The following is a 72,089-nucleotide window of genomic DNA, read 5'->3' as shown; positions in this document are numbered from 1 at the left end:
CTACCAGATCCAGTTTTTCTACTGACGGGTGACGGCTACCAACCGACATATTGTTTTCTACCAGCAAAAAGATATGGGCCGATGCTGCATGGCATGATCTGGATACAATATTGCCCACACAATATATAATATTTGGATGCCCTGCCTGCCGGGCCATCTACTTACTACTTTCACTACGTAAAAAAACCAAATAGCAGACACCCGTTCTAGTGACACGAATTGAGCCACGTCTGGATGTGTGATCACAGACGCGTCTAGACAAAACGCATCTATAATTTGCTCCCTTAGTTTTAGTCTGGAATATAATTAATCTAACTGAAGAATATAACTGATCCCATGCCTCGAATACAATCTGTCGCCTCAGTCTTATATTATAGCTCATTTTAACTTGATTAGCTCTAAATAAGACATCTTTGATTTTATTTGATTAAAAAATACCTCAACACCTATATTATCAAAATTGGTTTTGTTGAATTCTCCGTGAAATGTGTCTTAATAGCTATTCCCTCAGTCCTAAAATATAAGTGTTGAGGACTAAATACAGGGTACCCCAAGAGGAGGAGCTAATAACCATCAAACGTTGATGCTTCCGAACAGACAAGAACGCGACTACACCTCTTGCCCGACGACCGAGGGTTAACTCCGTCTCGTCTGACCCCCAAAGGTTGGCTCCGCCTCGCCCGACCCCCGAGGGCTGGCTCCGCCTTGCTCGACGTCTGAGGACAGAATCCGCCTCGCCCGACGCCCGAGGACAGGCTCCGCCTTGGTCGACTCCCGGGGACTGGCTCCGCCTCGCCCAACGTCCGAGGGCTGGCTCCGCCTCGCCCGACATCTGAGGGCAGACTCCGCCTCGCCCAACCCCCGGGGGCTAGCTCCGCCTTGCTCGACGTCTAAGGACAGAATCCGCCTCGCCCGACGCCCGAGGACAGGCTCCGCCTTGGCCAACCCCCGGGGACTAGCTTCGCCTCGCCCAACGTCCGAGGGCTGGCTCCGCCTCGCCTAACATCTAAGGGCAGACTCCGCCTCGCCCAACCCCGGGGGCTAGCTCGGCCTCGCCCGACATCCGAGGGCTGGCTCCTCCTCGCCCGACGTCTGAGGGCAGACTATGCCTCGCCCGACCCCCAGGGGCTAGCTCCGCCTCGCCCGATGTCTGAGGACTGGCTTCACCTCGCCCGATGTCTGAGGGCAGAATCCACCTCGCTTGACCCTTGGGGGCTGGTTCCGTCTAGCCCAATGTCCGAGGGCTGGCTCCGCCTCGCACGATGTCTGAGGGCAGACTTCGCCTCGCCCGACGACTACGCGCTGCTCCTTCATAACTACGCACGTAGATAAGGCGGGGCACTCAAGTCAACCGCAATACCGAGGACCATATCCTGCACGCCTGTAGGAAAGTACCGTCAGGATATGACAAGACGGGCGCTTTAAGCCCTTCTAGGCATGTTAGAGCCCGAACAGTGTTGTGGGCACCGATATTTGTCTTACAGTGTTATGGACGGTGGCATTTGCCCTCGGGCATGGATCCCGATGGAAGCATACGACAACCACTATGGTCCAGGAGGAAACTCACATCATCTACAGTTTGGATGTGGGGCCACTGCGCTGTCTGCTCCCCATAAGGTCGTGGTTCAGCACCATGGTCCGTCACGCTGACCCTCAGGGCGGGATGGGACGTGACCACTTGCTGACAAAGCCAGAGCACGGCCCTATCAGGATCAACGGACATGCACCCAGCATAGAGCTATCCCTGGCACCGTCTACCATATCAGCGGGGCTCACTCAGAGGAAAAGGAAGACCCAACATCTTTGAAGGACCTCCTTGGCCTCTGGTTTTTCTTCTTTCTCCTATCTGTAATCCCTGCTTCCCCTTGGTCTATAAAAGAAGAGGCAGGACACCCCACTAAGGGGACGAATCGATTAAACACACCACGCATCACGTTACACATAGCTGAGCAGCAACCAAGCTCTCAGCGCCCACTCGACCTCTCCATCAGAGACTTGGGACCTGTCCCTCTCTTACCCGTTTGTAACCCCTACTACAAACTTTTCGATGCTAATAATATGAGTAGCAGTCATGAACTGGACATAGGGACATTCTGCCTGAATCAGTATAAACCTTGTATCTTTTAGCACACCATCCGGGCACAATGCGCAATAACACAAATTTACTCGTTGGTGTTTACTCGAAACATCGATAGTTGGCACGCTAGGTAGGGGCCTTTTGCGCGTTCTGACATTAACATCAGGCCATGGATGGCTAGCCACGGAATCAGCTGGGTCCCGTGCGCACGCGTGCACTTCGGGGACCTGGACTTCATCATCATGGTGGAGGGAGAACTGGCATGGGCACCTGTTGTCATTCAACCCTTCCACTCCGTCGGCCTCGATGCAATCACCAAGATGCTCGATGAGCTATGGCTTACCAGGGGAGAACCGTTCTCCCTAGAATACATCATCTAGAGCGCCCCGACCGTGCTCCCGTTCGGTCTCTACAACGCCGTAGAGACCATTGGGCACCTTATGGCCCAACGCATGAACCCATCCCCGCAAACAACGAGTTCATGGGGTAATCGAACATGTCTTGGAATCTTTCCATGACCTCCTAGCAGAGGAGCTAGGGTCGCCCTCTAGCTCTGACTCCAGCAGGGGAACCATCCCCCTCTGGTGAATGCTTCATGGCGGGTACCCCAGAGGGGCATGTCGAAAGCATCCATGAGGGGGAGGCTACTCCAACAAATGACCTCGACGATGAGGCCGAGAGGGAGACAGCGGCCCCGCCACACATGCCGGTGGAGCAGCTAAAAGCCCAACACCGAGAGATCAAGGAAGCGCGACTCTAGCTCAAGCAGGAATGTGTGGAGCTCGACCAGGAGATAGAGCGCCATGGAGACGGTGGGCGTGCGCGCGCCATGGCCCACGACGTGAACCAGAGGATCATCGTAGACGATGAAGCCCTCCCTCGCTTTGCCCGAGAAAGCCAGAACATCACCACCATGGTGGCCTTGCTCCATGGCCTTCTAGAGGCCTCGACACCCTAGGATCATCAGGCCCACTACGAGATTCGCACGCTGCTCGAGCGTGGAGCAGCTGAAAGCCTGACACCAAGAGATCGAGGAAGCGCGACTCTAGCTTGAGCAGGAATGCATGGAGATCGACTAGGAGGTAGAGCGCCACAGAGACGGTGGGCGCGCACGCGCCATGGCCCATGACATGAACTGAAGGATCATTTCACTTGCGATGCCTCACTAATGGTTGAGAATGAGACCCTCAAGAAAGAGGTCAATGAGCTCACTCGCTCCTTAGGCAAAGCCTATAGTGGTGAAGACCACTTGCTTATGTGCTTGGGTAGCCAAAGAGTTTCTCCCTATAAAGAGGGATTGGGCTATACCCCCAAGAAAGGCAAGGTAGCCTTTGCACCTCACAAGACTAGTTTTATGAAGAATAATGGTTGGTTTTGTACTAGTTGCAAGCAAGTTGGTTATAAAGAGCATGAGTGCAAGGCCAAGAACAAGAATGCTAATGTATCCTCAATTAAGCTTGATTCTTTCTATGTGCTTACTAAGGGTACAAATGGTGTGAAGGCTAAGTTCATTGGTGCACCATGAATGGGCTCAAGGAAGAAAGTCATTTGGGTACCAAAGAGCTTGGTCACTAACCTTCAAGGACCCAAGCAAGTTTGGATACCTAAAAAGAATTGATCTTCTTTTGTAGGTCAATTATAAAGGCGGAGGAAGGCATTGGGTTCTTGATAGTGGGTGCACTCAACACATGACTGGTGATGCAAGAATATTCAACTCAATCAATACCAATGGCAATGATGGTTATGATAATATCACATTTGGTGACAATGGTAAAGGCAAGGTCAATGGGCTTGGTAAGATTGCAATATCCAATGACATGAGCATTTCCAATGTGTTGCTAGTTGAGAGCTTAAACTTTAATTTGCTATCCGTGGCTCAATTGTGTGATCTTGGATTCAAATGCATATTTGGGGTAGGTGATGTAGAGATCATAAGTGTATATGGATATAACTTGATCTTCAAAGGCTTTAGATATGAGAATCTATACTTGGTAGATTTCAATGCTAGTGAAGCTTAATTGTCAACATGCTTGTTCACTAAGTCTAGTATGGGTTGGTTATGGCATAAAAGACTTAGTCATGTTGGAATGAAACAATTGAGTAGATTGGTTAAGCACTACTTGGTTAGAGGCTTGCAAAATGTTGTGTTTGAGAAGGATAAACTTTGTAGCGCTTGTCAAGCCAGCAAACAAGTTGGAAACACCCATTCTAAGAAGAGCATAATGAGTACTAGCAAGGCATTTGAGTTATTGCACATGGACTTGTTTGGGCCAATACAATACTCTAGCATCGGTGGAAATAAATATGGCTTTGTGATAGTGGATGACTATACAAGATATACTTGGGTATTCTTTCTAGTGGACAAGAGTGATGTGTTTGCAACATTTAAATCATTTGTCAAGGGCATTCACAATGAGTTTGAAACAACCATCAAGAGAGTTAGAAGTGACAATGGTAGTGAGTTCAAGAACAGTAGAATTGATGAGTTATGTGATGAATTTGGAATTAGACATCAATTCTCGGCCAAGTACAATCCACAATCAAATGGCCTTGTTGAGAGGAAGAATAGAACACTCATTGGTATGGCAAGGTCTATGCTTAGTGAGTACAATGTGAGTCAATTCTTTTGGGCCGAAGCTATCAACACAGCTTGCTATTGTAGCAACTACCTATATTGTCACCCATTGAAAGAGAAGACACCATATGAGCTCTTGAATGATAGAAAGTCCAACATTACATATTTTTGGGTTTTTGGTTGCAAATACTATATCTTAAAGAAAGGCAGTAGATTGGGCAAGTTTAACAAAAAGTGTGATGAATGATTCTTACTTGGATACTCCACCACTAGCAAACCATATAGAGTTTATAATTTGGCAAGTGGTACTCTTGAAGAGGTGCATGATGTTGAATTTAATGAAACCAAGGGTTCCCAAGATGAGAATGAGAACTTGGAAGATGTTAGAGGCATTCAACTTTCAAATGCTATGAAGAACATGGATGTTGATGAATTGAGGCCTAGGCAAGTGATTGATGAAGAAGATGATCAAGTGCAAGTGCTCTCTAACTCAAATGTGCAAGATGATACAAATCAAGCAAGTACAAGTGACTCTCATTTTGTGAGCTTTTCTCATTTGTATCATCCATTGAACCAAAGACGATAGATGAAGCATTGAAGGATGTTGATTGGGTGAATGCAATGCATGAAGAATTGAACAACTTCATAAGAAATCAAGTATGAGAGTTAGTGGAAAGACCAAAGGGACACAATGTGATTAGAACCAAATGGGTCTATAGAAACAAGCAAGATCAAGATGGGATAGTAGTAAGGAATAAAGCAAGGTTGGTAGCACAAGGCTATACACAAGTTGAAGGTCTTGATTTTGGAAAAACATATGCTCTGGTTGCTAGATTGGAAGCAATTAGAATCTTGCTAGCCTATGCTTGTGCCCACAATATCAAGCTCTATCAAATGGATGTCAAGAGTGCATTTCTCAGTGGCTATATCAATGAAGAAGTTTATGTTGAGCAACCTCCCGGTTTTGAAGGTAACAAGAAGCCCAACTATGTGTATAAATTGAAGAAGGCATTGTATGGCTTGAAGCAAGCACCTAGAGCATGGTATGAGAGGTTGAGGGATTTCCCACTCTTAAAGGGGTTCATGATGGGCAATGTTGACACTACACTTTTCACCAAGAAGATTGGATATGACTTGTTTGTGTTGCAAATCTTTGTTGATGACATCTTATTTGGATCAACCAATCAAGACTTTTATGAAGAGTTTGGAAAAATGATGGCAAAAGAGTTTGAGATGTCCATGATTGGAGAGTTGAGTTGCTTCCTTGGTCTTCAAATCAAGTAATTGAAGAGTGGTCCATTTGTGAGTCAAGGCGAGTACATCAAAGACATACTCAAAAAGTTTGGCATGAGTGATAGCAAAGCCATTAGTACACCAATGGGAACAAATAGCAATTTAGATAATGATGCAAGTGTCAATATGGTGGATCAAAAGTTGTATCGGTCTATGATTGGAAGCCTACTCTATGTGACCGCATCAAGGCCGGATGCCATGTTTAGTGTATGCATGTGTGCAAGATTTCAAGCCTCACCAAGAGAAAGTCATTTGAAGGCTACAAAGAGAATATTGAGGTACTTGAAGCATACACAAAATGTTGGTTTGTGGTATCCCAAAGGGGCAAAGTTTGAGCTAGTTGGTTACTCCGACTTGGATTATGCGGGATGCATGGTTGAAAGGAAGAGCACCTCGGGCACATGTCAATTGTTGGGAAGATCACTTGTTTCATGGTCATCAAAGAAGCAAAATAGTGTTGCATTATCAACCGCCGAAGCCGAATACATATCCGCCAGTAGTTGTGCACAAATTCTTTGGATGAAGGCCACCTTGAATGACTTTGGAATCTAGTTCAAGAAAGTGCCGTTGCTATGTGACAATGAGAGTGCAATCAAGCTAACCAACAATCTTGTTCAACATGCAAGAACAAAACACATTGATGTCCGCCACCATTTCACTAGAGATCACCAACAAAAATGGGATATTTGCATTGAATGTGTAGGCACCGAAGATCATCTTGCCGATATATTCACTAAGTCATTGGATGAGAAAAGGTTTGCAAGCTAAGGAATGAGTTGAACATATTGTATTTCTCAAATATGTGTTGATGCACCCCACTTATATGACATGCCTCTCCTTCGAGCAACCAAGGTAAAAGTTGATTGGCATGACATACATCCTTTGGTAAGGACTTGATTAGTGCATCTAGTTATTCCTCACATGTCTTAGGCTCATTCATGAAAAACAAATGAATTTGATGCTTGTATGGTACCTCTATTGCATCTATGCTTGACTTGATCTAGTGGTAGCATATGACATGTTTGTGGGCTTGTGAACCAAGTATTTGATCTAGAAAATGGACTATAATTGTTTAACTAAACATGGTACAAGATAACCCTTAAAATGAGGTGTGAAGAAGCTTGTCCTTGGATCAAACAGAGTTAAATATCTTTGACAAGTGTTCTAGATTGGACCAAATTTAGAAAAATGATCCTCACCCCCATGGATCGATATTGATAATCTTAACATATCTAAAACTTGAACCTTTGTGGTCATTGATGACAAAGGGGGAGAGAAACAAAGATATAAGTGATAGGGGGAGAACTTTGACATAGGGGGAGAGATATGAAAAATAGGGGGAGAACTTTGACATAGGGGGAGAAATATGACAAAATAAGGGGATCAATTCAAAATTGAGCACTCAAGTAGGGGGAGCAAGCTCATAAACTTGATTGATGCATTTGAATGTGCATTTCATATGTTTTGCTTGCATGGCACAAATTTTAAATTCCAATATCCATGCTTGTGTGATGTATGCTAGTTGTAGGTTTGATTGATGAAATGAAAAACTAGCATGCATAGGTTGAGTAACTAGACTTGTGTTTATATTGTGAAAACTAGACCCTTGCTTCTAATGTTGATCTCACGGGGTATTCTAGTTTTTATGTATGTCTAGTTACTAATGGTGCTAAGGATGGTATACTTGGTGCACTCCAATTGGTATCATGCTTCAAAGGTCCATCTCTTATACCTTTGTATCATTTGGTAGACATTGCCCTCCCACATTTCCAATCCATGCATATGTGCAAGCTTCAATCCAAATTCTTAGCACATATGGAGGGAGAGCTAATGCTACCACTTGGGATTCATGAAACTTGTCCATATCCTTTTACACATGGTAAATATGCTTGGGCAAGTGAAAGGTCCTAATGGCTAGAGGGGGGGTGAATAGCCAATTAAAAAAATTCTACAACAACACTTAACAAACCGGTTAGATAATTATGAGGCGAAGCGAGTGTTGCACTTGCCTACTAAAAATGCAAGCCACCTACCACAATTCTAGTTTATGTAGTTTCTATCCACACAATAACTATGTTACTACCCTAAGTTAGTGTGCTCTCAAAAGCTAACTAAAGAGCCACACTAACCAAACTAACAAGCTCTCACAACTAGCTACACTAAAGAGCTTGATAACTAGTTTGCAGTAATGTAAAGAGAGTGAGCAAGATGGTTATACCGCCAAGTCAAGGAGTGGATCAATCAATCACAAGAATGAATACCAATGAAGACCAATCACCTTGGAATCAAATGATGACACAATGATTTTCACTAAGGTTCACTTGCTTACCGGCAAGCTAGTCCTCATTGTGGTGATTCACTCACTTGGAGGTTCACGCGCTAATTGGCATCACACGCCAAACCCTCAATAGGGTGCCACACAACCAACACAAGATGAGGATCACACAAGCCACGAGCAATCCATTAGAGTACCTTTTGGCTCTCCACCAGGGAAAGGTCAAGAACCCCTCACAATCACTACGATCAGAGCCGGAGACAATCACCACCCTCCACTCGATGATCCTCACTGCTCCAAGCCATCTAGGTGGCAGCAACCACTAAGAGTAACAAGCGCATCCCACAGCGAAACACGAACACCAAGTGCCCCTAGATGCAAACACTCAAGCAATGCACTTGGACTCTCTCCCAATCTCACAAAGATGATGAATCAATGATGGAGATGAGTGGGAGGGCTTTGGCTAAGCTCACAAGGTTGCTATATCAATGCAAATGGCCAAGAGAGTGAACTTGAGCTGGCCATGGAGCTTAAATAGAAGCCCCCACGAAATAGAGCCGTTGTACCCCTTCACTGGGCACAACACGGGGTGACCGGACACTCCGGTCATATCGACCGGACACTGGACCTCAGCGTTCGGTCATGCGATGCGTGCCACGTGTCCCCTTTCTTCAAATGTTGATCGCCTGATCTCAACGGTCAAGTGACGACTAGATGCAGCAGCTCAAAGTGACTGGACGCTGAACCCCAGTGTTCGGTCATTTCCAGTAAGCATCTAGAGATGACTTTTCACGACTGGACACGTCCAGTCATGCTTGACCGGACTCACCCAGTATCCGGTCACATAGCGACTCCCCTATGCATGACCATGTTCGTGTGACCAGACACAGCCAGCCAGCATCCAGTCATTTCAGCGCCAGCGTCCGGTCGACGACCGACGCTGCGCTGCTTCTGCTGCTACTGACCAGACGCGCTAGTCCTTCAGAGACCAGTGTCTGGTCACTTACAGTGACCTCCATCTTTTCTGTCTAGGGTGCTAGTGGCACCATTGGATTGTCTGCACTCTACGGGAGGACACTCCGTCGGTAAAGTTTCTAACCCTTGCTCAAATGTGCCAACCAACCTTGTGGACATGTGTGTTAGCATATTTTCACAAATATTTTCAAGGGTGTTAGCACTCCACTAGATCCTAAATGCATATGCAATGAGTTAGAGCATCTAGTGGCACTTTGATAACCGCATTCCGATACGAGTTTCACCCCTCTTAATAGTACAGCTATCGAACCTAAATGTGATCACACTCTCTAAGTATCTTGATCACCAAAACAAAATAGCTCCTACTATTTATACCTTTGCCTTGAGCCTTTTATTTTTCTCCTTCTTTTCAAGTCCAAGCACTTGATCATCACCATGGCGTCACCATCATCATGATCTTCATTTGCTTCACCACTTGGAATGTGCTACCTATCTCATAATCACTTGATAAACTAGGTTAGCACTTTAGGGTTCCATAAATTTACCAAAACCAAACTAGAGCTTTCAATCTCCCCCTTTTTGGTAATTGATGACAACCCTTTCATAAAGATATGAATTAAAATTTAATTGAATCCATGTTGTTTGCCCTAGCATATTTACCATGTGTAAAAGGATATGGACAAGTTTCATGAACCCCAAATGGTAGCAATTGCTCCCCCTACATATGTGCTAAGAGTTTGGATTGAAGCTTGCACATATGCTTAGATAGGAAATATAGGAGACATTGTTTACCAAATGATGCTAAGGTATAAAAGATGGACCTTTGAAGTGTGATACCAATCAGAGTGCACCATTATACCATCCTTAGCACCATGGTTAGCTCGATACCACTTGGAAACACTTGGAAATGAAATCACTAGATAAACTTATGCATGCTAGATTTTTATTTCATCATTCAAACCTATAACTAGCTACACCACACAAGCATGAATATTAAAATTTAAAACTTGTGCCATGCAAGCAAACATATGAAATGCACATTCAAATGCACCATATAAGTTCATGAGCTTGTTCCCCCTACTTGTGTGCTCAAAATTTTAATTGATCCCTTTCCTTTGTCATATTTCTCCCCTTATGTCAAGTTCTCTCCCTATCACTTGTATCATTATTTCTCTCCCCTTTGTGTTGTCTTTTCACTATCTTTGTGCACTATTTCTCCCCCTTTGTCATCAATGACCACAAAGGTTCAAAATGTAGATAGGTTGAGATTATTAATGTCAATCAATGGGGTGAGGATCATTTTCCCAAATTTGGTCCAATCTAGATCATTTGCCAAAGATATTTAACTCGGTTTGATCCAAGGACAAGCTTCTTCACACCTCCAAATAAGGATTATCTTGTACCATGTTGAGTTAAACACTTAGAGCTCATTTTCTAGATTAAACACTAGGTTTACAAGCCCACAAACATGTCATATGCTACCACTAGATCAAAAGCAAGCATAGTAGCAATAGTGGTACCATATAATCATCAAATTCATTTGTTTTTCATGAATGAGCCTATTAAATGTGAAAGATGTCTAGATGCACTAAACATGTCCTTAGCAAGGATGTATGCCATGCCAATCAACCTTTACCTTGGATTGCTCGAAGGAGAGGCATGTCATATGAGTGGGGGTGCATCAACACATATTTGAGAAATCCAATATGTTCAACTCATTCCTTAGATTGCAAAACATTTTCTCATCCAATGGCTTGGTGAATATATCAGCAAGTTGATCTTTGGTGCCAACACTCTCAATGCAAATGTCCCCTTTTTGTTGGTGATCTCTTATGAAATGGTGGCAGACATCAATGTGCTTTGTTCTTGTATGTTGAACTGGATTGTTGGTCAACTTGATTGCACTCTCATTGTCACATAGCAATGGCACTTTCTTGAACTTGATTCCAAAATCACTCAAAGTGGCCTTCATCCAAAGTATTTGTGCACAACAACTACCAGCGGATATGTATTCGGCTTCAGCGGTTGATAATGCAACACTATTTTGCTTCTTTGATGACCATAAAACAAGTGATCTTTCTAACAATTGACATGTGCCCGAGGTGCTCTTTCTTTCAATCTTGCATCCCGCATAATCCGAGTTGGAGTAACCAACTAGCTCAAACTTTGCTCCTTTGGGATACCACAAACCAACATTTGGTGTATGCTTTAAGTACCTCAATATTCTCTTTGTAGCCTTCAAATGACTCTCTCTTGGTGAGGCTTGAAATCTTGCACACATGCATACACTAAACATGACATCCGGCCTAGATGCAGTCACATAGAGTAGGCTTCCAATCATAGACCGATATAATTTTTGATCCACCATGTTGCCACTTGCATCACTATCCAAGTTACCATTTGTTCCCATTGGTGTGCTAATGACTTTGCTATCACTGATGCCAAACTTCTTGATCATGTCCTTGATATACTTGCCTTGACTCATAAAAGTACCATTCTTCAATTGCTTGATTTGAAGACCAAGGAAGTAACTCAACTCTCAAATCATGGACATCTCAAAATCATGATGTCATTAACATAGATTTGCAACACAACCAAGTCTTTTCCAATCTTCTTGATAAAAAGAGTGGTGTCAACCTTACCCATCATGAACCCTTTAGAGAGTAGGAAGTCCCTTAATCTCTCATACCATGCTCTAGGTGCTTGCTTCAAGCCATACAATGCCTTCTTCAACTTGTACACATGGTTGGGCTTCTTGTCATCTTCAAAACTGGGAGGTTGCTCAACATATACTTCTTCATTGATGTAACCATTGAGAAATGCACTCTTGACATCCATTTGATAGATCTTGATGTTGTGGGCACAAGCATAGGCTAGCAAGATTCTAATTGCTTCCAATCTAGCAACCGGGGCATATGTTTTTCCAAAGTCAAGACCTTCAACTTGTGTATATCCTTGTGCTACCAATCTTCCTTTGTTCCTTACTACTATCCCATCTTGATCTTGCTTGTTTCTAAAGAACCATTTGGTTCCAATCACATTGTGTCCCTTTGGTCTCTCTACTAATTCCCATACTTGATTTCTTGTGAAGTTATTTAACTCTTCATGCATAGCATTCACCCAATCAATATCCTTCAATGCTTCATCTATCTTCTTTGGTTCAATGGATGACACAAATAAGAAATGCTCACAAAATGAAGCCAATCTTGATCTAGTTTGCACACCTCTTGAAATATCACCAATGATAGTGTCCAATGGATGACCCCTTACAACATTGGTTGGTTGGAGGATTGAAACTTGATTGCTTGCACTTGCTTGATCATTGGGTTGAGATAATGTACTAGCCACTTGATCTTGTTCATTATCATGAGAGCCACTTGTACTAACTTGATTTGTATCATCTTGCACATTTGAGTTAGAGAGCACTTGCACTTGATCATCTTCATCATCATTCACTTGCCTAGGCCTCAATTCACCAACATACATGTTCTTCAAGGCATTTGAGAGTTGAATGCCTCTAACATCTTCCAAGTTCTCATTCTCTTCTTGTGAACCCTTGATTTCATCAAATTTAACATCATGAACTTCCTCAAGAGTACCAGTATCCAAATTCCAAACTCTATATGCTTTGCTTGTAGTGAAATAACCAAGTAGGAATCCTTCATCACATTTCTTATCAAACTTGCCCAATCTAGTGCCTTTCTTCAAGATATGGCATTTGCAACCAAAGACCCGAAAATATGCAATATTGGGCTTTCTACCATTCAAGAGCTCATATGGTGTCTTCTCTTTCAATGGATGACAATAGAGGCGGTTGGTACAATAGCAAGCCGTATTGATAGCTTTGGCCCAAAACAATTGACTAACATTATACTCACTAAGCATAGACCTTGCCATATCAATGAGTGTTCTATTTTTCCTCTCAACAAGGCCATTTGATTGTGGAGTGTACTTGACCGAGAATTGATGTCTAATTCCAAATTCATCACACAACTCATCAATTCTAGTATTCTTGAACTCACTACCATTGTCACTTCTAACTCTCTTGATGGTTGTCTTAAACTCATTGTGAATGCCCTTGACAATTGATTTGAATGTTGCAAACACATCACTTTTGTCCACTAGAAAGAATACCTATGTGTATCTAGTATAATCATCCACTATCACAAAGCCATATTTATTTCCACCAATGCTAGTGTATTGTGTTGGTCCAAATAAGTCCATATGCAATAACTCAAATGCTTTACTAGTGCTCATCATGCTTTTCTTAGGATGAGTGTTTCCAACTTGTTTTCCGGCTTGACAAGAGATACAAAGCTTATCCTTTTCAAACACATCTTTCAAGCTTCTAACCAAGTCATGCTTGACCAATCTATTCAATTGTTTCATTCCAACATGACCAAGCCTTCTATGCCATAACCAACCCATGCTAGACTTAGTGAACAAGCATGTAGATAATCTAGCTTCACTAGCATTGAAATCAACCAAGTATAGATTCTCATATCTAAAGCCTTTGAAGATCAAGTTAGAGCCATCTACACTTATGATCTCTACATCATCTACCCCAAATATGCATTTGAATCCAAGATCTCACAATTGAGCCACGGATAGCAAATTGAAGTTCAAGCTCTCTACTAGCAACACATTGGAAATGCTCATGTCATTGGATATTGCAATCTTACCAAGCCCTTTGCCTTTGCTTTTGCCATTGTCACCAAATGTGATACTATCATAACCATCATTGCCATTGGTGTTGATTGAGTTGAACATTTTTGCATCACCGGTCATGTGTTGAGTGCACCCACTATCAAGAACCCAATGCCTTCCTCTAGCTTTGTGATTGACCTACAAAAGAAGATCAATTCTTTTTAGGTACCCAAACTTGCTTGGGTCCTTGAAGGTTAGTCACTAAGCTCTTTGGTACCCAAATGGCTTTCTTCTTTGAGCCCATCCATGGTTTGCCAATGAACTTAGCCTTTACACTATTTGTACCCTTGGTAAGCATATAGAAAGAATCAAGCTTAATGGATGATACATTAGTACTTTTGCTCTTATTTTTGCATTCATGCTCCTTATGACCAACTTGCTTGCAACTATTGCAAAACCGACTATTGTTCTTCACAAAACTAGTCTTGTGAGGAGCAAAAGCCACCTTGCCTTTCTTGGGGGTATAGCCCAATCACTCTTTGTAGAGAGAAGCTCTTTGGCTACCCAAGCACATAAGCAAGCGGTCCTCACCACCATAGGCCTTAGCCATGGTGTGAGTGAGCTTATTGACCTCCTTGTTGAGGTTCTCATTCTCAACCAATAGTGAGGCATCACAAGTGAGACCATCACTACTAGATGAGGTGGAAGTAGAAGTACTACAAGAAGGGTTAGTGGGAGCAACAATGGTAGGCATAGATGATGATTCATCAATTATATCACAAGTTAAACCTATATTGCAAGTTTCAACATGCTTCTTTTTATCTTGCTCATTAAGCAAAGAGGAATGAGCCTTTTCAAGCTTTTTGTGAGCCTTGCCAAGCTTCTCATGGGCTTCCTCTAGCCTCTCATGAGTTGCTTTGAGCTCATCAAGGGCTTGCTTAAGGGCTTTTACCTCCTTATTCAAGCTCTTGCATTCCCTTCTCTTAATGTCAAAGTGTTATTTGGTATCTTCTAGCATGTTAAATAATTCATCTTTAGTAGGTTCATCATTATCACTATCACTATCATTTTCATTATCATGTTCATCATCACTTCCATCATCATCACAAGTTTATACCTTAGTGGCCTTAGCCATGAAGCATGATGGAGTGTCAAAGAGAGAAGGCTTCTCATTGATAGCAATGCTTGCAAGTGCCTTCTTCTTGGTGGTCTTGTCATTATCACTATCATCATCATCATCACTTGAGGAAGCATCACTATCCCAAGTGACCACATATGAACCACCCTTCTTCTTCTTGAAGGTCATCTTGTCCTTCTTCTCTTTCTTTTCCTTCTTGTCCTTCTTCTTGTTCTTCTTGTTGTCATAATCATTGTCTCTATTGTATGGACATTGAGCAACAAGATGATCTTTGCTTCCACATTTGAAGCACCTTCTTGACTCTTCCTTGTTCTTGGATGAAGATTTCTTTCTTCTAGCACGGTACCCTTTCTTCATCATGAACTTGCCAAATTTCTTGACGAAGAGAGCCATCTTCTCATCATCATCATCATCCCATGAGCCATCATCTTCACTTGATGTTTCTTGCTTAGCCTTGCCCTTGGATGATGTGGCCTTGAATGCCACACTCTTCTTCTTCTCATATTTCTTCTCCTTCTTTTCTTCCTTCTCATCATCATCTCTATATGTATCATCGGTCTTTATATCTCCCAACACTTGGTTTGGTGTCATGGAGTCCAAACCACTTCTCACTAGAATAGTGACCAATGTGCCAAATCTTGAAGGTAAACATCTCAAGAACTTGTGGGAGAAGTCCTTGTCCTTCACCTCTTCTCCAAGTGCTTTGAGATCATTGACAAGCACTTGAAGCCTATGGAACATCTCCGGCACACTCTCATCCTCCTTCATCTTGAAGCTTGCTAACTTCTCTTTGATAATATATGCCTTTGCACCCTTCATGGCTTGAGTGCCCTCAAATGATTCTTTCAACTTCTTCCAAGCCTCATGAGCCATCTCAATATTCTTGATTTGCTTAAATGTTCTCTCATCAATTGCATCATGAATGGCACTTAGAGCAATGTCATTGTTTTGGAGAAGCACTTCTTCGGCCGTGGTGGGATTCTCTGGATCACCAATCTCAATTTTGGTTTCTACCACCATCCACACTTTTCTATTGATTGACTTGATATGTGTGGTCATCTTTGATTTCCAATACGGATAATTTGTGTCATCAAATTAGGGTGGCTTTTTGGTGTTGTTAATTTGAGCCATTTTTTACACCGAAGGTTGTTAAGCCTCAAATCACGGTGACCTCGGCTCTGATACCACTTGAAAGGTCCTAATGGCTAGAGGGGGGGTGAATAGCCTATTAAAAAAATTCTATAACAACACTTAACAAACTGGTTAGACAATTATGAGGCGAAGCGAGTGTTGCGCTTGCCTACTAAAAATGCAAGCCACCTACCACAATTCTAGTTTATGTAGTTTCTATCCACACAGTAACTATGTTACTACACTAAGTTAGTGTGCTCTCAAAAGCTAACTAAAGAGCCACACTAACCAAACTAACAAGCTCTCACAACTAGCTACACTAAAGAGCTTGATAACTAGTTTGCGGTAATGTAAAGAGAGTGAGCAAGATGGTTATACCGCCGAGTCGAGGAGTGGATCAATCAATCACAAGAATGAATACAAATGAAGACCAATCACCTCGGAATCAAATGATGACACAATGATTTTCATCGAGGTTCACTTGCTTGTCGGCAAGCTAGTCCTCGTTGTGGCGATTCACTCACTTAGAGGTTCACACGCTAATTGGCATCACACGCTAAACCCTCAATAGGGTGCCGCACAACCAACACAAGATGAGGATCACACAAGCCACGAGCAATCCATTAGAGTACCTTTTGGCTCTCCACCGGAGAAAGGTCAAGAACCCCTCACAATCACCACGATCGGAGCCGGAGACAATCACCACCCTCCGCTCGATGATCCTCACTGCTCCAAGCCATCTAGGTGGCGGCAACCACCAAGAGTAACAAGCACATCCTATAGCAAAACACGAACACCAAGTGCCTCTAAATGCAAACACTCAAGCAATGCACTTGGATTCTCTCCCAATCTCACAAAGATGATGAATCAATGATGGAGATGAGTGGGAGGGCTTTGTGATGAGGACATGACACCCATGTATATGACCATGTTTGGCACATGGTATGGAGGGGTAGGAGGCCAGCAAGGGTGTCCAAGTCAAGAAGGAGGTCCGAGGTGGAGGCTCAGAGCAACTCAAGTTCGAGTCTGCCTTGGCCTCTAGGACTAGTCTGCCTTAAACTGGTCACCCAGGATGTATCCAGACTCCATTTTTGATGATCCACATATGGTTGGAAAGATAATTTGATAAGGAAGCCAATCCAAGTGGTTTTATATAAAAAGACCTTCGGAATCAACGGGAATTGTCGAAACAAGTCAGCGTCCAGAATCTGCCAGGGTGCTGCGACACCGTCTTTTGGTCCGTTGGACCGTGTATCGTGTTTGGGCCCATTAGGGGGCGCGTCCAGGGGGGTGACGCCCAAGACTCTATAAATAGCAGCCGTCGCTCTCCTTAGGGTTTGGGTTTTGTTTAGTTCTTGATTTCCTTGTGAAACATACATCGTTTTGCTGCAACTGTGCCGCCAAGGCTGCTTGCTGTGAACCAGGGCCCCAGTTCTTGATCTTGTTCGCCTGTGGCGATTAGTCATTTCGGATAAAGACTTGAACTCTTTCTCATTATCATAAGCCTCATATTTATTTGTAATTTCAGATTGCGTTTATCTCGTTCTTGCTTGTGTTCTGATTCGCTTGCAGGAAAGCCTTCTCGGCGAGGTCAATCGCATTTGCGTGGTTGATAACCAATGGAGCAGTGGTGTAATGGTTGCGGGGGTCTGAATCAGTCTTGGTTCGAAGCCTAGATTGTGAACATCGAGTCTCCACCAATCGACGCTATCATACCTTTCGGAAGATTGGGCCTAGTCTACATCAAGTGGTATCAAAGATCTTGTTGGCCGTTAGGTATAACTTTGTTTTCCCCTTTAGATTGCTACTATTTTTGTTTTACCTATAGTCCACAAAAAGCCAAAAAAATATACACTATCACATATCTCTAGTCCTATAGCCCAGCTGTGCCTTTGCAATTTTTTTAATTTTAGTTTGCTTTATTGAACTGTCGTCCCTCGCCGCGTCTTAGTGTTCGTTGTGTTCTGATCTTGTTCTTGGTCTAGTGTCAAGTCTTGTTTCCTAGTGTGGCTTGCATCAGATTGATCTCCAGTTTTTCTTTGGATCTGAAATAGTCATGGAGTGGGTTGCGTGATTGAGTTTGTTTTGTCTAGCAATTCCTTCTACAGCTTCCTCGGTTAAGTATTTTTCTTCCACAGTGAAAATATCTAAAGTCTAATTTCTTATGTGTGGCACTTTTGTGAGATAAAAAAAACATAAAACAAAGAAAAAGGCAAAGAGGTGCAAAAACCAAAAGAAGGAAAAAAAAGCCGCACCTAAAAAAAGAGAGAAAAAAATAAAAAAAAAGAAGGAAAGAAAAAGAAAGTGAAAAAAAGTTCAAAAGTGCTTGCATCCTTTTGAGTCCTTGTGCTGAGTTGTATTGTATTGCTTGCTTGAACTAGGTTCAGGACCAGTTTGGGCCAGCGACATAGACTAGCTTAGGACTACTTTTCAATCTTGCAATTTTTGAATTAAATTATTGCTATTCCTTGCTACTATAGTGTGCCTGTCCAAGCTTCACTTTCTTCTAACCAAGTACAGGTTCGCCTTGCAACTGTTACACTCAAGCTACAACGGTATCACAGTCACCGACCGATTGCACCGTCTGTTGCTTTGGTAAGAACACTTGTAAGACCGTGGTAGGACGCTTGAGAGTTGAGTGCCTTGTTTTTTTTCCTTGTCCACAACCTAAGTAGTTGATAGGGATAATACTTTTGTGTTGTCTTTTGCTGTCTTCTAACAATGACAGGTTGTTCGTATCCACCGACTTATGATGGTATAGGTGCTGATGAGTACATGGAGTGGGAAATTGCCATCGATAACATATTTGCTACTCGCTTTATGTGTCCAAGGAGGAAGGTAAAAAATGCAGCTAGTGTTTTGCGACATTCTGCTTTATCTTGGTGGGAGTCTTTAGATCCTTCTGATAAACCTCAAACTTAGAATGATATGAAAGATCTTATGAGAGAAAATTTTGTTAATCCATCTCTTGTAATTAATTCAAATGATGAGGTGCATCAACTAGATCAATCTCTTGTTATTCCTCCTGCTATGCCTAACCTTTTGCAGGACAATGTACAAAAGAGCGAGGATGACGTGACAGAAAATGAGATGCTCACAGTCTCATGTGACAATTCAGAACCATCAACTATTACTCCTGCTAAACATGAGAGCAAAGGTAAAACCCACGATGCTAAACTCATGGAAGGTGAGAGTTCTCTTGATGTTCTGAATTTTTCCACCAATCATGCTATGATAGAGCAAATTTTAGTAGAGCCTTCGCTTGATTTACCTTTGTCACAAGATGATTTGCTTGATGTTCCTTGTGATAAAGATGAATTGGTTGATAATGGTTCAGTTTTACATGTTTTGGAATCAACCACTTGTGCTGAAAATGTTATTCATATTGCTACTAAAACTGATGAGCTCAAACTGTTGTCTTCTTTACATACTTTAGGTTACATTGAATTTGATGTTTTGTGTAACCTAGATTGTTTGGAGGAGAGCCTATTTAAATATGTTGATTTGCCTTGGTTTTCTAAATATACATATCATGTTATTGGCAAATATAACAACAATGGATAATATATGATACATCGAGTATACATTCGTAGTAATATGAATTCTCCTTTTGTTGTACAAGATTATGATCGTTTAGAGGGCAGCCATAATAATACAAACATTTTCTCATGTTCCTCAAAGAAACAAGTTCACTTCCAAGAAGGGGAGCATTGTTGGTTGCTACCTATGTCTGCTAGATCATCTATTCCTGCATTGTCTCTGGTTAGTTCTAATCTTTTGCAGGATAGTGTTGACATACATCGTGAGCATTCGGATCATGGAGTCTACATGCTTGCTGAAATTTTTATGCAAGATGACATGCTACAAACTTGGAAACATGGTCACGTTCCTTCTCACAATTATTTTAGTCCCCTTTGTTTTCGCAACCCCGTTCTCCTTTATGTTGTGCAGGATCAGTTTCAAGCACAATCGACGCCGAGGACGGCTTTTCATCAAGAAGGGGAGGATGATGAGGACATGACACCCATGCATATGACCATGTTTGGCACATGGTATGGAGGGGTAGGAGGCCAGTAAGGGTGTCCAAGTCAAGAATGATGTCCGAGGCTAATTTGGTTCGAGTCCCCGAGGTGGAGGCCCAAAGCAACTCAAGTTCGAGTCTATCTCGGCCTCTAGGACCAGTCTACCTTAAACTAGTCACCCAGGACGCATCCAGACTCTGTTTTTGATGATCCACATATGGTTGGAAAGATAATTTGATAAGGAAGCCAATCCAAGTGGTTTCACATCAAAAGACCTTCGGAATCAACGGGAATCATCGAAACAAGTCAGCATCCAGAATCTGCTAGGACGCTGCGACACCGCCTTTTGGTCCGTTAGACCGTGTATCGTGTTTGGGCCCATTAGGGGGCGCGTCCATGGGGGTGACGCCCAAGACTCTATAAATAGCAGCCGTCGCTCTCCTTAGGGTTTGGGTTTTGTTTAGTTCTTGATTTCCTTGTGAAACAAACATTGTTTTGCTGCAACTGTGCCGCCAAGGCTGCTTGCTGTGAACCAGGACCCCAGTTCTTGATCTTGTTCGCCTATGGCGATTAGTCCTTTCAAATAAAGACTTGAACTCTTTCTCATTATCATAAGCCTCATATTTATTTGCAATTTTAGATTACGTTTATCTCGTTCTTGCTTGTGTTCTCGATTCGCTTACAGGAAAGCCTTCTCGGCGAGGTCAATCGCATTCGCATGGTTGATAACCAACGGAGCAGTGGTGTAATGGTTGTGGGGGTCTGAATCAGTCTTGGTTCGAAGCCTAGATCGTGAACGTCGAGTCTCCACCAATCGACGCTATCATACCTTTCGGAAGATTGGGCCTAGTCTACATCACTTTGGCTAAGCTCATATGGTTACTATGTCAATGCAAATGGCCAAGAGAGCGAGTTTGAGCTGGCCATGGAGCTTAAATCGAAGCCCCCACAAAATAGAGCCATTGTACCCCTTCACTGGGCACAACACGGGGTGACTAGACGCTCTAGTCATATCGACCGGATGCTAGACCTCAGCGTTCAGTCACGTGATGCGTGCCACGTGTCCCCTTTCTTCAAATGTTGATCGCTTAATCTCAATGGTCAAGTGACGACCGGACGCAGCAGCTTAAAGTGATCGGACGCTGAACCAGTGTCCGGTCGTTTCCAGTAAGCATCTAGAGACGACTTTTGACGACTGGACGTGTCCGGTCATGCTTGACCGGACTCACCCAGCATCTGGTCACATGGCGACTCCCCTGTGCATGACCATGTCAGTGTGACCGGACGCAGCCAACCAGCGTCTGGTCGTTTCAGCGCCAGCGTCCGATCAATGACCGACACTGCGCTGCTTCTACTGCTACTAACCGGACGCGCCGGTCCTTCAGAGACCAGCGTCCGGTCACTTACAGTGACCTCCGTCTTTTCTGTCTAGGGTGCCGGTGGCACCGTCAGACTATCCGCACTCTACGAGCGAACGCTCCACCAGTAAAGTTTCTAACCCTTGCTCAAATGTGCCAACCACCAAGTGTATCACCTTGTGCACATGTGAGTTAGCATATTTTCACAAATATTTTCAAGGGTGTTAGCACTCCACTAGATCCTAAATGCATATGCAATGAGTTAGAGCATCTAGTGGCACTTTGATAACCGCATTCCGATACGAGTTTCACCCCTCTTAATAGTACGGCTATCGAACCTAAATGTGATCATACTCTCTAAGTGTCTTGATCACCAAAACAAAATAGCTCCTACTATTTATACCTTTGCCTTGAGCCTTTTGTCTTTCTCCTTCTTCTTTTCAAGTCCAAGCACTTGATCATCACCATGGCGTCACCATCATCATGATCTTCATTTGCTTCACCACTTTGAATGTGCTACCTATCTCATAATCACTTGATAAACTAGGTTAGCACTTTAGGGTTCCATCAATTTACCAAAACCAAACTAGAGCTTTCAGCAAGCAACATGAATTCAATTGAATCTCAATTCATATCTTTGTGAAAGGGTTGTCATCAATTACCAAAAAGGGGCAGATTGAAAGCTCTAGTTTGGTTTTGGTGAATTGATGAAACCCTAGGTGCTAACCATGTGCTCTAAGTGATCATGAGATAGGTTAAGCACCAATCCCAGTGGTGGAGCTATTGAAATCCAGAGGTGGTGGTGTTGGACATGTGATGATGATCAAGCTCTTCATTTGGAAAAGAAGAAAGTGAAAAACAAAAAGCTCAAGGCAAAGGTGATGTCCATAGGAGCTTTTGTGTTTTGGTGATCGAGACTCCTAGTGGGTGTGATCACATTTAGGATGGATAGTCGTACTTTTAAAGGGGTGAAACTCATATCGAAATGTGGTTATCAAAGTGCCACTAAATGCACTAACTCATTGCATATGCATTAGGATCTAGTTGAGTGCTAACACCCTTGAAAATGTTTGTGAAAATATGCTAACACACGTGCACAAGGTGATACATTTGGTGGTTGGCACATTTGAGCAAGGGTGGAGAAGTTGGTGAAGTTAAGGAGGTGTTTGTCACTGTTTTACAGTGACCGGACAATGGTCACGTTGTGACCGGACGCAGGGGGTGTGAGTCCGATCATTTATAAAAATGTTGGCGTGGTTGGGCTCAGTCAGTTCATCGACCAGACACAGCGCAGTAAAAGTTACTAGACACGTAGGGCCTATGTTCGGTCACAGGTGACGTACGCTGACGTGAGTCGCTCACTTTGACGTGCAGAAGTGAAGAACTGACCGGACGCTAGCCTAGGTTCGGTCGTGATCGACCTGATGCGTCCGATCGATGTTTTGTCGCTCGAGGAGCTCTCTAGAAGTTATCTGACGCCGAGCAGCTAAGGGGTGCAACGCGTTCAGTCATGGCATGGCTATGGCATGCGCGCTGGGGCCGACTATGGATCGGCGCGTTCGGTCTCCATGACGACGCGTCCGATCGTTACTTAGGCGCTGGCGCGGCAGAAGTCGACCGTTGAAATCGAGCAATCACAATTGAACGGAGGGGGAAACATGGACGGCTGGCAGCGACCGGATGCTAGGGTTGTGCATCCGATCAGCATGACCAGCGCATCCAGTCACCCTGAGTTGGGCTGCTCTTGTGAGTCCAATGGCTCTATTTTGATGGAGCCTCTATAAAAGGTGTTTGGCCGGCTCAAGCTCTCTCTCTCTTGGCCATTTGCATTTACATAGCAACCTAGTGAGCATAGCCAAAGCTCTCCCATTCATCTCCATCATTGATTCATCGTCTTTGTGAGATTAGGAGAGAATCCAAGTGCATTGCTTGAGTGATTGCATCTAGAGGCACTTGGTGTTCGTGTTTCGCTGTGGGATTCGCTTATTACTCTTGGTGGTTGCCGCCACCTAGACGGCTTGGAGCACCGAGAATCATCGATCGGAGGAAGGTGCTTGTCTTTGGCTCCGATCATGGTGATTGTGATGGGTTCTTGACCTTTCCCCGATGGAGAGCCAAGAGGTACTCTAGTGGATTGCTCGTGGCTTGTGTGATCCTCATCTTGTGTTAGTTGTGCGGTACCCTATTGAGGGTTTGGTGTGTGATGCCAATTAGCGTGCGAACCTCCAAGTGAGTGAATCGCCACAACGAGGACTAGCTTGCTAGTAAGTAAGTGAACCTCGATAAAAAATCTTGTGTCACCTTGTTCAAGGATTTCATTAGTTATCTTGTGATTGATTGATTGGCTCCATCTTGTGATTGGCTCATACCTCGACACGTCGGGTATAATCATCGCCATCTTTTCTTGCATTACATTCCTAATGTGTAAGCTAAGCTCTTTAGTGTAATTAGTTTTGAGAGCTAGCTTGCATAGGGACTTGTGGTTCGTGATGCTCTTCAATTAATCTTTGAGAGCTCACTAACTTAGTGTAGTAACATAGCCATTGTGTGGATAGAGACTATAGCAACTAGAATTATGGTAGGTGGCTTGCATTTTTAGTAGGCTAGTGCTACACTCGCTTTGCCGTTTATTTGACTAACCACATTGCTTAAGTGTTGTTGTAGAAATTTTTATAGGCTATTCACCCCTCCTCTAGCCATTAGGACCTTTCATAGGGGCTTGTTTGGGTGATAATAGTGCTAGTGCAAAGTAGTTGCTATTAGAATTTCTTATTATACTAGTTAACCTTGGCTCTAATATTGTCTTTTGTAGAAAATTTTAATAGGCTATTCACCACCTCTAGCCATTTAGGTTCTTTCACATGGTTGACCTCATCAAAAAAATTTGTTTGCAAGACCTCCATGACAGTGCACCATCTCTAAGAGTAAATACACACCCACGCGTGGCGTAGATCTGATCAATATTAGATATCCAATTCGAATCACTATATCCCTCTAGCACAGCTGGGTGCCTAGAATAGTGAATCCCATAGCTCATGGTACCTTTAAGATAATGCAAGACCCTTTTAAGTGCATGCCAATGATCATCACCCGGGTTAGACATGAACCTACTCTTTGCTCACAACAAAAGAGATGTCTGGTCTTGTTGCACTAGCCAAGTACATAAGTGAACCGATGATTCGAGAGTACCTCAACTAGTCTCTAGCTATCCTCTTAATCTTTTTCACTATCACACTATGATCATAAGGTGCTGGAGAAGGCTTGCTATCCATAAAGTTGAACCGGCTCAAGACCTGCTCAACATAGTGAGATTGAAATAAGGTAAACCCACTCTCATCCTTAATCAGCTTGATGTTCATAATTACATCGGCTTCTCCTGGATCTTTCATGTCAAAACTCTTTGACAAAAAAAAAGACTTGACCTCATTGATCACATCAATGTTTGTACCAAAAATTAGAATATCATCAACATATATACAAACATAGTATAAAAGATACGGCCCCATCAGTGTGCAAGCAGATACTTAGAATGGAGAAGGTACGATGGTGGCACAGTAGCGAGAAGAGGCAAAAATCCTAGCTCGATTAGATGTATTTTGGCGTTGTCCTATAGGCTGTTTATATAGGACCGTCTGACCCAATCCCGTGTCGTGATCACGATCTAAACCATTTGGGACTCCTGTCCACAAATTTAAAGGTCAAGTAACCAAAAACTAAATCTGCAAAAAGGTGGTACGCCCCCGTAAGGCCAGGGTCCAGGTTTCGGCGGACCATTCACGCAGGTGCCGCGCGCCATTCGCCCTGCCTCGCCCGGCGAGGCGAGCAAGCGTGCGCATGTTGACTTCCTTTCTCCTTCTCATGACTTGAGGAAGTGGAAATGACTTTCATATCTAAGCATGGCTACCTTCACTTTTACGAGCAAGATTTTTTATCATACGGGTATTAAACCCTGGGTCGATGTGCCTGTACTATCAGAGCAAGGCTAACAGTACAGTCGACAGGTCGGTTGTAAGGATCTTTACGGTCTTCTCTCAGCCCACCCATATAGTAGTTAGTTCTCCACTATTAATACGTGGCTCACTTGTTTCTCTCACAAAGTGTCTCGGTTTTTATGTCTATGCAGGCCGTAAGCTTACAACCCGCTTCTCTTTTCTCTCTTCTCCACCTTAGCATTCAGGCAGCTTATAGCCTGCTATTATACTTGCTCTCATGTGTCTCCTTATTCGAGTAATACACTACACTACCTCTTAAATGATTTTCAGTGACGCCTTTTTATTTCTCTTTTTTCAGATGTAGATCGATTGCTGATTAAGAACTTTTTTCTAGAGGTGTCTCCAGGATGCTTGAACCAGTGGACCGCTATTGAGAATTACTAGTTTCGAAATTAAAGATGGCCGGCGGCCTTCCAACCACCAATAATGAAAATAGCCTTCATATTACTAGAAGAAAAACCCGGCGGCATCTCGACTCCTCCTTCCTCCCTCTATTTAACGGGTGAAATCCCAAGAGGCGAAAACAAGCTAGGTAGCACAGACGAGAGAGAGAGAGAGAGGAGGAGGAGGAGGAGGAGGAGGAGGAAAAAGCTAATAATAAGGTGGTCGTTCATGGCTCCGATGAAGCTGTACGGTGCGATGGTGTCATGGAACGTGACTCGGTGCGTGGTGGCGCTGGAGGAGGCCGGCGCCGAGTACCAGATCGTACCCATCGATTTTGCCACCATCGAGCACAAGAGCCCCGACCACCTTGCCCGCAACGTACGTCGTCGTATTGTACTATCTTTTTATTTGCCCGGCCGACCGGTCGTCTGTCTTTTTATTTGCCCGGCCGGCCGGTCGTCTCTCCCGGCGGTCTCCACCCCCTGCTACTGTTGCTACGGGATCTGATCTGATAGTTAAAACTCATCACTGTCCATAGTATTGATATAATTTACATATATTGTGTCTCGATCTCTGCAGCCGTTCGGTCAAGTTCTAGCTTTCCAAGATGGCGATCTCCACCTATGGGGTATGTACGTATGATCCTATCATATCTCTTGGACAGAGAGTCGGAGATCCTCAGCCTGTTCGGGAGGCCGTATCGTATCGTGGATTATTTACTGCTGGCTGGTTTGGTGTGAGAGAAAAACACTGTTCCCGGTTGGAAATTTACGATCGTTTATGAGCAAGCGAACAAGACCTAGAACACGTTCTAGTGCAACGATAGAGAGACAAAGAGAGGTGGATGAGGTCTGACGAACCTGACACCACGGAAGGGGTAGATCCAGAGGTCTTCATCGGGTTCGTTGGTGAAGTCTGCGCACGGACAGCGACGGTCGGGGAAGACGTGTCGGAGATGCGGTGCCAGCGGTGAAGATCAATGATGGTGCAGTGCTGTGATGGAGGTACTTCCCGTCACTGGCTACGCCCCTCACTTAGATCGGGTTTAGGATTTGTCGGTGGTGAGCTTGGCTCAAGCGAATCTCGTGATTAGAGCCGCTAGCCCCCACCTCTTTTTATAGCGTAGGGTGACAGGGGACCTACAGCCATGGTGGGCTGGGCGCCCCCGATCAGGGTGCGAATCAAAGGCCCAACTAGGCCATTGGGTCCAGTTAGGTTAGAGATCAATCTAACAATCTCCCCCTTGATCTCTTTTCATCTTTCACTTTCATATTATTTATTTTTGTTCATTCCATTACAGATTAGCGTATAGAGCATGTCTCATCGTCACGGTCCATTACCGATAGATTTAACAGCTACGACACACTACTCCGTTCTGAAATAGATACTTATCTTTGGGCCTTCTTTTGTCCAGGAATTATAGGCTTTCGCTTAAACCCATGCCGGCTACATGTTCTCTGAACACTTTGGGTGGTAAGCCTTTTGTAAGCAGATCCGTGAGTATCTTTACTGTACTTATATGCTCAAGACTTATGACTTAATCCCGGACTTTATCTTTCACAACATAATACTTTATGTCAATGTGTTTGGCAGCACCACTTGACTTATTGTTGTGAGGATACTATACTGTCGGATTATTATCGCAATATAACTTTAGTGGTCTATAGATGTCGTCAACCACTTTCAAACTGGGTATGAACTTCTTTAGCCAGTTCACCTGCCCCGTTGCCTCATAACACGCTACAAACTCGGCATACATTGTGGACGATGTAGTGACGGTTTGTTTTGAGCTTTTCCATGAAATAGCTCCCCCTGCGAGAGTGAATACATATCCAGACATGGATTTTCTATCATCTCCCGCATAATCAGAATCTGAATACCCCACTATATGGAGTGAATCGGATCTTCTATATATCATCATGAGGCCTTTTGTTCCTTGCAAATAACGCAAGACTTTCTTTACTAATTTTTAGTGTTCTATTCCAGGATTGCTCTGGAATCTGCCAAGTAACCTGGTAACAAATGTCAAGTCAGGGCGCGTGCATACTTGAGCATATTGCAAGCTTTCGACAGCTGAAGCATATAGAACCGCTTTCATTTGATCGATCTCATATTGGTTCCTGGGGCATTGAAAATCCCCATATCTGTCGCCCTTGACTATAGGAGCAGGTGAGGGACTATATTTGTGCATACTGAATTTTTTTAAGATTTTCTCTATGTATGTCTTTTGTGACAGTCCTTATACCCCATTACTTCTAGCTCGGTGAATCTCGATCCCTAGAATGAACGAAGCTTCACCAAGATCTTTCATATCAAATTTTGAGGACAAAAACTTCTTTGTCTCCAGTAGTAGACTGACATCACTACTAGCAAGTAAGATATCATCCACATACAGGGCAAGGAAGATAAACTTCCTATTCTTAAACTTTGTATAGACACAATTGTCCTCTATATTCTCCTTTAAACCCAAAATTCCTTATTGTCTGATCAAACTTCAAGTACCATTGTCTTGAAGCTTGTTTTAATCCATAAATGGATTTCTTTAGGCAGCATCCCATTCATTCTTTTCCTTCCATGACAAAACCTTTCGGTTGTGCCATGTAAACATTTTCCTCCAAGTCTCCGTTGAGAAATGTCGTCTTTACATCCATCTGATGTAATTCTAGATCGTAATGTGCCACTAATGCCATTATGATTCTGAAGGAATCCTTACATGAGACTGGAGAAAATGTCTCATTGTAATCAATCCCTTCTCTTTGCGTAAAGCCTTTTGCCACAAGTCGGGCTTTATATCTCTCTATATTCCCTTGAGAGTTAAGCTTTATTTTATAGACCTATTTACAGCCTACTATTTTGGCTCCTTTAGGAATTATCTCTAAATCCCAAACTTTATTGGCATTCATAGATTTTATTTCATCTTCCATGGCCTCAAGCCACTTTGATGAATGATCACTTCTCATGACTTCTTCAAATGAGGTGGGATCATCCTCCATTTGAAATTCCTCGATGTTGTACACTTCATAGTCGGCAGGAATAGCTGATTTTCTAACTCTTTGAGACCTTCTAGGGGCCTCCACATTTGGCACATCTTCTATTTGAGGCTGTTGTTGCTCCCCCTCATGTGTGGCAATTGGTTCTATAGGATCTTGAAGAATAGGTTCCTCATCGTCATTTATTGTTGCCACAGGCGAAATAACAACAGGTGCTGGCACCACAGTATCTTGTACTATCGGTGCAGCGACAACAGGTAGTGAGAAAAATGGCTCATGAATCATTGGAGTGGGCGCATACACCCGCTTCTCTTCAAGGTCAATTTCTCGAGCTACCATGCTCCCTCTCATCATTTCATCCTCTAGGAAGACAGCGTGTCTCATTTCCATAAACTTTGTATGTCTGTCTGGATAGTAGAAACAAAAATCTTTTGACTTTTCTGGGTAACCAATGAAATGGCAACTCACTGTTTTGGGATCTAGCTTTCCAATATTTGGGTTAAATACTTTAGCCTCAGCAGGACTCCCCCACACACATAAGTGGTTTAGTGAGGGTACTCTTCCTGTCCACAACTCATACGGTGTTTTGGGCACCGACTTACTTGGTACTCTATTGAGAATATGAATGGCGGTTTTTAACGCCTCCATCCACAGGCTCATCGATAAGGTGGAATAACTTATCATACTGCACACCATATCCATCAGGGTACGATTGCGCCTTTCAGCTACTCCATTCTGCTGAGGTTCACCCGGTGTAGAATACTGGGCTACTATGCCATTCTCCTGTAAGAACCTTGCAAAGGGTCCAAGAACTTGGCCATATGGGGTATGCCGACCGTAGTACTCCCCCCACAGTCGGACCTGACTATCTTAATCTTTAAATTGCGTTGGTTTTCAACTTCTGCCATAAATATCTTAAATTTATCCAATGCTTCTGTTCTTTCTTTGATTGGATAAATATAGCCATAACGGGAGTAATCATCTATGAATGTTATGAACGAATCATAACCATCCACACTCTTTACAGGAAAGGGACCATAGATGTATGTGTGAATAATCTGTAGAATTCCTGCGCTTCGTTTGGCATCTTTCTTAATTTTCTTTACGTACTTTCCTTTTATGCAATCTCTGCATTGTTCTAAATCTGAGAGCTATAATGGAGAAAGAATATCATTCTTAACTAGTCTTTCTATTCTCCCCCTCAAAATATGGCCTAAACGATAGTGCCATAATTTCGACAACGCATCATGAGCTCTCTTTCGTTTTCTGTTTACATCCGCAGACGAGGATACATTCATATTGTCGCACGCAACGTTCCTATCATCGCATACAACATTCTCATCATCACGTAGTGATAACAAATAAAGCTCATTTTGTAAGATAGCAAGACCAACACATGCATCATTAAATGTTATCTTACATTTGCCATTTCCAAAATGGCAATCATATCCATCGTTGTCCAAACATGAAACACTAATCAAGTTCCTCTGTAACGAGGGAACATAAAGAACATCTCTAAGTATAAGTTTGAAACCATCAGCAAGCTCTAGAGAAAGATCACCAACGGCTTCAACTTCTGCTTGGACTCCATTTGCGACTTTAACGTGTCTTTCACTTCTTTGCGTAGTCCTCGTCGAACGGAATTCCTGTAAAGAATTAGCAACATGAACAGTTGCACTTGAGTCAATCGACCAAGTAGATTTTGAATACTGTATATACATGGATTCATTTATGAACGTAATAATGTTCTCACCTTTCTTTGCCATGATCATCTTTAGGTAATCGGGACAATCTTTCTTATAATGTCCCATCTTCTTGTAGTAGAGACATTGATCTTTCTCTACTGTGAATTGTTTTGCTGAGGCTGATGTAGCATGGGACCCTTTCCCTTTGACTTTGAGGAGGAGTTAGCGTTATTATTCTTTTTCTTATTGTCTTTCAAATAATTGATAGAGCCACCTTTGGCAACTTTCATTCTCTCCTCCTCTTGCACACACATAGCCATGAGCCTCTCGATGTCCCATTTCTCGGGCTGTATGTTGTAGTTGACAACAAAAGTGTCAAACTCTTTTGGCAAGGAAGCAAAAATCAGATGGATAAGGAACTCATCCTTGAGAGTCAGATCCATTGGTTTTAGCTTGGATGCCAAATTGCTCATCCTTAGTATGTGCTCTCTAATGCCACCATTACCTGAGTACCTCTCTGTTACCAGCTGCTTTATCAGCTGGGTAGCATATGTCCTTGAAGAGGCAGTGAACTGACTCTTTATTCTTTCGAGATACTCGGTGACGGTGTCACACTCTGGGATTGAGCCCACAATTACAGGCTCAATCGTGTTCTTTATCACAGCCAAACACTTCTTATTGGTAGTTATCCACTTCCTATGCTCAAGGTCACAGGACATTCTTTGGGATGCAAAATCCCTCTCTCTAGTTGCCCAAGCGACATCAGCCTCGTTTGTCTCCCTCACCGGTACCACAGGCACTGTGAGACACAGTGTGGTGACTACCCAGTCCACCTCAGCCAAGATGAAGGCTAGGTCGATCTTTTTCCTCCACTCAATGTAATTATCACCTTTGAGAGTGGGGATTTCTTTGATACAACTCATCAAGTTGTATCTACCTGAAAACACAATTCAAATAGTGTGAGAACATAAATAATAATAATAACAATTGCATGTCTTAGTTTCAACAACAACAACAACAAAGCCTTAGTTTCAACATTGGTCAAAATTAAAACATACAATTGTACCCTACACTAATTCTACATCACCGTTGGACTGAAATAGAATTAATGCATGACAAAGCATCATAATATTGCCATTAATCAATGTTGGTCAGAATAATAACAATATTATGATCAATTAAAACATACCATTTTCAAAATTAAATTCTCCCGTTGGTTCAAATTTATTAATGAAAATAACATCTTTAAATATGCAGCGGAATAAATGCACTCATTTTCTTGAATTTTACCCACAGGGAAAATACTTTTTCTATTTTCTTTTGAGCCAATTTCTATTTTTCAATTTTCTAGAAAAAGAAAATACGAAAACGGGCTCATTCTTTACTGTTTCGGCCCAAAACCGGCAAAAAGCCGGCTCGGCCCATAGCAGCAGAACTGGCCCACGGCCCACGGCAGCACGCACCCTTCCCGCGTGCTTCCCTGCGCCCAGGCAGCAACCTAGGCCTGGGTCGGGAATTTGGCCTCGCGCCCTCACCTGCCTGGGCTGAAAGGCAGCCTAATCTTCCATCGCCGTCAGATCTCATCCGACGGCCGTCCGATCGTTTCGGCCGAAACAAAATCCTTCTCCGGCCGCTGTCCCCGAACCCTAGAGGCCATTCAGCCTTCTCTTCTCTCTCTTCACCGCGTTCCTGTCTTCTCCTCTCAGCGCAGCAAGCAGCAGCAGAGCCTCGGCACCGTTGCCGGCCCCATCGCTGGCGTGCGCTCTCCCCAGTGGGTGAGTGCGCTGCTGTCGAGCGGCCTAGCCGCAGCGCCCCTTTTGGCCAGAGCCCAGCGAGCTACGCCCCTGGCTCGGTCTTCTTTTCCCCGCGTGCCAGCGTGACAGCAGCGCTGCGTAGCGGCGATATAGGCCACCCCTTCCCCTTCTTCCCCTTTCAGATTTACTTCGTTTTGGGGATTAGGGTTAGGGTTAGGGTTAGAATTTGGGTTTTACTGTTTCTCTTCCCCATTGAAGACTTTTACGGGTTTAGGGTTTGGCTCTTATGTTCTTAACCTGATAAGCTAGATCTATACCTAAACCTGGCTCTGGTACCATTGTTAACACTGTTGAATCGCTAGGACCATAGATCTAGCCGGGGTGCTTGATGAAACAAGGACCTAGAACACGTTCTAATGCAACGATAGAAAGACAGAGAGAGGTGGATGAGGTCTGACGATCCTGACACCGCAGAAGGGGTAGATCCAGAGGCCTCCATCGGGTTCGTTGGTGAAGTCTGCGCACGGGTAGCGACGATCGGGGAAGATGTGTCGGAGATGCGGTGCTGACGGTGAAGATCGATGACAGCGCAGTGCTGTGATGGAGGTACTTCCCGTCACTGGCTGCGCCCCTCACTTAGATCGGGTTTAGGGTTTGTCGGTGGAGAGCTCGGTTCAGGCAAACCTCGTGATTAGAGCCGCCGGCCTCCACCTCTTTTTATAGCATAGGGTGACACGGGCCCTCCAACCATGTTGGGTTGGGCGCCCCCGATCAGGGCGCGAATCAAAGGCCCAACTGAGCCGTTGGGTCTAGTTAGGTTAGAGATCAATCTAACACCTATATATACAACCTCTTTGTAAATATGCTGGGCATCCCGATCAGGGCACAAATTCCCAACTGGGCCATTGGGTCCAGTTAGGTTAGAGATCAATTTAACACCTATATATACATCCTCTTTGTAAATATGACAGTAGTACTAGTTTTCATCCCTGCCATACATCACAAAATGGTATTTTTCCCAGAATCGCGTGCAATTTGCAAGTACGTTGCCCGCTAGCACAAGCCTGACCTGCTGAGGGAAGGCGACCTCAAGGAGTCAGCAATGGTGGACGTGTGGCTGGAGGCGGGCGGAGGCCAACCAGTACACCGCTGCACTGAACCCTATCCTGTACCAGTGCCTCGTCAGCCCTATGTTCGGGGGCACCACTGACCAGAAGGTGGTGGAGGAGAACCTGGAGAAGCTGAAGAAGGTGCTGGAGGTGTACGAGGCGCGCCTGGCCAAGCACAAGTACCTCGCCGAAGACTTCCTCAGCCTCGCCGACCTCAACCACATCTCCGTCACGCTTTGCCTGCTCGCGACGCCCCATGCTTCTGTGTTCGATGCGTACCCGCACGTCAAGGCATGGTGGGATGGCCTCATGGCCAGGCCGTCTGTCCAGAAGGTCGCCGCGCTCATGAAGCCGTCTGCTTGAAGTGAGCTGAGTCTTCGTACGTTCCTGGAATAATAATATATATAAGCCGACGATCGAGCTGTGTCCTGGTTCTCGATCGATCGGCATGTTATCCAGCAGGTTGTTGTGTTGAATAAGCTAGCCGAGTTGTATGTGATCCTTTGAATAATTGCACTGAGAAAAGTAGTAGTCGTCGTCGTCGTCGTCGTCGTAGTGGTGGTGGTAGAAGAAAAGTTGTTGAACTACTAGGGTTCATGACGATCAATGATGAATAAATGTGATTTCTCTTTTTAATCTGTGGCCGAAACTTGTAATTAGCTTTTCTCCCTCATACTAACCCCAAATATGATGGTTTTTTCCTAAAATTTTTTAAAATCATGCTCTATCATTTTAGTCTAGTCATCTATCTTTGTCACTAATTTCGAACAATTCAAATTTTGAATTTCAGAAAATGACAGCTTCAAACCTAATTTTTAACTAATAAATGATTTCAGCTGTAAAGGTGATGAATATAAAAGTTGTTGAACACATCACTTTCTACAACTTTTATTTTGGTCATCTTTTTATTTGACAAAATTTGAATAGTTCAAATTTTAAATTTCAGAAAATGACAACTTAAAACCTGATTTTCAACCACTAAATGATTTCAGCTGTAAAGGTGATGAATATAAAAGTTGTATAATTCGTCAAGATCTCCTACTTTTATTTTGGCTATTTCTTTATTTCATAAAGTGTTAAGTGATTTCATAAAGTTTTAGTAGTAATAGAGTGGATGTTGAAATAGATTCATCTGGATGTTCCAAAGGGTAGTCTCACACATATACATAAATATAGTCTCACAAGCATACAAAAGTATGTAGTCTTACACACATACATAAATATATAGTCTCACATGCATGCATAAATGAAGTCTTACAGACAAACACAAACACTCCACGTTCAACAACTAGCTAGCTCACTATAACGACTTTCCCCTTGACACCTTTTCGTTCCCATGGCAATATGTCTTTGGGTAGGTTCTTTTCCACAACACTGGTCTTCTTAGAAAAGTATGTGAATAGATGCATCTCATCGTAGTTATTGTAAGCTTCAACATCGTCCACACCATCAACTCCGATAATGTGTTGTTTCCCGGAGGCAACCACATGTTTTGTCTTCTTCTTCGGGGAGAGGTTACTTTGTGGGTCAGACATATAGAAAACTTGTGCGACACGTGAAGCGAGCACCTAAGGGTCATCTTGGTAGCCTAGATTCTCGAGGTCCAGGACTCTCAATCCGATCTCGTTCATATGGTGTTGTTTGATCCAGCAGCATCGAAACAGGGCCACCGTTATATCCCTTCCATAGTCAAGTTCCCATATCTCTTTAATGATACCAAAGTATTGGATCTTTCGCCCCAATCCATCGAGAGCCTCTATTCGAACACCGCTGTTTTGGTTCATATATTTACTATCCTTTGCGTGGGTATAGTACGTATATCCATTAATGTCATAAGCTTTCCAAGATGTCACTTGTCTCGATGGCCCCTCCGACAACCTACTGATGGTAATAGAGTCTATGGTTTCTCTAAGCGATATGTTTTGGTCCTTCAACCATGTAGTTAGTCGTTGCTTATGCTATTTCATGACCCAATCATCCGAACGACCATTTCTCTCAGCCATAATGATAGTCAAGTGTTCATCAATGTACGGTTGCATCAGTTGTGTACTCTACAAGACACTGTAATGTGCCCGACTCACCTCTTTGTAATGGTCGATGAGCATTTTTCTACCACTGGTGCCCTTCCTAGCCAGCCTACCCTTGTGACGAGATCGGGTTTACCAATCCCTTTCTGTACTTTTAGGTACTCTTGATAGCACTCGATGACTTCTTTAGTACTGTTACCCTCTATCATGGAGCCCTCTGGGTATGCTCGATTATGTACGTATCGACTTAGAACTGACATGAACCGCTCGTAGGACCATATTTCATGCAAGTAGCAAGGGCCCAGCGCCTATATCTGATGAACCATGTGAATCATGAGATGTGGCATTATATCAAAAAAAGCAAGAGGTAAACACATCTCTAGTTGGTTTTGTGTCTCCACCACAAATTCATGTAGGTCACTCAGCTCTTGCTTGCCAATCGTCTTCTGTGAGATCTTCAAAAAGAAGTAGCATATGCGGGTGATGGTCATTTTCAAGAACTCTGGCTTTATAGCCCTGATTGCAATAGGTAGAAACACTGTTAGCATCACATGACAATCGTGAGCCTTGTAGTGTGTTATTGACAAGTCCTTCATCGGCACTAGCTTCTTCACATTTGCTAAAAAACCCAGTCGGGACTTTGACCCCCCACAGGAAAGTGCATATATCGCTCTTCTCGTCTAGTGTTAAGTTGAAGCACCCCACGGGCAGAGTGTATTTTCCATTAGCCTCAGGTACCGGGTGAAGCTGTGGCATCACGTTTAGCTACACCATGTCTTTCCGTGCTTTCAGACCATCCTTTGACTTGCCTGTGTCCATCAAGGTAGCAATGAGACTCTCATAGACATTCTTCTACACGTGCATAGCATCAATGGTATGAGGGACCTCCAAGTCTGGCCAATAAGGCAGACACTAAAACAAGATCGATTGTTTCTAGAAAGGTATGCCTTCGACACGAGGTGTGCTTCTATCTCTGTTCGTCCCATCCGGAATTTTCTTTCCATAGATGACTCGTATGTTTTTCACCATTCTATACATGTGTTCTCCGTTATGACGTCTCTCCGGAGGGGGTTCAATCTCTGGGGCGTTGTCATAAAACCTAAAGAACAATTTGTTGTGGTACTTGTGACTTGTCTTTAAGAAGCGTCGGTTTCTTAGGTAAACTATCTTCTTGGATGCATCCAGGTACACCCATGTAGTACCATGCAAGCAAACCAAGCATCCCATCTTCCCTTTGATCTATCCAGACAAAGCAAATAGCGCGGGGTAATCATTGGTAGTAACAAATATTATTGCTCTACATATGAACTCCTCCTTTCGGAACGCATCGTACATCTACTCCCCATGCCTCCATAGCCTCTCCATTTCTTGCATCAAAGGCTCGAGGAACACGTCTATATCAATGCCTGGTTGTTTAGGGCTAGAAATAAAAATAGTGAGGAGAAGGTGTTTACACCGAAATTAGGAAAGAAGGTCGTGGTGACTCAAAAGCTCCCAAGACCATGTCATCAAAGAATCAATTTCGTACAGATCAGAACTAGCCGATTCAGATGCAAGAATTATAATCGGCTTTCTTTAGATGGCGCCAGCAGATAAGGACAAAGGCTTCGATCAGCGCTAGGACGAAACATGTTGGACTCCACAAAAAGGGAAAGATTAGAGTCCAAGTTATCTTAAATTAGGAATGTTTTCATTATGCCAAAGATTGTATTGAGTCGTACTCGAGCAAGGTTTGTTTTTAGGCTCCAGGTATAAATACCAAACCCCGGCTATTGTCAAGATCATCAATCAATCAAATACAAAGTCAATTACTTTTTTCGGCTTCGGCCACCCCTTAGGAGTAGGAGTAGAGTAGATTTTGGTGAGTTCTTCAATGAGTACGGCTGCATCGATCTGGTCGACCTCCACTGCTTGTCTGTAAGTTTTGTCATGGTTTATACCTCTGTTCGTATGGCTGCATCGATCCGGTCGACCCCCACTACGACTCTGGTATAGGCTAGTTATCGATTCTTGTCTAATTCAAGTATGGCCTATGTGATTCAGTCTCACACCCCACTGCTTGAATTAGATCAAGGTCAAGTTTTCAGCTCTATCTTAGTATGGTAGTCTTTGGTAGATTCATTAAGTTACCGATATTGCTTATTGCTTTCATTGTTTATCTAATTATAGCAATATCACTCTGCCCAATTGAGATTGATCTGGATCGGCCTTATATCTTGTTTAACTCATCGTTTGCTAATCTAAAACTAATCTAATCTACATTTTAAGCGATGAGTTATGTTTTTTATCGGCTGTTCTGCGTCAATCTTAATCGCGCATAGCATGCGGTTAAGGCATGTTCGATCTTGAGTAGATCTATTAGTTAATGAAAACCTTTCCATGGCCCGTCATCACGGCCTATGGGGTTCTGCCTCTCACCCCACTATTGACACCATGGAGTGGGAATTGTTAGTTAGTAGAGCCGTTCCTGAGAAGGCATGACCTTAACTGTGCGCTATGCCTGAATCGGCTATTTAGCCGATATCGAATGCTTTCACGAACAGCTCACATTACGAGATCATTGAAGTAGAGATAAGTTGAAAGATGTGTTAGCCCCATGATCTTGTTATGGTATTATGGCCTGTATGATTCTACCTCATGCCCCACTGATATTAGTAATGAGTTAGAGTCGTCGAGTCTATTGTTGTTTCTACGACCTGCATGATTTTGCCTCATGCCCCACTAGTCATGGCGATAGATGAGATCTAACATGTTTATTAGATTTACCTTTATTAAATGGTTAAGAGGTGTTGAGTTGTTTCTTTAAATAAAAGGAGTTCAGTTACTTGTAATCATTGGCTCAGTATAAACCAATCGTCATTGATATCTTATTGCCATTGATTAATATTTGCTTAAATAACATTCATCCTGAATGATAACCGATCCTTCTTATACAACCCCATAAGCTTTAATCGATTTATTCTTGTGAACATGCTGGGATCGGCTATTTAGTCGATTTCCTCTCATATCGGCTCTCAGAGCCGCACATTTAGGACTGTCTGGCAACACCGACACGTTTCGCCCTTAATTACTGATAAGCTTTCTCTCCTTGTCAATTATAGGGTCAAATTGACTGGCACGTCTCGGGAGGATTGCGCAGGATCGACCACCCTTGCGCTAAAGCCAGGCGGATCTGCTCAATCGAGCGGACCCTTCCGGCTTCCTGCGTGTGTCCTCGGCACGGAGGCAAAAATTCTGTGTCGACACACGTTTCTGGCACGCCCGGTGGAACCCCACAATCATCATGGTGGCTCACAATAACGACAACATCCTTATGGTACACTATGAGGACCTACCTGATGAGGATAAGGATACCATTGGCAAGGCTACAGAAGAATTTCAGAAGAAGTGTTTGTTGTCCTACACCAAAACACGTGACAGCACAATTATTTAGAAATTTCCACTACAAAGAGTTCTACTACATGGGTAGATAGATGCGGTTGAAGCTGAAGACAGGCATTTTTTTACAGAAGTCATAGATAAATCTATTCGTGATGCCATATCAGGCCGCAATGAAGCTTTCGCTGACGCATTTCACAACGCCGTAAAAGAGGCGATTCATGGGATTCTAGTTGGTTAGGTTGGATCGACTTGTTACAACATTCTAGATCCATCGACTCAAGGGACTAATCAAGTCGGTACTAGCCATCAAGAAGCAGTACCAGCTAGTAATGGTGATGTCTAGATGCTTCAAGGTTCATCTGAACAAACTCCAGGCACTGCTATGAATTAGGTACAGTACAATCCTAGACCGTCAATACAGCATGTACAACAGCTGACAGGACAAAGTCAGAACCAGATGATCAATTTTGGCACATCAGGCCACATATCGTCGTTGGCTCAAAAAATAGCACCATCAATTCAAAAGATCCGTAAAGATATAGATCCTTATGTCTATAATCAGAGACTTCAAGCAGCAAGCCAGCAAAGGACCCAACAGATTGAGATTCCATAAGGCTATCACTATGGCACGGATTATAACACCCTCCACATGATGCCAAATCTAGGATATCAAGGCACGCGAGATTTGAATCCACAGATGGGTCAGCAAGTACCGAGAAATCCAAATCCGCAAGCTGATGAGTTGCTACTGAAGGTGACCAAGATGATGAAGAATTAGTTTGGTTTGAAGCCGAAGGGGCTAACCTTTTCATACAAACGTCCATATCCAGAATGGTATGATTTGGTCGTTATTCCTACAAATTATAGGCTCCTAGAGTTTGCCAAGTTCACTAGTCAAAACAGTACAAGCACAATAGAACATGTCAGTTAGTATCTTACACAATTGGGTGAAGCATCAGTTGAGGATGCCCATCGGGTTTGGTTTTTCTCCTTATCCCGGTCAGGGCCAGCCTTCACTTGGTTCTCGTCACTACCAGTCAACTCCATTGCCAATTGGGCTAACCTGGAGAAGGAGTTTTATACATATTTTTATACTAGGACTGGAGAAAAGAGGATCACTGATCTGACGACCATGAGATAGAGGACTAATGAATCGAGCACTAAGTTTCTTCAGGGGTTCCAAGAGACTAGGAATTTGTGCTTCTCATTGAGTTTGGCCAATGATCAGCTAGCTGCTTTAGCTGTCCAAGGAATGCTGCCAACATGGAAGGAAAAGCTGCTAGGGCAAGAATTTGATAACTTGGGTCAACTGGCTCAATGAGTAGCAGCGCTTAATAGCCAATTTCAGAGTATGCGTAGAGACACTCGATTCTAGAAGAATACCACCATAGCCGAAGCTTATGATCCATACTCAGCAAATGACGGCTATGAAGATGAAGAAGAGGAGGTTGCTACAGCTAAATAGAATTGGAGCAAGAAGACAGTAATGGTGCCAAATCCTTAGGGAAGGGGAGTCGAAGAGAGCTATGACTTTGATGTCACAAAATCGAATAAGCTCTTTAACTTTTTTACTTGAGAAGGGACAGATCAAATTGCTGGACAATCATGTTATGTTGCCCCCTAAATAGTTAAAGAATAAGAAGTTCTGCAAGTTCCATAATGCTACTTCTCATTCCACTAATGAGTGTAGAATTTTTTGACAGCATATACAAAGGGCTATTCAGCAAGGGAGGCTCAAGTTCGATACGCCTTAGAAGATGAAAGTTGATGATAATCCTTTCCCAGGAGATCAAAATATGGTTGATGTTGGGATATTCAAAGGAAAAACTAAGGTCCTAACATCGGCCAAATCAAGAAAAGATGGAACAGTCAATCCCAAGATGCAGATATCGGCTGATGAATATAGAGAGGTTAAAAAATGTCATGATCAGCAGAAGAGCCGATATGAGCAGGGGGGAACATCAAAGGATGGAGCAACGAGGCCGCAAGTCACATCTCGGATCCTGTTGAATAAGTGGTGGCGGCAGAAGGAAAAAGATCATCAGCAATGGTTAGAGGATCAAGAATACCAGCTTCAACTAGAAGAAGAAAGGTATGAAAGGAAGCAAGCTGAATCGCACTGGAATTATCCTTTCTTCAGATACTGCTGGAACGAAGGTTTGAAATTGCCTACCAGACATAACTGTCCGGAATGCAGTAATCAATATTGGGAGTTTAGGTAATCTCAAATCAATCGTCGGTCTATCCATGCCCAGAATGCATATCATCATAATAACATGGATCGGTGTTTAAAAAATAAAAGTATTCATGATCGGTTGGGAAAGAAAGTTGTTGACCAAGACTGAGCTGATCATGAAGAAGAAAACAATCAGAGGGAACATGTTTGGTAGGAAGGCCAATGGTGCCCCGGAGTTTTAACAAGGAGCCAGAAGAGAAGAGTGCAACGCCTAAGGAATAAGGAGATGGAACAGGCTCAGCCATCTGGTAAAACTCAAGTGTGGCGTATCAAGCAAATAGCTGATAAGAAGCAACCATCGGCTAATATCCAAATGGCTTTTCTGTTGCCATCAGAATTCAGAGCTCTAGCGGATCAGGAAGTTTGCTCAGACTTCAATGAATCAGAGTATGAAGGGATGGTTGCCAAGTTGACGGTTACACACCAAGTGATATTTGATAAGCCAGTCAAACATCGGCACTTAAAGGCTTTATACATGAAAGGTTTTGTTGATGGGAAGCCAATGAACAAAATGTTAGTGGACGGAGGTGCTTCTGTCAATCTTATGCCTTACACTACTTTTCGTAAGCTTGGCAAGGGACCAGGAGATTTGCTTGAGACCAACATGATGCTTAGAGACTTCGAAGGGAATACATCTAAGACCCGGGGGGCAATAAACATCAAGTTAACAATCGAGAGTAAAACTCTGCTCACCACGTTATTTGTCATCGATGGAAAAGGCTCATACAGTTTACTCCTTAGTCGTGACTGGATTCACGCAAACTGTTGTGTACCATCGACCATACATCAATGTTTGATTCAATGGCATGGGGATGATGTCGAGGTGGTTCGCACTGATGAGTCTATGAGCATCGCAACAGCCGATCCAGTGCTTTGGGAATTAGGAGACTTTGAATGCCTTTCCAGCAAAACATGGGAAGTAGGCTTCATCAAGATTAATAATGAAGGCCAACAGCCAGTTCAAGCAATCGGCTCTGAAAGTTTGTTTTAATCAGTAATCGTGGTGTCGCGTTGGCCATTGAGTTAAGGGAAAATAAACATTGAGTCTTGGAAATGGTTTAGGCCGACGCATGTGAATGCTGAATTAAAGTGTAAGTGCGATTCTGAGTTAATGGATTTCTTAAGAGAAGTTATGTTTCACTTAATAGGATGCTTGACTCAGATTGATCGATCGTTTGATCTTTGGAATAAAAAATGCATGAAGAGATATTATTCTGACCTCTGAATTTGATAGTCGATTCGTTCTCGGCTCCAATAGCCGGTATTAGGAAGGTATTACCTCTAGTTCAAAAATGAAAGAACTTTGAAGATAGTAAAAGCCTATATGATATGTATCGCCTATAGAGCAAAAAACAAAAGCAAAAACAATCATACACAAGGACACTACATTGAAGCATGTTCATGGAGGAACAGGACTCTTTGTTCATCCAGATTACCCTAAGTACAAACTAATCAAAGACTTTGTTCACCACATCCTGAGCAGAGGTGATGTCCACAATGGCCTCGGCCACTGTGGTGAAGCCTTCTATCAAATCTTCATGCCCCTCAGGGCCGTCACCAGTCGGGAAGCCAACCTCCATGGCATAGAGCTCATACCCAGTTTGGACTTGTGCCACGGTCAGCGCCACCACCACACCATGACAAACACCATGGAGGGCGATCTCTCGAACGCAGGCTAGGATGTCTTGAAGACGAGCATTAATATGGGAACCCCGTGCATTGATGATGTCCGCAGCTGTGTTCGCTACCAGTTGGAGGGACTCTAACTGCACCGTCAGAGCTGACAGTCATAGGAACAAAGGACTATCAAGACAAAGATAATGGAAATCGGAATGAGGCATTCCTAGAATTTATCTTACCCGCAACCGTGGTGTCAGACTTAGCTAGCCGCGCTCAGACAGCGCTAGCCTCCTCCTCAGCCATGTGAAGGGTGGCCTGAGAAACCCCAAGGCGAATTTACAGTTGGCCGTTCTCCCAAGTCGCCTTAGAATAGTGATTCTGAGCCATCCTCCACTCATGAAGGTAGCGCTGGGTGTCGTCTCCATTGTAGGTCAGAAGAATCCAACGACGAGGCCAGAAAAGAAGATGTGGCATTGAAAGGCCCACCGGCCCTACGAAGAGGATGGAGACTATCGTTCACTACAAACCTATAGGTGAGTTAGAACTGTTCATCATCACAAACAAGAAATGTCAATCTCACCTCATGCGTCGGAGACGCTGGTTCATTGGCATATTCCCCTCCATGATTTCCTCCGCCACGCGCTTGCTTCGGTTGTCTTCGCCGGCCATGAGGGATGGTTGGATCTACGAAAGAGAAAAGGAAAAACCACTGCAGGACTTCGGTAGGCGGAGAAGAACGAGGGAATAGTTGCGAGTGGGGACGTATTCGAGGCCAAAACCACTAGCCAGTATTTGAAGACCTGAAGCGAAGAGGCGGACGCCTCGGGACGTGTAAAAGGCAATGGCAATTAATGGAAGGCGAAGCGCCACTTCGCTAATGATGATGGAAACACGGCGCCAAGCAACCGAAAGGCAGAAAATTGAAGGGTTCTCTTAATGAAAGCCATGTTTTTAGACTTGATTGAACTAGAGGCTTGGATCGGTTGTATTAAATTGGCTCTTTAGCCGAAGGAGGAGGCGTCAGTAAACCACGGAGATATATGATCGGTTCTACATGAGGTACGCGATGACATACGAATTTCAAGTTTGGAACATCATGGGTCGCTCTCGGTATTTATAATCAAATGGCATCAGCTCCCATGGGCTATTGACTTCTCCGGCTGATCTAGAGATGCTCTCAAAGACATACTTATGATGACCAAAAGGCGAAATAGCAGATATGGTTGCCTAATCAGGAGAAACCTTATCGGCTCAGGCGTTGCGCGCTTGGTACGTTTTGGCGACACTGGGAGGAGAAGAAGGATTCGGCAAAGCAATCGAATGGGGAATATTTGAAGGAATATTACCCTAACATTTGGATTTATAGTTGGCAACCAATTTTCTCGGCTAGCCGATACCAGAAGGGTATCACTTCTACCCAGGAGGCACAATGTATATTGCCCAAAGTGAACACGAATGAGGTATGAAGCATGGAGCAAAGGAGAATCACTCAAGGCAAAGAAATTGTTTGCCAAATGTCGCCTATTACAAACTACAGACCGGAAAAAACTTTGCTTACTATATCATCGGCCAGGGTATTGAAAGCTACGGAATTGGCGACACTCATAAAATCCTCAACCAAGCGCTCATGCTCCCCATGGTATGCTGCGTCTGGAAAACCATGGGGAAGAAGCTAAAGATTATGACCCGAACAGGCTTAGGCAGCAGCCAACGCCATGGCGGCTCTATGACAAACTCTATGAAGGGCGACCTCCCTGACATGATTTGGAATGTCGTGCAAGCGAACCACCAGAACGGCGTCCCTGGCATTGACAAATCACACCGTATGATCCGTAGCTGATCGAAGACTCTCTAGTTGGGTGGATAGATCTAAAAGATTCAAAGGGGAAGGTGATCAAACATTCTAGCCCTCGCAAACACTAGAACATCTTTGTGAGCATGAAGAGAAGACTTAGGTGATATCACAAGGATTCTTCTAACCGTAATAACAGGTCTTCTTGCTCAACGAGGCGCTAGGATAAGTAATGCAATCACCCTATGCACAAGAATTCTTCTAGCCACTCAAGATCTTCAGAACAAGAGGGCAGACCATGGAGGGTCTGGCAAAACTAGAGGCACTCGAGAGAGTAGATGAAAACAAAGTATGGCTGAATTGTTAAGTTGCTCTCGCCACAGTTAGAAGGACATTTTATAGCAGGCCCGGGAAGATAAATCCAAAGGCCCGTGAGGCTCCGTAAAAGTTTTTGAAGTATGGGCTCATGAGCTGACATAGGCGGCGGCGGACAGTAGACCCCTGATCAAGATTCTTTACCCATGACGGCGGACCAATCGGGAGCATAGACATGGTAATTTTGGAATAAAATTTCTTTTATCCCAAAATTAGGGGGCCAGTGTTTACACCGAAATTTAGAAAGAAGGTCGCGGTGACTCAAAAGCTCCCAAGACCATATCATCAAGGAATCAATTACATGCAGATTGGAACTAGCCGATTCGGATGCAAGAAATATAATCGGCTTTCTTCAGATGGCGCCAGCAGATAAGGACAAAGGCTACGATCAGCGCCAGGATGAGACATGCTGGACTCTACAAAAAGGGAAAGATTAGAGTCCAAGTTATCTTAAATTAGGAATGTTTTCATTATGCCAAAGATTTTATTGAGCCGTACTCGAGCAAGGTTCGTGTTTAGGCTCCGGGTATAAATACCAAACCCTGGCTATTGTAAAGATCATCAATCAGTCAAATACAAAGTCAATTACTTTTTTTGGCTCTAGCCACCCCTTAGGAGTAGCATTAGAGTAGACCTTGGCGAGTTTTTCAGCGAGTACGGTTGCATCGATCCGGTCAACCTCCACTGCTTGTCTGTAAGTACCGTCATGGTTTATACCTCTGTTCGTATGGCTGCATCGATCCGATCGACCCCCACTGCGACTCTAGTATAGGCTAGTTATCGATTCTTGTCTAATTCAAGTATGGCCTGCGTGATTCTGCCTCACACCCCACTGCTTGAATTAGATCAAGGTCAAGTTATCGGCTCTATCTTAGTATGGCAGTCTTTGGTAGATTCATTAAGTTACCGATATTGCTTATTGCTTTCATTGTTTATCGAATTGCAGCAATATCACTCTGCCCGATTGAGATTGATCTGGATCGGCCTTATATCTTATTTAACTCATCGTTTGCTAATCTAAAACTAATCTAATCTACATCTTAAGCAATGAGTTATGTTTTTTATCGGTTGTTCTACGTTAATCTTAATCGCGCATAGCGTGCGGTTAAGCCATGTCCGATCTTGAGTAGATCTATTAGTTAATGAAAACCTTTCCATGGCCCATCGTCATGGCTATGGGATTCTACCTCTCACCCCACTATTGACACCATGGAGTGGGAATCATTAGTTAGTAGACCCATTCCTGAGAAGGTATGACCTTAACTGTGCGCTATGCCTGAATCGGCTGTTTAGCTGATATCGATTGGTTTCACGAACAGTTCATATTATGAGATCATTGAAGTAGATATAAGTTGAAAGATGTGTTAGCCCCATGATGTTGTTATGGTATTACGGCCTGCATGATTCTGCCTCATGTCCCACTGATATTAGTAATGAGTTAGGGTCATTGAGTCTATTGTTGTTTCTACGGCCTGCATGATTCTGCCTCATGCCCCACTGGTCATGACGATAGATGAGATCTAACATGTTCATTTTATTTACCTTTATTAAATGGTTAAGAGGTGTTGAGTTGTTTCTTTAAATAAAAGGAGTTCGGTTACTTGTAATCATTGGCTCGGTATAAACCAATCGTCATTGATATCTTATTGCTATTGATTAATATTTGCATAAATAACATTCATCCTGAATGATAACCGATCCTTCTTATACAACCCCATGAGCTTTAATCGATTCATTCTTATGAACATGCTGGGATCGGCTATTTAGTCGATTTCCTCTCATATTGGCTCTCATAGCCGCACATTCGGGACTATCTGGTAACACCGGCACGTTCCGCCCTTAATTACTGATAAGCTTTCTCTCATTGTCAATTATAGGGTCAAATTGACTGACACATCTCGGGAGGATTGCGCAGGATCGACCACCCTTGCGCTGAAGCCAGGCGGATCTGCTCAATCGAGCGGACCCTTTCGGCTTGCTGCGTGTGTCCTCGGCACGGAGGCGAAAATTCTATGTCGACAGAAGATACTTTCTCTTCTAACACAACCATGTTGGGATGTTGTACATGGTCAAACCGTACATTTCTTGGGTCATCGCTGAATTCTTTGTGCTTCTCATCGAACCTTTGTCACTGACTACAATCAGCTGGGTGTGCAATCTTATCATCATCCACCTTGCGCTTATCATCCCACCATGTCATGAGTGTGGCTTCTTTAGGATTTAGGAAGATACGTCTCAAGCGGTTGGTCACTGGCAGATACCACATTACTAAGGCAGGAATTCTTCTCCATTTTGCATTGTTGCCTAATGGAGTGACCTCTGGGGGCTGAGATTCTTGTACGACCTTTTTTGTATCCTTCCTATTCCTCTTTTTCTCCGTGGAGGCTTCGTCTCCACTGTAAAGGTCATTGTTCTTATACCGGCTGGCCCCACACCGAGGACATTTATCCAGTGACTTGAACGTTTTGCCACGAAAAAGTATACAATGATTGGGGCATGCATGGATTTTTTCAACCCCCATTGTCAATGGACTTATGACCATCTTCGCTTGGTATGTGTTGGCAGAAACTAAGTTTGGTTGTGGCAGCACCCATGATAGGAGATGCAACAGATCATTGAAACTACAGTCTGACCAGCTATACTTAGCCTTCAGGATGAGTAGCTCAAGCATAAAACGTAGCAATGTCCAATGTGTCGGACAGCCCTTTTCAACACCATACACAGTCTCCTTCGATGCTTTTGTCACCCTTTCTAAATTTTCTAGACCTTTCGGGCTATTTAGTAAAATGTCTGGTCTAAGGGCTCGAATCATGTCCTCCGAATCATCTTCATCCCCGACACGTGCTCCACCATCATTATTGGCACCACCTTCGTCGTTACCATTCCAACCACCAGCATCACCACCTTATTCATTGCTAAACTCGAAATCCATTCATGCATCAAGCTCTGCTAAATATTGGGACAAGGATTCTATGGTTTCGTCGTCGTATTCCTATTTATCCTCGTCGTTAACAATAACCATTTCACCATGATGAATCCACACTGTGTAGTCCTCAATAAATTCTCACATAATCAAATGTGATCTGATGATAGTCACATCTGTCCATGCCATACGATTCTTACAATCTTTACGGGGACAAATAATTGTATCCTTATTCTCTTTCAATGTCGTTGTGTGCTTCTTTGCAGCTTCAATAAATTTATCTACCTCTTCACGGAAACATGCTTGAACCTTAACGAACCATACATCCAAGAGTTTCTGTACTCTATCTTTTACAATAACAACAAAACAAACATTAAAGGACCACTTATTCAGGTATATATATAAATAAATCAAATTAATAATTACTTGAGAATAATTGTATATACTTCAGATATATATGAATATAAATCTAATATAATTACATGAAGCATACAAATACACCATGGTAGATGAAAATTAATTAATGGCCCATTTATCTATAAATAATTAAAATACATATTTGTTGATTACAATAAACAATTTCAAAGACAATAATTAGCAACAATTATATTTTACCCAATATATTTCATACAAACCCTAGTCCAATTTTATCAAACATAAATTTACAAAAATGAAATTAATAAAAAAACCAAACCCTAGATCTAGATCCACATGCACATAAAACATCCATAAAACTAACTAATTGTTCACTAAATTTAAGAAACTAGACCAAATAAGGGTATGAGCTTGTTCCCCTCCCTACTTTACCCTAGTACATTCAAAACTTGGGTCTAATTTACTTCATAAGTAACTCAAGCACCATAGAAGAGAGAGAAAAACAAAACTCTAATTACTCACTAACCAACCATTAAAACTTCAAAAAAGTGTGGAATAGCATTTTCTTACCTTCTACAACCTCTCCACCAAAGGATTTAAGATCAAAACCTTTCCCCCTTAGTAGAGCAATTTTTGGGAGGTGTCCAAGGCCTCCCCACCTTTCTTTCACGGGTTGGAGTAAGTGACCCGAGGAGATAGAAGGTACTACAATTTGTTTTATATGTGGATCATTTGAAGGGATGGCTGGTGATTGAACCGTCCTACAAATCGAAGGTATTTATACGAGGGCATTTGTAGGGACGGCTCAATCACCAGCCGCCCCTACAAATAGCAACGCCGGAGACGGTTGGTGAGTGAGCCGTCCCTACAAATCAGACCCATTTGTAGGGGCGGCTCGTATCACTAGCCGCCCCTGCTGTTCCATTTGTAGGGGCGGCTGGTGTCTGGGCTCCTGAGCACACTACTGTAGGAGCGGCTCCATCACCAGCCGTCCCTACAAAAAATTTGTCCCGTTGCTACAAACCGTTTTTCAAGTAGTGACGGCCACCGTGATAGTTGTGTCGATCTTGGACGTTGCCGTGGGCACTGCTGGCAAGGGAGCACCACCATCTCCATCTGAATGCATGGACACCACCCCATTCCGTGAAGAACTCATCTCGCGAGAAAAGCTCCGAAGAAAGCGGATGTAGAGGATACTAACCAGCGGACTGGGTTTGGGCTGGGAATGATTGGAAGGGCCCAAGCAGGACCCAAATGAATATAACTAAGAAAATGATAACTTATTAAGTTGGGCTGCTTTGAGACGTGTGCAATTTTCAGAAAAAGGAGTACCGGAGCAGTTCTCTTTATATATATTTAGATGTAAATGCATAGCAAAAACTATGTATCTAAAAAAAGTCAAAACTTCTATTACAATTTGGAACAGAGGGAGTATTATATAGTTATAAGCTTCTGCATGACGGTTTCCAAAGAAAGAAAGAAAGAAAAGCTTCTGGCGGATGCTTTGTCCTGCTATATGATGCCCTTTTATAGTTTGAGGCCGAATTAATATTAATGGGAAGCGTAAACGCGACAGCGTGAGCATGGCTAGCTGGTCCAGTGTCTCTCTTAAATAAGCGTCACATGGGGATGTAGCTAGCAATTACGACGGCTATCAGTCCTCTTCACGAATCAATGTAAAAACCCAAAGCCGACAGGAAAAATTGTCGTATTCTCTCCATGTATAGCTGTCATATCGCCAGGCAATCTAACAGATGGGGACAAAAGTTAGAAAGTAAACATGAGTTAATTATAAAACTAATTACACAGATGGAGACTAATTTACGAGATGAATTTATTAAGCCTAATTAACCCAGCATTAGTACATATTTACTGTAGCACCACATTATCAAATCATGGATTAATTAGGCTTAAAAAATCGTCTCGCAAATTAGTCGCAATCTGTGTAATTAGTTATTTTTTTAATCTATATTTAATACTCCATATATGTGTCAAACATCCGATGGACATGGACTAAAATTCGGTCAAAGGAACCAAACAGGCCAAGACGTGTATAAATGCCAGACAAGCATAGATGGGCTAACCCATGGGGACAAAAGTTATCAGGATCAGGATAGCCGTGTATAAATAAATGCATGCCAGCCAAACATAGATGGGCAGCTGTTGAGAAAGGAAGCTGCTACATTATTTTATGTGCCTGAACGAATGTTTAGAAATTTTCATGCAACTATTTTACTCATGAAACTAGTACAACTAAAAGAACAACTCACTAGAGATAATCTATATTTTTTTCTCTATAGCTAATCGATGATACAATTGTTTGTTGCCTGAACAAAAAAAAAACAGACACATGAAATATAGGAGAAGTGTTAAGAAAAATCATACAACAGTAATCTATCACTTATCACAAAGTAAACTCAACTTGTCCCAAAAATAATGCAACCTGAATCTGGATCCATTATCCATGCAAATTAGATATGATTCTATTAAGTATACTATTGAAATACATTTCATCTTAAACCTACTTATTTTATATTATAAATGTTAGTAATTCTTTTATGAAAAAAAATCAAAACTTTACGATGATTTCACTTAGCACTAATCCGTTGAATTCTAATGGTCCCTGAATGACCCCACGGGATCAGGTAATCGTGGCCCATGGGAATCCAACCCCGGGATCAGGTAAATGTGGCATCGCGGCAAGTGGGATTGTGCTGTATATCTATCTAATATAAATATATGGTTTATGTTGCTTGTTTTGTTTACTACGAAATATGCCCATACGACTTGCACGTGTTTATGGAAAACTATTTCAAATACAATGGGAATATTAATTGAATTCTTGATATGTCAATTTATATATCATTAACAATTTCTTCAAATACAAAATTAGAATCATGAATTATTTTTTGGATGTATAAAACATCAAAGCAATTTATAAAATTATAATGATGATGGAAGACTCAGATAACACGATATCTATATCTAACGGGTATTATAGAAGGAGAGCCCCCTCGCTATTTTATAAAATGTTAAAGCAATTTATAAAATTTTATTTATAACACTACTGAAAACTCGAATTACCCTGTGGGTGACCAATTTTTCTGTGCGATTTTTTGCTACACACAGAAAAATTCCAATTATTTTGTCGGTTCTAGAATACACCGATAGAAAAATACGAAAACACACAGGATAATGGTATGATTTTTCTATGCGTGACAAAAGACACACGGAAAAAATATACACTCACAGAAAAATTAAAATTATTCTGTCAGTTTTTATAAAACTCAAAGGAAAAAACTATACACGCATGGGAAAAACACAATTATTCTGTCGGTTTTGTATTACACATAGATTAAAATTATGTATGCACAGAAAAAATAAGGTATGTGCATGGATTTGGCTTTGGCGCCCGGTTTTCAGCATTGGCGCCCTGTTTTTGACAATGGCGCCTTCCTTTTGGTATTGGCGTGGTATGAAATAGAAAAGAAAGTGAAAAAAATAAAACAAAAAACAAAAAACAACCTAAACCTAATCCTCCAGCGGCCGCCACCCCCACTCCCTATCCCAAACGCACCACGGCCCGCGCCCTTAAGACCCATCGCTCCCAGCTCTAGGTCCGCTGCCCCATCTCTGCTCCACATCCATCGCTCGTGCCAGTTGCCAGCCACCCAAGCTCCATGGACATTGCACGCCACCCTAGGTCCATTGCCGCCCGCCGCCCCTAGATCTGCCTCCTGCCGCACCAAGAGCTTCGCTGCCGGCCACCGGCCCTCTAGGGCGCGGCCTCAGGCATGCCGCTGGTCGTCCAGGCGTGGCCCCAAGGTCCGCCGCCATGCGACGCGCCTCGACCGTCCTCCAGGCCGCCGTTGCAGGACGCGCCTCTCCTCCAAGCTACCCATGACGATGGAGCCGCCGTTCGTGCCCACCGCCCTATGCTTTGTGCCTCCGTCTTGTCCACCTCTGACCTTGGCCCCGCCGTGCTTGCTCTGGCTTCGCCCTGGCACCCAGGCATCTAGATCTACAGCTATGAGCATCCACAACACCAGGTATGCCTGTCCCTTCTCTTCCCTTCTTTTTGTGTAAAACTTAGCACTGGAACCCTAATTTAAGCTATTTGGCTATCTGTAGATCTAAACCCAAATGTGTGCTTGTATGAGCAAATTTTGATTTGGTCTTCCTGCAGGATGTGGATTGAATTTTGTTAATAAATTTGTCTATGAATTTGGCCAAACTTAGAGAAGTTTGATACAAATGAGTTAACTTTGACATTGCCCTGTAGTGTAGGTTTGTCTCAAGCATTTCTCTTTTTGAATAGTTTATGGATCTTGAAGCCAATACTTCTTGATACAGATAAAGGACTTATGCTTAATTTACTCTAATTCTCTCACAAGTTCTTGCCTTATTATTCCTGATTCATATATGTCTCACAATTAAAGTACTACTTTTGACAAGCTGCATCACAAATCCACGACAATTGTCTCCACAGGGAGTTTTATTCTTTAGGATATTACCATGTTATGATTTTATTCTTGTAGCTGATATGCATCACAAATACATGAAATCAGGAAATCATTCTATGGAAAATCAAAATATTGTTTGTCATGTATTTTCCTTTTGCTCATTGTTATTAGCATTATTTGAAAATCAGGGAATGATTTTATGGATGTATCTCACGCCTAGTATGAAGCTAAGTCAGCTAGAAGTGGTGCTAGGTATGGAGACACTTGCACCTGGCCTTCTTATTTTGCTTTTTGGTTGGCACCTAAGGACATCAAATTTGGATGATTTTGATAAAAAGTAAATGCAGCAGCTAGTTATTTGTGAAATCAGCATATGTTAGTCATACCAACGTATATATGATTCCGTTCTCATTTGTATGTACAGGGAGGAAACTGTGAGGCTAAACGCAGTTAGTTTTTTGTGAGACTGCAACAACCACTGAATTCTATAGGGTGAGTGAATCTTCCTTTCTTCAATTACCTTTTGCCATAAGGACTACTCTGAATTTTGATGGCTATATGATGCAATACCTTGTTCTATTTTCTGCAGTGTGATGTGCTAAATGAAATTTTCATGCCCATTAGTGTCTTAGATAGGGTGGTGCCTTGCATATAACACTAAGTAGTGGTAGTAGTGGTATCTATAAGTTTCTTATACTAATATTTATTCTGTTTGTGACTTGAAATACATCATTGCCAGATGTCATATGCCTATAATTTTGTACACTTCATTGCAATCTTATGCCTATGAAGCCCGACACAGTTTTATCTTTGTGTAGCATTGGAAGTATTAGAGCTGAACTTGGAATACTTTTGTCGGAAGGAGTAGGTAAGCAACTTGTTGTTTCTTAGTAGATGGTATTCAGTGTAAATCAAACTTGCTTCATTTGATTTGTTACTTGCTTAGTACTTAGATTAGATTTCACATATTTAGAGATTGGAAGTTGCAACTCAAATGGCTGTTGGTCCTATTAGATACTTGGATAGAGCACAGATTTGGAGATTTACATTGTTTACGATCTTGCTGTTACTTGGATAGAGCATAGATTATAGTGCAATATCTATCTAATATAACTGATGTTATTAATTTACATTTGTGGGATCACAATCTTTTGGCAGGTAGCATGAAGGTTAAAGCAGTCTGTGATACGTAATTCCCATAAGCAGACATGCTTGTAGAAGAGGATGTTGACAAGATGAAAGGTACTGAGCTAGTGTTGACATTTCTTAGCATTGCTACTAAGAACAAAGTTTAATCCTAACCTCTAGCAACAGCCCAGAAATGTTTATTGGTATTTATTAACGTGTCACTTGGTTGAAGTACTTAGCCACCTATTATAAATCTATATCTTCCAACTTTACTAGGTTGTCATCCCTAGTGATGACGCCAGAGATATGTGTTGGTACTACATAGTATCACTACTAGAATAACACTAAGCAGATCTTTATTAAAGTATGTGACTATATAAATCTATGAATAAAGAGTATCCGCAAGCGCACATATAATATACCCTTGTAGCATTTTACCCGAGAGTATTCCAGGCATCGTTATTTATATTGTTACCACTAGGAAAGTCTAGTATGGACATGTATTGATAACTTATGTTATTGAAGGAGAAGTAAACCATAACAAATACTCTACTCACAACAGGGATAAGTCATAAGATAAGATATGTATATATGATAAGTAATGATAATGATAAGTCACTCAGAGCACTCCTTTCTATGGCATTAGCATGGTCAGGTAGAATATTAGAGGAATAATTCCTAAGTCATTCTTAATTACAAGTCAAAGCATACATTTGATTATTAGTGCAATTACACCTAGTAATAATAGCTAAAAGCATCGTCATATCTACATAGAAGGGATATTACTAAGGAAGATTGAGGGCAAAGCTCATTCTACCTTCGTAATCGGACCCCACGCATGCCTATATTCGGGGAGTGGACTACAAAGGACTCAACGGGAGTGTCGCATCCACGATCTACCACATGACCCAGAATATAGGGTGTATCCGCAGGTAAACAATGTATAAGCACCACGCTTACACAATGTCGACCACCCACCCATGGTATCTTGGATTGAGCACTATATGAACTTATGCATAAACATAATGATAAACTAGCTATACTAAGCATATAATCAAAGTAGACAATGAACATCATAATGAAGAACATGAATAAGATGAATATTGAGATTGTCATAACAATTGTAACTAGCATATAAAAATAATGGAGAAACAAAAGAGAGATGGGTACAAAGTTTATACCGAACCACACCCTTGACAATATCGGGAATCCTAGCTAGGCTCTTACTTGTCCATTTTTTTATCTTTTTTTATAAATAACTTTTGCGTAGCCCCACGCTTCTTTCTACAACAAAACTTTTGAGAGATAGCAACAAGAACTTGGAGCATTTATTTGATGGAAATCTTATCAAGAATATTTTTGGTGTTCACTCCCAATGTAGGAGTAAAGCATTTTTGGGTGGATTTAAATGGAATGGCATGTTTTTGCGCCTACCCCCAGTGTAGGAGTAGTGCATATGTGGGTGGTGTGTACGTGATCTTGATTTTAAGAGCATGATAAACCTCTCATAAGGATCAACAAAGCTTGACTAAACTCAATGCAAAACAAGCAGCATATATAGAGTGGAAGTTCTTTCTATTCTAAATATCATATATGGCTCTAGTAGGAATTTAAGCTTTATCATATAGGATCTCATCATGTAAGATTTTTATGTTTTTTAAAAGATAAATCTCTAGAACTTTAGTATCACTAGGAACAAGATAAATAGCAGCTCAGACCTTCTCATATTTTATCCGTCAATTACCTTGACTTAGATCAAGCATATGCTACCCACAAGTTTCAAGTTCAGAGTAAATTCTTATATAAAACAGTTGTATCCAAAACTCGGGAGAATTCAAGGCTGAAAACTAGGTACTTGAAAGGAATTACGATAGAGCAACTAGCCATCATTTCCATTGCAAGAGATTATCCTTAGAGCTCATTTTATTTAACTCTTAAAAACTAGACACAAACTTTTTATTTTATTTTCATAATTTAAGATCACACCTTAATATATATATAGCTAACATAAATTTTTATTTTGTTTTTATTTGTTATGCAACTTTTTATGACTTTAGCAAATATATAGAAAACTCAAAGATAGTAAAACCAAAAAGGGGAAAAATACTTAGCTAGATACATGGGGATGCTCCTCCCCCAAGCTAGATGTTGTCGTGGTCTTTCTTCAAATCTCTGTCATCCTTCCAGAAGTAGTTTTCCTCGTACAGCAGGTGTAGTAGTGGCTCGGGAATATGTTCTTTGGATGGATGGCTTTACTCTTGATCATCCTGCAAAATATTCCAACAAGAACACCAAAACTCATGGCACAGATTAGGATAAGGGCTTAGCGGTTAGCCATTCAGAGATTTGTTGTCCTTGGAGTTTAGATAGATTTCCTAATTAACAAAGTCTTAGTAGGATGTCTATTTAATATATTTTTGGATTTTCTTATTTATATAATGCAGAAAGAAAATATGTATGCATGTCTTTTTATTTTTATGCCACCCCGGTGAATATTCCTTTGGGCTTTTACACACTGAGAAAATTTTCACATGGGGCTTTAGGCTTTATGATGCAATGATATAATGCAATAATGGATCTTTTTATTTTTCTTTTCTAAATGCAATGCTAATGCAGAAAAAGTAAATATGCTAAAGTGAAAATTAATTTATGCAATACTAAAAAGTAAATATGGATAACTACCGATGTTACCTCACGGTCAGGGTTTGGATTTTTAAGTCCTCCGAATAGAACACTTCTCCCATCTCGTTCATTCCTTGGGTGCATCAATCGGTCCTAGGGATGGAGACCCTGATGATTGCAGCTCTTGTGACTCTGGTGATGATGTTACCTTCTCTTTTCATACATTCTTGGTCTGTGGACTTGACTTTGGCGGAGCAGGTTCATCCTTTACAACTCCTTCAAGTTTCTTATCTTCCTCCCATTCATTCTTTGAAGATTGATTCTTTTGGTTTTAAGATGATCGATGTCTCCTCCTGGAACGGGGCTTCTTCGACTGCTCATAAGTGGTATAACTATTAAAATAACAACGTACCTTTTCTCTAGGGAATTGAAAGTGGACTTGTCCAAATCTGACATAGATGATCACGTTGATTGTGTTGAGGAATGGTCTTCCAAGGATGATGGGTGTATCGTCTTCTTCTTCACCCATGTCTAGAACCATGAAGTCGGCAGGGGTATAGTGATCATGTATTCTTACGATAATATCTTTTGCTATCCCCTCTGGAAATCAGATTGATTGGTCCGCCATCTGCAATTGCATATATGTAGGGTACAAAGGTTCGTTACCAAATAAGTATTCATACATTACCTTAGACATTATGTTGACTCCTGATCCAATGTCGCAGAAGGTCTTGTGGAAGATTCTTTGTCCAATAGTACACTCGATCGTTGGTACACCTGGATCATCCCTCTTAGCAAGGAATGGTGAAGCAAGGAAGTGGTCATACTCTGATCGGAGTGTGTTGATCATGTTGACCGTTTCTTCTTGTGGCTGACTGGTCTTGTTCTTTCTCCTTCTCCTGTTGTTCTTCTTCTTGGTCACTGTTGTCACTTCGAGTAGGTATGGCGTCTACGGATGTCCAGGAGAATGGTGTATACGATTCTTGAACGAAAACTTCTCCTTTCTATCCTTGATTGTGAAGCACATCTTGGCACTATCCGCATAGATGATGGCCTTCACGCTGCTTAGGAAAAGTCAACCCAAGATAATTGGTGCCCTTACATCTCCACTTATTTCCAATACCACAAAGTCTATGGTAAAATATGATTGTCCTACTCGGATAATGGCATCTTCAAGAATTCCCTTGGGGTAATAGAGTGAATGATCTACAAGCTGCAAACACATATTTGTGTACAATAAAGCATCTCCATTAATTTGATTATAAATTACCTTAGGCATGATATTGATGCTTGCTCTGAAGTTACAGACAGCTTCTTGAAAAATGTGAGGCCCAATGGCGATGGGGATGAGAGGTCTTCCTAGATCGCTCTTCTTCTCAGGCAAGGTATAATCTATCCACCTTCCCGTTGATGGCTCCATGTAGTAGTAAGTTGCATTATGAATATCGACAAGATTTGTAGTTTCTAAATCTTCCATCTGCCCCATTATCTTACCTTTGTCGGATGGAGGAACAGTAGCCACCAGCTGAGCTATTTGTGATTCTATCATTTTATTAAAGCTATGCTGGTTCTTAATGGCAAAAGCAAAGCTATCCATTCTATTATTTATATTTTCTAGAATTTTATCATTGGTAGCTACCTTCTTAGATAATCCTTCTATAAAGTATAGATTGGCCAGCAATTAATTCTCTCAAGGGTGGTTGATTGAAGTTATTATAATTATTACCTTGATAGTTACCTTGGTAGTTTGGCCTCTGTTGTTGGTTCCATCCATAATTCTACTGAGGACGAGAGTAATTGTTGTTGTTGACAAAATTCACATCCTCTTGGGTTTCAGGATAGTTAATCCTAGAATGCCCAGTGCTACCACACACTTCACACATCATGTGTGAATCATGAATATGCATGACTTCTTGCTTTTCATTAGCTCAGTCTTTGAGCTTCTTCATCAGTAGGTCCATCTTGGTAGATAGCATGTCTACCTTCTTAAGTTGATGCATACCTTCACCTCTCTTGTGGGTCTGAACATGTTCTTCATTCCAGGCTTGGTTGGAGGCCATCTTCTCCACAAGAGTGGTTGTAGCTGGAAGTGTAAGTGACAAGAATCCACCTCCAGCAGCAGTCTCACGGGTACCGTTTGTCAACCCATGGTAGAGCATTTGCATGAGTAGCCAATTCTCCATCCCATGACGAGGACATTCTGCAATATAATCTTGAAAGTGTTCCCATGCCTCAGGGACAGATTCATCATGTTGTTGCTGAAAGCTTGATATTCTCTCACGCAGAGCATTGGTCTTGCCTATGGGAAAGAACTTTGCTAAAAAGGTAGTGGAGCAGTTATCCCATGTAGTGTTTCTATATTTATTGGCGTAGAACCATTGCTTTGCCTTTTCCAAGAGTGAAAATGGGAAGAGGCGAAGTAGTATGGTGTCCTGGGTTACTCCTTTGTTGGTGAAGGTGCTGCAGATCTATAGGAAGTGTTAGAGATGTGCACTTGCATCTTCATGTGCCTTTCCACAAAACTAGTTCGCTCGCACCATGTTGATGAGAGCTGGCTTGAGCTCGAATCCATTGTCTCCGATATTGACTATCGGTCCAGTACAGATGTTGGCCATAGTGGGAGCAGAGAATTCATGGAGAGTCCTGTTAGCCATGGCTTCACATTCTGGTGTTAAGTTTTGCCTTGTATGGTTATCTTCCATTTTTAAAGCTAAGACTTTCTTGAGTTTAGCTATGGTTCTCCAGATTAAAGCTTCTGGATCTTCAACGTAGTTTGTCATAAGGTTCAAATCGGTCATTCATTACCCTACATAAGATATAAAAGTAGACAAAACAAGGGTAATCCTGCTTGAGCAAGGGTCAATGGTTATCTCGATCACATCAATAGGTATAAGTTTATCAATACTTCCTTTGCTAGTTACCTTCCCTAGCAATAGCGCCAAAAATGCTTGTTCACATTTCTTAGCATTACTACTAAGAACGAAGTTTAAATCCTAACCCCTAGCAACAGCCCAGAAATGATTATTGGTATTTATTAACGTGTCACTTGGTTGAAGTACTTAGCCACCTATTATAAACCTATATGTCAGTGCGAAAAGTGACCAACTAGTAAATATTTATCGTTTTGCTGTACATTGTTATCGGATGTGGCCTAGCACTCAATGACACAGGGTTTATACTAGTTTAGGCAATGTGCCCTACGTCCAGTTTGAGTCTGTCGGTAACTTTATTCCTGAGCCTAGGTGCTCGAAGTTTGCTATGGGGTTACAAATGAGTGGGAGTAAGATGGGGGTTGTTAGAGGCCCAGTCGGACTCTGGACTGAAGAGCTGAGAGTGACGGGAGCTCCTATGTGCGCTATCTATTGGAACATATGCTTTGTGAAGCTTTAGGATGTCTAAAGCTAGCAGAGAGTGAGTCGGAATGATCCGTCTGTTGTTCGTCTGTCTCGTGTTGTTGTCTGTCATTGTTGGAAGAGGGCGCATCCCCTTTTATAGGTTAAGGGGATGGCCTTATAGGTGAGAGAGAGAGTGTGTGTGTGTGTGCTACTAGTCTTGTTACCCATGCCATCAGATACAAAGTAGTTTGTCGGCACCCACAATACTGTTGATGGCCAGATGCATGTGGTAGGTTCCACTATGTTCTTTTGGTATGGCAAATATTGGCGCCTACCATACTGTAGGACAAATGTTGGTGCCCACAACACTGTTCATGTTCTGACATGTCTAGAAGGTTATAAAGTACCTTTCTGACATGACCCCACATTACCATCCTGCAGGTGTGCAGGGTACGGTCCTCGGTATTGTGATTGACTTAAGCGCCTTGCCTTACTTGCTCCACCTGTTTCTTTAGGTCCTTACCGAGCGGGCATCCCCGTTCAATCATTTCCTAGTCGGCTCCAATCATGCTGGTCAGAGAAGAGCTATAAGCAGAGGTTCAGTGTATCCTCGGTCGGAGAAGCGGATCATAGTTGGAAGCAAGCATTGTCCCCTCCTTGGCCAGGCCTTGCGGTCAAAGAAGTGGGTCAGATTTAGAAGTGAGCGTCGTCCCCTCCTTGGCCAGGCCTTCTGGTCAGAGAAGTGGATTGGAGTCGAAAGCGAGCGTCGTCCCCTCCTTGGCTAGGCCTTCTAGTCAGAGAAGCAGGTCGGAGTCGGAAGCGTGCGTCATCCCCTCCTTGGTCTAGGCCTTCTGGTCTGAGACTAGATCGCTCTTCTGGCCTATCGTTTAGGTACTTGGGCCGGCCTAGGAGTTGCGCGTCATTTTGCAACGTCGTCTGCTGGGCCGAGCTTTTGCTGGGAAGCAGGACCATTAGGGACCTCGGGTTTATAAAACCCGACAGGAGCACCTGAGCCCCCGGGTGATTCAGGTAGAATCGTCCGGGGGATTTTTTGACTTGCTAGCGGGTGCGCGCGAGCGCACCCAGTGGGTGTAGCCGAGTCGGTTGGAGGCTAAAAATCTTGGTACTCTTTCCTAAGCCATAGACTCCTGTGTTTCTACCATTTAGGGTGTTCGCCCGTGTTTGTCCCGCCCATGACTTGCTCGGTCGATTGATTACCCAAGTTGGCATCGGGCGACCTAAGCCCCTAAGCCCTGTTGGGTTCGGTAGGGATTGGTCTAGTTCCGTGCGCTACCCTGTCTGTGGTTTCCACAACTGGAGGGGCTGAGCTAACGTCGCTTGCCTTGATGGCTCGAGCGACGTGCTCTGTGAGCTCACTAATAGGTGCGTTCGAGCGGAATCTAGGTCCATCGTTTAAGATGGGGTCGGCATAGCCCTCAGATGGCATTCGACTGCTCCTTAATCCGCCTCCTAGTAGATGCTCAGTTCATTATAGAGACCGATTCAGGTGGCCTACTGGCCTCCCCTCAATGGAGATTCGGTGGGCATGGCTCGAGGTTAGGATCGAACAAGAAGGTTGAGATGACCCTGTCTGCTTATGAGCATACCGGGCGAGGGCCGCTGGGGCTCATCTGTGTTTTCTCCCCTGGCTTTGCTTGACGCGAGGTGGCCTCGAGCCATTAGTGGGCTAGCCTTCGAACCCTGGTCGGTCGTTGCTCATGTTGAATGAGGCAACTACCGCTTCATGATGCAACATGAAGCGTTGTGATGCATTAATTGCATATGCGATGCTTTGGATGTATGGGATGAATGAATGATTATATGAATGAATGTGTGAATGTGTGTATGAGAATGGATGAATGAATGATCATGCATCAGAAAATAAAGTAAGAGGGTTTGGTAAAGTTACGTTGATGACTCGAGTGACGGGTTTGAGGAGTTTTTATCGGATATGTTCGAATGGGATCCATGTTCGTTGTTGGTGACGGAGATGGCATGGCCCACATGGGGCATCCCACTACTCCTTACCTATCTCTCAGCAGTTGCCTGAGCCATCCGATCGACTGAGGAAGCCCGTTGGTCTCTCCTTAATGGAGATCCCATCATTGGGCCCTTCCAAGTCTGGCTTGGGAAGGTGGAGGGCCGTATGTGTGTGGTTGTGCCTTGTTTCCCACGCCCAGCGTGTGATAGTGGTGGGCATGCTCAGGCCACGTCCTGTCTAACCAAGCATCATTTCATCGGGCAGGGTGTGTCCCATTAGTCAGGACGCATCCCACCGCATTGAATAGGGGGAGAGAGAGGGTTTTTTGCCCCAATCCATCGCCTTTCTCGATTTGCTGCCTTTCCTCTTTAAATAGGGGAAGGGAGAGGGTTTTCATCCTATTCCTTTGCTTATTCTCCAACTGCCGCCTCTCGTCCTTCTTCCTTTTTTCCAAGCGTGTTTGTGCACCGTGGTGGTTTCTAAGTGAGAGAGGGTAAAGCGATGGAGAGGAGAACTCACCAATTTGTTCGTGATGGAGTGAGATGTCAAACTAGAGGCCATCCAATGTGGATGAGGCGGTGCTGACCACCTTCGCTAAGAAGGGACTGCTTCCACCGAAGGAGGTGGCGCACTAGAGGGCTCCTGCGTCGGGGGAGGCTATTCCGCGACCTTGGTCCAACGAGGTTGTCTCCTTCCTCGCCTTCCATGAGCATGGGCTAGGATATCCTGCGCACTGGTTCTTGTGCGAGCTCCTCAATGAGTGGGGCCTAGAGCTACAACACCTTAATTCGACTGGGGTGCTGCATGTCGCTAGCTTCATCACCATCTATGAGGCCTTCCTCAGGATGGAGCCACACATGGACTTCTTCTGATGGATCTTCATCGGGTGAGCCTTGTTGGAGGGGAAGCTATCCAGGACCGCACTGGTTGGGGGCTTCACGCTATAGAAGAAGCCGAGGCCGCCGGGCTCCTACCCCGCATACTCCCCCTATGACTCCCATTAGGGGTGGCATGGGGAGTGGTTCTATATCAGGAACCCAGCAGAGGCGCCATTCTTGCCGTTCATCGAAAGGAGGCCGGAGAGGCGGGAGAGCTGGTCATGGGGGCCCTTGAGTCGATAGAACAAGCTGGAGGTCATCGCGGTAGAGCTTCAGAAGCTGGTGCAGCATGGCCTCGATGGTTTGCGGGTGTTCCACACCTTCTTCCACCATCGGATCACCCCGCTAGCAGAGAGGAGGCGGCCGATGTGGAACTATTTAGGCCCAATATATCCTGACCATGCGTCGCCAGAGGAGTTGGCAAAGGATGAGGTATGGAGTTGGCTCGACCGGGTGCTGCAGCTGAGGGCCCAAGAGTCCCTCGATGGAAAGCCCGAACCCCTCCATGCCACAAAGCTATCCACTCTAGTATGCTCCCCTCTCCTTATTTCATGTTTTCCCTTTTGCTCTCCTATATTTTGACTAAGTCGTCCACTTCGTAGGGACTTACCGGTTACAAATCTCAGCCGCATCTCTCGAGGGTGCCAGAGGGCATGGCTCAGCAAGCTGCCCAAAAGGAGGTGGTGGACGCCAAGAAGAAGAAGAGGGCTGAGAAGGCTTGGAGGAGGCACGAGAAGGAGAAGGAGATCGGCCGGCGGGTGCGGGCCGGCAAAAATCAAAGCGACGTGGAGGCGAAGCTCGAGTCAGAGGAGCTCATAGAGATGAGTGACGACATGAGCACCTCTGAGGATGACGGAGACTGGGGCATCGTTGCGACCTCGGTGCAGCATCTTTCACCTGCGGCCATGTCTGCCCATGGTGGGCGGAATACAGATAGGCACGGTGACATTCCTGCATCAAGGAAGTGAGCCACGAGCTCAAATGCCGCCGGTGAGCGAGAGGTGAACTGGGCGCATTCATCGCTCCCTTCGGAGGCATCATTGGCGTCGCCCTCCCCTGCTCTGAGTGTGGCAGGGCGCACCAGCCGGTTAGAGGAGCATGCCTGTACCCCCGTGTCTTTAGGGTCGGCGCATGCGCGTGAGCCACAATAGGGAGATGCGAGCCTCTCGGTTTGGCCTGAGCCATTTGCGTACAGGCTATTAGTGTGGAACGAGCGCCAAGTCAGGCCGTGGTGCAGCTACGTCCTCCTATTCCATGCCTTGTGATTGTAGTGGTGAGCAGACAGAGCAGTTTGACTGGTACGCCCCCATTCCCATGGTGGGGAGAGAGGCCATGAGTCGGTGTTGCGATACAGAGCTCTCCACCTATTGAACGGTTGTGGTTTCCACCAACGCCCAAAGGTTCTGGTGGACCACCTGCTCCTAGGGGTCGACGGGCTCGGGAAGGCCACGCAGAAGCATCACCATAGCGGCGATGTTCTGGCTAGCCCGAGTGAACTATGGGGGATTGTTCCCCTATCCATGATGTTGCGCTAGACCTGGCAGGTGTGACCCCATGCGTCGCTCACCGGGTTACGCCCGTGTGGTGCAGCATGGTGCGCTGAACGCACCAGCACGGCTAGCGGCTGGCTCTGTCGCCTTTGTCGTAGTTCCTCGCCGTTCTCCTATGCATGCACGAGGGCCTCCGCATGAGGGTTCAGAGGGGTGTGAGTCTGTAGGGACTCTGCTACCAACAGTGACTATCCCGGAGCATCCGCCATAGTGTACTCCTAGGATAGAGGGTGGCTAGGTGCCATGACGTTGCCGATGCTGGAGCCATCGCTATCAACCTCGTCATCCATGAGGTTGTGGAAAGACACGAGAGCTTAGCCCACCGTCCCCATGAATTCGGATGTGAGATGGGGCAGCATCAACATCTTTCGGAGCCCCCGCGCATACATGTCCATGGGGGACGCAAGGTCATAGGGGAACCAGTTGTATGGCGGTCGCGGTGGGGACAACGGGGTCCCTCCAGAGAGTCTGTGGAAGATATTAAATTGCGAGTAAAGAACAATATGTACGTTACTCACAGTGGGCTTCGAGCCCAGCGTGGGCTTAGAGCGAAGCGCAAGCATCTCATTATTGAGGTCACCGGGTGGCCCAGAGCTGACAGAGGGCGCTCGTCCTTCGACGGGCGCTAGGACAAATGCATCCTCGCGAAGGTGAAGCATGCCGAGCCAGTCAGCGATGAAGTCCAGGCTTCCAAAGAGGAAGGCTTGGGATGGGTCGAAGATGGGAGGAACCCACATCCCAACAGGTGAGAGCGTGGGAAACTCCAACGAGCCAAAGCGAGTCATTTCACTTGAGCCCGTCATGCCCAACATGGCAAAAAGGTGGGCCATCCGATGATTAAAAGTGTGAACATATGGCGTCTTCCCCATGGACGGCGCCAACTATCGGTGCAAAAAGTGACCAACTAGTAAATATTTGTCATTTTGCCATATGTTGTGATCAGATATGGCTTAGCACTCAATGACATAGGGTTTATACTAGTTTAGGCAACATGCCCTACGTCTAGTTTGAGTTGGTCAGTGACTTTATTCTAGAGCCCAGGTGCTCGAAGTTTGATGTGGGGTTACAAACAAGTGGGAGTAAGATTGGGGTTGTCAGAGGCCTGGTCGGACTCTGGACTAAAGAGCCGAGAGTGACGGGAGTTCCTACATGCGCTATGTATTGGAACGTATGCTCTGTGTAGCTTTAGGATGTCTAAAGCTAGCATAGAGTGGGTCAGAATGATCTGTTTGTTGTTCATCTATCTCGTGTTGTTGTCCGTTGTTGTTGGGAGAGGGTGCATCCCCTTTTATAGGTTAAGGGGATGTCCTTACAAGTGTGTGTGAGAGAGAGTGTGTGTGTGTGTGCGCGCGCGCTACTAGTCTTGTTGCCCACGTTGTCGAGTACAAGATGGTTTGTCGGCGCCGATAATATTGTTGATGGCTAGATGCATGTGGTAGGTTCCACCATGTTCTTCTGGTATGGCAAATGTTGGCGCCTACCATAGTATAGGATAAATGTCGGCACCCACAACATTGTTCGTGTTCTGACATGTCTGGAAGGTCTAGCATGGACATGTATTGATAACTTATATTATTGAAGGAGAAGTAAACCAAAACAAATACTCTACTCACAACAGGGATAAGTCATAAGATAAGATATGTATATATGATAAGTAATGATAATGATAAGTCACTTAGAGCACTCCTTTCTATGGCATTAGCATGGTCAGAAAGAATATTAGAGGAATAATTTCTAAGTCATTTTTAATTATAAGTCAAAGCATATATTTGATTAGTGCAATTAAACCTAGTAATCATGGCTAAGATCATCATTATATTTACATAGAAGGGATAGTACTAAGGAAGATTGAGGGTAGAGCTCGTTCTACCTTCGTAATCGGACCCTATGTGCGTCTATATTCGGGGAGTGGACTATAAAGGACTCAACGGGAGTGTCACATCCGCGATCTACCACATGACCCAGAATATAGGGTGTATCCATAGGTAAACAACATATAAGCACCACGCTTACACAATGTCGACCACCCACCCATGGTATCTTAGAGTAAGCGCTATACGAACTTATGCATAAACATAATGATAAACTAGCTGTACTAAGCATATAATCAAAGTAGATGATGAACATCATAATGAAGAACATGAATAAGATGAATATTGAGATTGCCATAACAATTGTAATTAGCATATATAAAATAATGGAGAAACAAAAGAGAGAGGGGTACAAAGTTTATACCGAACCACACTCTTGACAAGATGAGGAATCCAAGCTAAGTCCTGCTTGCCTCCCTCTAGATCTATCCTAACTAGCTATGATATGGAGGAGGAAGAGCTCTGAGGAGATTAGGGTTTCTGTCTTCTCAAAGGACTTGATGACTTATGATTCTTGGGGGAGGCAGGGGCTAGATCATATAGCCCTGAGAGTCCAACGTGAGACCTTGGATTAAACCGACTTGAGCAATGGCCTAGATGCATCCTCAAAGGCGGTGGGAGACCGCCATACGAAGCTGGTTGACAAGTAGGACTAGGGGTGGCCCTCAGCTTTGGTGACGTGGCTTCTGGACCCTTCTAGAGTCTTCCCACGTAGGTACCGCGGTGGAACTCTGTATTTTCCTTTGACGATTATGTCCTCCTTGGCGGTTTTCTGATTTAACCCTGCTAGAAACACAGATTCACCAAAACTTGTGGAATTTATTAGTTTAAACCCCTAAACCTTCATTGGTGATTATATTTATGCCCTTATGCATGTTTAATTGATTGTTTAAGTTGGTTGTTAACTACCGTCAACAGCTAGCTAGAGTATGCAAGAATTGTTGATTTTTAGTTCTATACTATAGAAAAAACAAACTTAGAAAAAGTGAGATATTAGAGGAACCACAAAGAAAACTAGCTGCATAGATCGTGTGCCTGACTATATGCCTTCATATCATGTCATTTTTACTCCATGATTACTCTTGTAGGCTTGTTGGCATAATCTTTTATGTCGAATTTCTTCATGTCATGCAGAAACTACTAGTAGTTAGTTTGAATTTGAATTTTGATGCGAGGTGTTATTCACTGTCTCCTTTGTTTTAAGTATATTTTAACCAACAACACATTGTTTTGTTTATAAAGCAGCTTGCCTTTATGCTATAGACGAATTTACTGCCTATATAAACTAAAGAAAGTTCCTCCTTTTGTAATTGACACACTCCTTTTTATGTTTCATGTCAGGCCCTTGAGCAGGTTACTCTGGTGCTCTGAATTTTAAGTGGTGTATTCTAATAACTTTGGTTAGGAGAAGATGAGAGCAACAAGTGTGTTACCATAGCAAGTGTTCAATTACAGGAAAATAAAATCTTGTACTTTTAATTGCAGAAATAATACATTCTCATTTGTTTGAATCATTCTAAATTGAATAAGCCTAACTGATAGACTTATCTCTGTCTTTAGAAATTAATTTATTTGAGAAGTGAGGCATTTCTTTTACTTGCTAGCATAGTTATTGAAGGTAGGCTTACACCTTTGTAATATCTTTAATGTCATATGTTCTACTGCAGTTATGTTCTTCGATGAGGATGAATGACCAAAAATGTGATGGTGGTGTTTAGTTGCAAAACATGGATGTGGTGGTGGTTTCTTCTTTTGTAGTGTTGTGCTTTTGCACACTAACTAGTTAGGAGGCTCTAGCTTTGGTTTTATCTATATGGCTCAATGATGCATATCGGTGGTCATTTTGGCTTAAACTTGAATTGCTGAGATGGTAATGGTTTTGAATGTATTGATGCCAGAACATTTGGACATCATCTATGTATCTATGAATGTGCTGAACATTTAGACACCTATGAATATATTTATTACGTTGTGATGTGTCATGAAATTACTGTATGGATAATATATATTTTAATATGTTGTTGCTACCGTTTCAAAATAAATCATTTTTTCTATGCGTTTAACTCTTTTTTCTGTGAGGATGGCTACACAGAAATTTACTTTTAATCCGGGCGAAAGAAATTTTTCTGTGAGTTCACCTAGACCGACAGAAAAATGCACGTATTTTCTATGCATTTATTTCTTTTTTTCTGTGTAGATATCCTCACAGAAAAATTATTTTTAATCTGGGCAAACGTAATTTTCTTGTGCGTGTAAGACCGACAGAAAAACTATTTTTGACGGCTGTCATTCTATTTTTGTGAAAATATTTTTCTATCGGTATTTGTATTTTTCTGTGGGTTTTTGCACACACAGAAGTATTCGAGTTTTCAGTAGTGTAAAATTGAAACATCTACATGGAACGGATATTATATATAGAGGGAGAGCGCCCCTCAAAAAAATCACTCTTTTATAATGTGACGATGATATACTACCTCCGTTTCAGAAAACATAATGTTTTAATTTGGACTCAAAATTAGTCTGAAAAATCTGATTTTTTAACTTTTGGAACTAGATTAGGCCCATATAAGTTAGAGATTGTGGTCTGCACGCCTCCATGCATTCTTTTTAATTAGCAGTTGATTCCCTTAATTAACATGATGAATCACTCTCAATAAATAGAGATACATGAGTAATTTCAGTTGAGAATTAGCCTGTGTAAAAAAATTTAAAACATAAGTTTTTTAGACAGAGGGAGAGTACTTTTTAACTGCCTTTCTTAGAGGGATTATATATGTACTAGTTGTAAATTCTAACATTCCCTTTGTGAATTATGACTTGTTTTGGGCTACTAGGGCATTTTAGGCAAATTTAATTAATCTTATCATGAGGATCTTTGTCTATATACGTCTTACGGCAACACATATGCAAATTAATAGTACATGATTTAATTTGTTTATTGAAATGTTAGTTTTAATTAATTTGACTGCCGTCTAGTTTGTTTTAAGTTGTCAAGCACTACTAGATGCACATTTACATAAATACAAAAATGCGTGCTACTGGATTTGTGACTTTTGTCGCACACTGGTCGCATTTCATGCAAATGGTTATTAATCCTTTCAAATGTTGGTCATTTTATATCTATGTTGTAACTCTTATATTTAAGGATGGATTCAGATTGGATCCACATGGAATCGAACACACATAGCACTATTCACTACATTTTAATTCAAATTCAGATACGAATACGAATATTATCGGATACGAATGCAAAACGAATGTCTTGAATTCTGATACACATTCGGATATCTATTAGATTTTGACGATAACATATATCTATTTGTCTGTCGATAGTTTTAGTAGAACAAAATTACTGTGTAAGTAGAGAATATAATTATATAACCACCATAGATAATGACAACTCATAAAATAACATATATAATAATTATTTTAACAATTAAATATACTAAGAATCATTAAAACTAAATAATATTTATGAATAAATAGTTTAAAATAAAACCTACTTGATGTACTTGTACTTTCTGATGGCAAAACCATTGTTATGGTGGCTCATTTTTCTTTGATAACAGTGGTGGCTCATGTTGAAGCTTTGTATAAGTTGGTGGAACTTTTTTTGTTGCATCTATGCTTTGTGGAACACAACAAGAATTAGAATATGCAATATTGTGATATTTCCTCTCGGCTTCCAATCTTTTGGTGGTGGTGTCACGTCAGAGATAGTAGTTTCACTACCAGAGACGGCTTCTTTGCCAAGTGTCCTAGACTTTGCCGAGTGCTTTTTATCGGGCGCTTGGAAAGAGACTATTTGCCGAGTGCCAGGAAGAAAGCACTCGGCAAACAACTGGCACTCAGCAAATAGGTGGTTTGCCGAGTGCCGAGCACTCGGCAAACAATAACACTCGGCAAAGACCATGTTTGCCGAGTGTCAGGCACTTGGCAAAATAGAACACTCGGCAAAGGGCCACCGCCGCTAACGCCGGTAGCCGCCATTAACCCTTTGCCGAGTGTAATTTTTTTGACACTCACCAAACCATATTTTTTTTTACTTTTGACCTCCAAACTTTTTCTGCAGTCCTCATACAATACCTGGTACTCCATGTTACCAGGTATTGTATGAGGACTACAGAAAAAGTTTGGAGGTCAAAAGTGAAAAAAATATGGTTTGCCGAGTGTCTGAGTTTGGCGCTCGGCAAAGAGGTGGTTTGCCGAGTGTCAGGACGGCTGGCACTCGACAAAGAATTTTTTTAAAAAAAATAAAAATACCCCTCTTTGTTGAGTACCAGGCCGGGTGGCACTCGGCAAAGCATTTAAAACCCCTCTTTGCCGAGTGCCAGGCCAGCTGCACTCGGCAGAGAATTAAAAAATATTTTGCCGAGTGCCAGATCGGGGGCACTCGGCAAAGGGGAGATTTAACCCCGGCGGCCTAGCCGACCCACGCACATCGCACACACGCACACATGCACACTGACCGTGCCAGCACCACCGCCCCCGCCCGCGCCAATGTCGTCGTCGCCGCCGCCCCCGCCCACGCCCATGCTGTCCCCAGCGCCGTGCCGCTGGAGGAGGAGGAGAAAGAGAGGAGGAGGAGGAGAGGAGGAAGAAGGAGGAAGAGAAGGAGGAGGAAGAAGGAGGAGGAGGAGGCGCCCCGGCCGCCGTTGCCACGTCCCCGGCGCTTCCCCAGCTGTCGCCTTGTCCACCGGCGTCCTGGCCCCTTCACCACCGCCGCCCTACGACGCCCACTAGGTATGCCCTACCGTCGTCATCGTCATAGTATTACTAGTAGTTGCGGTAGTAGTAGTGGTAGAGTAGCAGTGGTGGTAGTCGTAGGAGTCGTAGGAGCGGTTGTGACATTGTTATATATATGTGGTTGGATATAATCTTGTGCATGTCGGCTATCGTGCCGTTCATATATATATGCATGTTGGCCATCGTGTCATTGGTTTTCTTGCAGGTTTTGGAAACCTCACCATGCAGGGGAGGTGCTGCTGAAATTTTGTATTGACAGTTTTATGTTTGTTTTTTTGCAGAGAAGAGCCCGTCGGAGCGGAGCCGGAGTACCTTGGCGACCCCGATCGCCTTCCTCGCCGTTGCGGGTCTGCCTACACCGCATCGCCTCGCCACTGCACCGACCCGCCATGGCCCCACTAGCCTGACTCCACCGCCACCCTAGGTATAACCCCTCTTTCCATATCATGGTTGTAGATCACGTAACCTAGTTAGGGGTCTCCCGTTCGAAAGAGATACGGTTGGAAATATGCAGATATTTCCATATCTAAAACCGTACCTGTTTGGAATTGTCCACGTTTTTTGGACAGCCCGCGGATGCGTAGGTGGGGTAGTTTCCATGGTCTGCTCCGATCTGAGATAGAGTTTCGGCATTATCTCCCTGTTGTTCTCTGGATACACACTCTCCCTAACAGGACGTGTATTTGTAGAACAGTGGGGAGGTGCTGTCGAAATTCTATCTCGGATAGGAGTAGAGCATGGAAACTAACCTCATCTACGGATCCTCGTGTGGGATTAGGACCTATCCTCACCTATTAGATAGTAGGAACGTCGTGTAGATGCAATTGATGTTTATATGACTCGTCGCTATAAATATTAGAGGATGGAGGACCGTGAGTGGATCTACACGGGCCACGCAAGTCAGGGTCAGGTCACCAATGAATGGATCGATAAGACCGATACTTTCTTGGAATGGGCATTTGGCGTGGCTGCTAAAGGAGCGAGTAAAATTTGTTGTCCCTGCAGCAAATGTGCAAACAGGAAAAGACAAACGAAGAAGGTCATGGGGGAATATCTTTGGAAGAATGGATTTACGTCAGACTATACTCGGTGGGTCTACAATGGTGAAGCCGATCATTTGAGAGAGGTGGTGGTGAGACCACGCATCGAGGATTATGATGCTGATGCTGAGGTAGCAGACATGTTAAATGACTATCACGAGGCACAGTTCACTGAAGGACGTACGGAGAAGGAGCCAGAGGCAACTGCAAAGGCGTTCTACGACATGTTTGCCGCGGCACAGAAACCTCTTCACGGCTAGACAAAGGTTTCTCAACTGGATGCCATTGGACGCATAATGGCGTTAAAGTCCCAATATAGCCTAAGTCTAGACGTCTTCGAT

The 72,089-nt window shown here is 43.2% G+C and overlaps 1 non-coding gene and 1 pseudogene across 1 annotated transcript; both read left to right on the top strand.

Moving 5' to 3' along the window:
- Window positions 1-26,067: 26,067 nt before the first annotated feature.
- LOC136518040 (glutathione S-transferase 1-like) lies at window positions 26,068-33,922 on the top strand (annotated as a pseudogene).
- A 24,606-nt stretch (window positions 33,923-58,528) lies between these two features.
- Window positions 58,529-58,637, top strand: LOC136519183 (small nucleolar RNA R71). The gene has a single exon (XR_010774744.1). It is a non-coding gene; the product is annotated as a small nucleolar RNA R71 (small nucleolar RNA).
- Window positions 58,638-72,089: the final 13,452 nt, after the last annotated feature.

The sequence above is a fragment of the Miscanthus floridulus genome, chromosome 17 (genome assembly GCF_019320115.1).
Source record: "Miscanthus floridulus cultivar M001 chromosome 17, ASM1932011v1, whole genome shotgun sequence".
Classification (NCBI taxonomy): Eukaryota; Viridiplantae; Streptophyta; class Magnoliopsida; order Poales; family Poaceae; genus Miscanthus; species Miscanthus floridulus.
This window is presented reverse-complemented; position numbering and strand designations above follow the sequence as displayed.